This window comes from Ciconia boyciana, chromosome 1 (genome assembly GCF_034638445.1).
Source record: "Ciconia boyciana chromosome 1, ASM3463844v1, whole genome shotgun sequence".
NCBI classification, from domain to species: Eukaryota; Metazoa; Chordata; class Aves; order Ciconiiformes; family Ciconiidae; genus Ciconia; species Ciconia boyciana.
This window is the reverse complement of record NC_132934.1, coordinates 64,451,904-64,512,851: the sequence shown is the minus strand read 5'-3', so window position 1 is coordinate 64,512,851 and position 60,948 is coordinate 64,451,904. Positions and strand designations below refer to the sequence as shown.

The 60,948-nt window shown below is 46.9% G+C and overlaps 2 protein-coding genes across 3 annotated transcripts; both read left to right on the top strand.

The window, feature by feature from the left end:
- Positions 1-3,256: 3,256 nt before the first annotated feature.
- Positions 3,257-19,986, top strand: LOC140646147 (cystine/glutamate transporter-like). Its single transcript, XM_072849626.1, has 12 exons — positions 3,257-3,452; positions 6,205-6,331; positions 8,225-8,340; positions 9,022-9,147; positions 12,216-12,315; positions 12,405-12,449; positions 12,638-12,761; positions 13,080-13,183; positions 14,990-15,086; positions 15,887-16,036; positions 18,795-18,969; positions 19,874-19,986. The coding sequence occupies exons 1-12, from the start codon at positions 3,257-3,259 to the stop codon at positions 19,936-19,938; spliced, it is 1,425 nt and encodes a 474-aa protein (XP_072705727.1). The 3' UTR covers positions 19,939-19,986.
- Positions 19,987-23,539: 3,553 nt separating this feature from the next.
- On the top strand, positions 23,540-33,447 carry LOC140646139 (protein mono-ADP-ribosyltransferase PARP12-like). Of its 2 annotated transcripts, none has more exons than XM_072849601.1 (9): positions 23,540-23,669; positions 25,307-25,349; positions 26,707-26,846; positions 27,325-27,445; positions 28,498-28,588; positions 29,829-29,904; positions 30,654-30,784; positions 32,594-32,745; positions 33,163-33,447. In XM_072849601.1, the coding sequence occupies exons 3-9, from the start codon at positions 26,787-26,789 to the stop codon at positions 33,441-33,443; spliced, it is 912 nt and encodes a 303-aa protein (XP_072705702.1). In that variant the 5' UTR covers positions 23,540-23,669; positions 25,307-25,349; positions 26,707-26,786; the 3' UTR covers positions 33,444-33,447. The 2 variants fall into 2 exon arrangements, with proteins under 2 accessions (XP_072705702.1, XP_072705713.1); XM_072849612.1 differs by lacking the exon at positions 23,540-23,669 and adding an exon at positions 23,687-23,814.
- The last annotated feature ends 27,501 nt before the right edge of the window (positions 33,448-60,948 follow it).

Below are 60,948 nucleotides of genomic sequence, written 5' to 3'. Positions count from 1 at the left end.
TCTTTTGCAGTATGAAAAGGAAGGGGTTAACCTGTTCTTGGCTGTATGGTATTGATTGAGGCCCACACAAAGAAAATACAGCTGTAAATAGTTAGGAGTATTCCCTAGTAGCTGGGGTTTTTTTTGGGTGAGTCATTGAACTGGGACTCTGGAGGTATGATCTGTTTCCCAGGGATGCCACCCGCTTCCTGCGTGATAGGAGGAGGAAGGTCACTAGTTGCTCTAGGTCTCAGCTCCCCAGCTGAGAATGATGCTTTCTCCCTCTGATTTTTCCAACTTGCTTATTTATATCGCTAGCTTTTCAGCAGAGTAACATCTACTCTGCCTGTGGGCTGATCACGATGGGTCCTGCTCTCAGATGGGGCCTCTAGACACTACTACGAATTACAAATATGATTTTCCCTTTATGCTTGTCTCCATCTCCATCCATGCTGCATTGCCTGTGAGGTAAGATTAACAGCTTAAAAAAAAAAAAAAAAGAAATCAGTAAAGATGAAGAACAAGCCAGTAAAGATCCAGCAGGTGTGAAAAGTTGTGAAATGGGTTGGTTTTTCTCCAGTCCTGCTGGCTGATGATCTCATGCAAAGGTACCGCATTTTGGAACGAGAAGGATTTGAGCCTGTCCTTTAAGTCAAAAGGGGGAACAAAAAGCAGCTTTGTGTGTTTCCTTTGTGCTAAGCACATTGTGAATATTCTTAAAGCATTGCCACAAGGATTAACATCTCTGCATTTTAATGTGCCTGGTGCTGGAACGTAGCTGGAAAGCAGAGCAGGCAGGAATGGTCTCTCCAGGCGGTGGGCTCTGCTAGGTGTCTCTTTGAAGTGCTATTCAATAGCTTTCTGTTACTTTTCCTTTCTTTCTTTTTCCTCCCATTTTTTCCCCCCTCCTTCAACAGCTTCTGGAACAAATCCTGATAGATTTCATGTTTCTGAAATTTACTGGACTGGACTGTTTTATCTCCAAATATTTTTGTATGGCAGTAGTAGTAAAAAAAAGGCATGTGGACAGAAGTATGGAGTTTGGTATTTACTTTGGATCATTAACCTGGTCTGTAAATTTGATTTGATCTCTCCTTTTTTTGTTCCTCCCCCTGCTCTCTGTGTAATTTCAGAGCCCGCAAAGAGACGCTGTGTTTTGCTGCTTCGGGATTCCAGCAAGGAATGGGAGTCTGATGGATTGTAAATGCACCTGCTTTGTTTAAAACCCAGCCAAACAGATAAGTGCCCTTTTAATTATCTCACAACAGGGTTTTAGACATAGCTGTGCACAACATCTCTCTTCAGTTCGGTTTCAATTCGGTGAGCCCTCTGTGTTTCACCATTGCAAATGAATGCTCTGCAGTTCTCCTTTCGGCTGAGAAATACCAGATGATATCGGTATTTCACATGAGCTAATTAATTAGTGTCTGAGGGAACTGCAGCTGATGGCTCGGGGAGCTCCCGGGGGTCTTTCCCTGCCCCTCTGGAGCCGCCGTCTCCAGCAGCCCTGTGAGGTTTTGGGACTCTGAGGAGCAGCTCTGCGGGACCAGACGAGGTTGATGTGACCCATCTGAGCCTTAAGGAGTCCTCTGGGACTCATTAGAGGTTTAACAACTAAACTTGGCTGGTTTGATTGTAGAAGATGCTTGGGCAGGCTTGGCGTGATCTCAGAGAAACCAGCTAATGCTGCTGGCAGGAGAGAGGGCTTTCTGCATATGCTATTCATATGTGCGCGGAGAAAGTGATAACCCCTGATTCTTCCTGCCGGTTTCCAGGTGGGAAAATAGCAGGGGATGAGAAAGAGAAGCCCTTAGTTATATTGAGTTTATACAGGGCATACAAAGAGGTGTCATGGGTGAGTGGTAACAAGAATTGTCCCCTCAAATTTATGGGGACATTTATATCTATGGATGGATAATACAGACTATCAAGCAAATGATTTCTGGCTGCTTAGATCTGCTTCTATAGGTGACTGCTGCCTGCTCTTGGACACACCACTGCAATTATTAAATAATTTAAGAAATCCATAAAATACGGTCTCATGTACAGTGTAACTTTGCAATAGTATACAGCCATGGGGCTGGGGCAAATATTCACTATACCTGCAATTTACTGCATTAGAATAATGAAAAAACCACTAAAGCTGAGCGCGTGAGCACTGGAGGGGATGCGTGGCAGGAGGAGGGACAGGAGCCAAATTATCTGCTCCAAACCTGTCTTGTCTGCTCTACCAGGGTTAATTAGCAGTGTAAAATGTCTACCTTGCTACAAACAGGTTTGATACAGCAAATAAGACTGTAGTAACTAATGTGAATTCATCTTACCTACCTAAGCAGAAGGTGAGTTTCTTGGTGAAGGTGCCAGCCTAGGACTGGGAGAGAGACTGGAGAGACAAGACGGTGAAGTAGGAGGTTACTGCGGTGCAAGAGAACTGGATCTAGATCAACTCGTATGATCCCTGGAGTGTCTGAAGTTCCCTCTTTTCTAGGAAAAACTTTGCTCCTGCTGTTATTACCAAGAAAGTCTTTATATTAATAGAAGAAATGACACGTCTGATATTAATGACTATGCTCTGTCTTACAATTGTACTTATTCCTGACTCTTCAGTACTCTGATAGCAAAAAGGCTTGACAGTATATTAAGAAACACTGATAAAATGAAGCCCTAGTGAGAAAATCAAGGTTTGTTCATTCAGCAAGGATGGATAGGAATTTAAAAAAGCTTAAATCATCTGTGTACGCCAACTAACAGAGCTCTTTGCTCCTTGAAAAAAATTTTTTTGTTTGTTTTTTTTAACCGCAGAGATCCTCAAGGTCTTGATTATTAGGTTTGCAACTTAAAATCTGCTTTCTGCCAGTGTGCTGATATCAATGTTCCCCCAAAGTATGTCCCATTAAATTAACCCTAACCTGGCCAGTTTCAGTCTGGGCATCAAAATTGAATTTGGAAATTGTATCCTGAAGTGTGGCATGCAACTTATAATGCTCTGTGCTCCTTGGCAGAAGAGGCAGAAAATGCTTACAGTGCCTCTCAGGAGCTGTACTGATATGAGAGATGGTACTGAGTGTGTTATATGCTCCTGTGGTTTGGTTGGTGCATCCAGGAGCTGAGGAGAACAGACTCAACAGATCTTGACAGGTTTCTGCAAAAAATCTTGTCCAGAAAAGACAACCCCTGAATCCCTAACTCTTTCCTCGTCTTACAGGTGAGCCTTGAGGACAATTGGGATACCATAGCTCCTGAATGCATGACCTTCACCTGGGATTAGAAGAAAGCCATGGGGAAAGACAAGAAAGAACAGGAGGCCGTCTTTCTGAGGAGAAAGATAACTTTGCTGCGGGCTTTCTCGCTCCTCATCGGCAGCATGGTTGGCAGTGGCATCTTTATCTCTCCAAAAGGAGTACTGAAAAATTCCGGCAGCGTGGGTTTCTCCCTGGTTGTCTGGTTTGCCTGTGGGCTCCTCTCAATGTTTGGTGAGTTTTGAGCTTTGTCAGCCTTTGCTTAAGCACCTGGGAGGTGAGGGGAGCCAGCACATTTTTATGTATAAAAAGTTGGGAGAAGAATAAACCAAAAATTCCCTGTTCCTATTGCAACAGAAGCAAAGCCTCTGTTACAAGCTGGGGGGGGGTGGGGTGTCACCAGGGGTCTTTAGTTCAAATGATTCCCCTGGGGTGATTGAGAAAATCCCAGCACTTACAGTCTGTGAATATGAAGTCATGTGCAAGTCCAGGGCAGAGGAGTGGCAATGACTGCAGATGGAGATAGCACGATCTCTGCCAGGAAAGCTGGGAGAAAATGAGGGGACTCATTCTGTATGGTGGAAGGGAGACATCTAAAAGGCACTTGTGAGTCTGAGGGCTGTGCAGTGCTTTTCATAGACACTGTGAAAATGGCAAGAAGTGATGGCCTTAATATGCCATAAGGGATCCGCTTTCTGTCGGTGAGGATAGAGAAGCATTAGAGCGGATTGCCTGGGGAGCTGCAGAGTATCCACCAGCCAGGGGTGGGTGTCTGGGTGTCTGTCAGAAATGGTTTGGATATGTCTGATGCTGCCTTGGGGCAGGAGACGGAGCAGATCAGTTCAGCCCTGCTTTCTGTGTGTTGCCCTTGGCTCAGTTTCTGGCATTTAATACCAGTCTTTTCTCACAAAGGGTTGACTTTTTGATGACAGTTTCATTCTAGTTCTTCTGAAATAATGTAGCTCTTAAAGTTACGATGGATAAAACGTATGGCTTTTAGTTTCCTTCATTAACTGTATAAAATCACCATCTCAGAAATGCTCTAAAGGAGCTGTTAGGAGAACTGCAAGATCTCTCAGCCCTGGGGAGAAATCTGATGCTTATTTCAGTGGGTGACCTTAAAGTTGTTCTTCTGTCATAACTTAGAAAAAAAAACCAAGAAAGGAGAAATACTCCATGTGGAAAAAATCACTTTGGCACTGTGACATGTACATGCAAGTTTAGAAATCGAGACATTCAATTGCTAATATGGGAACAAGTGTGGTTCTTGCTCTTAGCATATGCATACCGGTATTTCACGTTGCAGCCTACGTGTCATTGTTTGGCAAATGATATACTTTTGCTTAAAGAAAATCTTAAAATAGAATGTGAGCATGGTGTTTCTTTTAACTGAGCAGAGCAATAAATGATAATGTGTGTGCTGATCACACAGCCCAAGCTCTGCACTTTCTCTCTCCATCGCATCCTTTGATAGACTCTGCTGGAAGGGCCTTGGGAGCCTCTTTATCAAGTTACTGTATTTTGTAGCCAAATTTGTTGGTTTGTTCTTCCCTTTTATCAGCTTGATGACCTCCCCTGATCATTTCTCTGACACTTTTTTTGCAGTACATTAAAAAGGCCTGCTTTCATTTATGCTATTTTCTCTTTCAAATACAGCATTTATATGAGTCCCATAGCATGAGTTCAGCACAGCACTTAAATGCACGCTTGAAGCATGTAAAGAGACCCACTGGAATAAACAAGATGAGGTGTCTGCTTATATTTGACACTTTGAACAGGGATTATACACAAATTTGCCAACAGAGAGGCGGGAAAAATTGAAGTCCTCACCATCGGCATGACCTGAAGACGGCACGATCACCACGGGACTTGGAGGCATGAGCATATCACCACTGGGTTCCTCTGCGCTCTCCTTCCATAGCCACGTGAGCTGGGCAAAGAAGTAGATAGCACAGCTAGAGATGGTCTTACCCCACAGGGTCACATTTCAACAGCACTCAGCCCCATTGCAAGGAGAGTTGTGCTCAAAGAAGTGAAGTGTTTTATGATTTCTTTTGGTGAACAAAGGATGTTTAACCTAGCAAGTGAATCCGGTGTGGGCAGGGCTTAAGATTCATACTTAGACACGTTCAAATGGCATGATGAATTGCTCTATAGAGAAAACACAGATGGGATTTTTTTGGCACAGGCGGAGGCATAAAGGTTTCTATCCATTTGCCTGAAAGTTTTAAGCTGTCTTCTCTGGCGCACCTCTCCCAGGGTTTCTCGTTGTGCCCCGGCACAAGGGCAGGGAGGTGCAGACGTGCTTGTCAAGGCAGGAGCGGGCAGTCCCCACATCTGTTGGTGCGCTCGTACATGAACACGTGAGAAGAGAACGACTGAGCCTCTCATGCGGACGCTTCCCTTGCTCTGCACCACCAGGGCCGTGTTTTCCTTTGGTGGCAGGTCTTCCCTCTCAGAGGAGATGCCCTTCCAGGTCCCCTGTCCAGTGTCTTTGAATGGATTTATGTGAAGATGCAAGATAAGGAATGTGGACTGTGATCAAAAACGTGATTGAAATGACCAGCTCAGCCACAGCCTGTCGGCTGAGCTGGTGTAACTGCTTTGTAAGCACCATTTCACCAGGCTAACTGTGAGGAGAAGCAAGAACCCACACCTCCAGGATGTTTTTCAAAGGAAATCTCTTGTAGCTTAGTGCAATGTTTCTATCACACACCTTTCCACATAACTTCCATGGAAAAGTTGTATCATTAACCAGAAAATGGAGAATTTCTTTCCTTCTGACAGAAAAGTCAATTACTTCAAAACTTGCTTCAAAACAGCGTAGCACACAAAATCAGGGAAAAGTGGTTCTGCCAAAGCCCTTTTTCTTCCTCTAATTCACTACTAATTTTAAACAGATTTGTTCAATCCCTGAAAAGTCACGCAGAAAAGAGAAAATCCATGGGATGATTTACTCAGTGCATTTCTACCTGAACTTTTCCAGGTGCCTTATGTTATGCAGAGCTTGGAACAAGAATCACCAAGTCTGGAGGACATTATATCTACATTTTGGAGACACTAGGGCCTCTGCCAAGTTTCTTATTCCTGTGGGCAGAGTTTTTTGCTATCAGGTAAGAGATTTTGTTTGTTTGCCATTTGCTGGAAGCTGTGATGATTTAAAAAAACCCAAAAGTTACGGTGCTAGGTAACAGTCTGGGCAGTTTGTAAAGGAAAGAGTAGAAACAATCTGAACAACTTTTAAAGATTTTCAGTGATAAAAGGAGGAAGGCATAATGAGTAAATAGTTACACATGTTCAATGTGATCTGTACTTGAAGAATATCTCTCTTCTCCCCTGGCAGCTGGTATCCTCCAAGAGCCATGGTATTTTTTAGAGACTGACAATAGATGCCAGATTTATTTCAGATCTTCTGTTTTTATTGTAAAATGTTTTTGGATTCTCCTGTGGAGACAACTTTCTGGCTTAGCCCTGAGTTAAATAATCATAGAATCACGGAATGGTTTGGGTTGGAAGGGACCTTAAAGATAATCTAGTTCCAACCCCCCTGCCATGGTGAGGGACGCCTTCCACTAAACCAGGTTGCTCAAAGGCCCCTCCAACCTGACCTGAGAACACTTGCAGGGATGGGGCATCCACAGCTTCTCTGGGCAACCTGTTCCAGTGCCTCACCACCTCACAGTGAAGAATTTCTTCCTTATATCTAGTCTAAATCTACCCTCTTTCAGTTTAAAGCCATTACCCCTTGTCCTATCACTACATGCCCTTGTAAAAAGGCCCTCTCCAGCTTTCTTGTAGGCCCCCTTTAGGTACGGCAAGGCTGCTGTAAGGTCTCCCTGGAGCCTTCTCTTCTCCAGGCTGAGCGACCCCAGCTCTCTCAGCCTGTCCTCATAGGAGAGGTGCTCCAGCCCTCTGATCATTTTCGTGGCCCTCCTCTGGACCCGCTCCAACAGGTCCATGTCCTTCTTATGTTGGGGGCCCCAGAGCTGAATGCAGTACTCCAGGTGGGTTCTCACGAGAGCAGAGTAGAAGGGGAGAATCACCTCCCTCGACCCACTGGTCACTCTTCTTTTGATGCAGCCCAGGATACGGTTGGCTTTCTGGGCTGCAAGCGTGCATCGCCAGGTCATGTTGAGTTTCTCATCAACCAACATCCCCAAGTCCTTCTCCTCAGGGCTGCTCTCAATCCACTCTCTGCCCAGCCTGTGTTTGTGCTTGGGATTGCCCTGACCCATGTGCAGGACCTTGCACTTGGCCTTGTTGAACTTCATGAAGTTTGCACGGGCCCCCCTCTCAAGCCTATCAAGGTCCCTCTGGATGGCATCCCTTCCCTCCAGTGTGTTGACTGCACCACACAGCTTGGTGTCATCAGCAAACTTGCTGAGGGTGCACTCAATCCCACTGTCCATGTCGCTGACAAAGATGTTAAACAGCGTCGGTCCCAATACTAGCCCCTGAGGAATGCCACTTGTCACTGGTCTCCACTTCGACATCGAGCTGTTGACCGCAACTCTTTGAGTGTGACTATCCAGCCAATTCCTTATCCACCGAGTGGTCCATCCGTCAAATCCATGTCTCTCCAATTTAGAGACAAGGATGTCATGCGGGACATTGTCAAATGCTTTGTACAAGTCCAAGTATTTTAGAAAATTGTAAATTACTTATTTTTTAACTTTAAAAAAGAAAGTCTTCACCTCTCAATAACCCATGTCCTTCATGTAAGCTGAGATGAAGCAGGACATATGAACCACACTGCATTGCTCAGTATGATTAATCTCAACTTTTGCTTTCAAGTTGGGAATTCATCTTTTTGCAGCATGTGATTTTTAACCCATTTACTGAGAAAAACCTATGAAAAAGACTCTACGGGAATTCACCATTTGCATGGGAGAGCAGGATTAAGCTGGGTGGGGAAACTTCCCCCCCTCCCGAGTTTTGTGCAGTTTTACATGATGCCAGTTTTTGGCCATCCACAGACCACGGTTTGTGCTCGGTTCCCCCCCCAGGCCTGCCAACAGTGCTGTGGTTTCTTTGGCGTTTGGACGCTACATGCTGGAGCCTTTTTTTGCCCCCTGTGCAGCCCCTGTCCCCGCTGTGAAGCTCGTGTCTCTCCTGGGGTACTGTAAGTACTAACTTTTACGGGACTGCTGATCTCGAGGCCTCTCTGCCCCGGACCAGGGGCACTTACGGGGTGTTATCTTCTGGGATGACTGTGGGATCGGGGCCCCGTCTTACCTCCTTGGCCACCCAAAACTTCCTGATCCAAGGTGCTGGTTTGGGGCCACTTTATTCTCCAAGAAGGGGAATGGGTCTCCCTGTTGACCAGCTGGAGCCCTAGGTCAGGGGGATTGTGCCAAGTATGGGAGTAGAAACTCTTCAGGTATAACTGTGCAAATGCCACCTGGGTTGAGGGTGTTAGGCTCAAGCTTTTGGACTCCTTGCCTGGTGCACCCAGCCAGAAGCTGTCCTGCCTGCTCCAGGCTGGTGTGTGCTGGCACAGGGACCGCTGTGAAGGGGGCTGCTGAGACGTCCATGCAAACTCACACCTTCCCCCCAGGCAGGCGTGGATCACCCGACAGGAGCCAGGCTCCTGGTCCCTCTTAGGAGCATAACTCAGCTCCCCCCTTCAAACACTATACACTGGGCCACACCTGTAATGTTTTCTGACATCTCCCACCCCGAGCGTCCTCTCTGTAATGATGCAGCCTTCTCCCTGGCATCCCTAGAGCAGGGATCGCTGCTGTGTTTTTCCTGTGTGTGTTGAGCGTGGGCTACAGCTGTAGCAGTGTGGTCTCCTCTCCAGACATGGTCCTCACCCTCAATTCCTGGAGCGTCACCTGGAGTGCCCGGCTGCAGACGGCTCTCTCCATCGTCAAACTCCTGGCTCTTGCACTCATCATCGTGCCAGGGATGATGCTGCTGGCCCAGGGTAGGTGTGCCGCTGCGTGGCTGAGGGAGTGTGCTGGACATGCCTGCCTGTCGCGCCTTTTATCAGTGCCTAGTGACAAGTGTGGTACTCCTTTAGCTGGCAGGAGCTTTCTCTGCCTGTGTGCTGGATGTGAATTAGCTGGGAGCTGAGACAAGGGCAGTTGGCACTAAGCTGCATCATTGCACTGGGCTGATGCAACTGGCTCAGCTGTGCTTTCTCCAAAACTAAGCGAGTCTCAGTGCCTGAGGCTGTGTTTGCCTGCCCAGGGTCATTGTCCTGGTTTCAGCTGGGATAGAGTTAATTTTCTTCCTAGTAGCTGGTGTAGTGCTGTGTTTTGGATTTAGTATGAGAATAATATTGATAACACACTGGTGTTTTAGTTGTTGCTAAGCAGTGTTTACACTGGTCAAGGACCTTTCAGCTTCCCATACTCTGCCAGGTGCACAAGAAGCTGGGAGGGGGCACAGCCAGGAGAGCTGACCCAGACTGGCCAAAGGGCTATTCCATACCATATGGCGTCATGCTCAGTACAGAAACTGGGGGGAGCTGGCCGGGGGGCAGCGATCGCTGCTCGGGGACTGGCTGGGCGTCAGTTGATAGGTGGTGAGCGGTTGTATCGCTGTTTTTTTTTTTTCCCCTGGGTTTTGTTCCTCTATCGCTCTCTCATTGTTTTCTTTCTCACTACAATTATATTATTATTATTATTATTATTATTATTATTATTATTATTCCAATTATTAAACTGTTCTTATCTCAACCCACGAGGCTCCTTACTTTTGCTCTTCCTATTCTCTCCCCCATCCCACCGGGGGCTGGGAGGGAGGGTGAGCGAGGGGCCGTGTGGTACTGACTTGCCGACTGGGGCTAAACCACACCAGTCATACAGGCACCTTCCTCTGCAGATGGTCTTTCATTGGTGTCAGACTTGCCTGTTTTCGGAGTGGCTCGAAATCCTTCCAAAGCAGCACAAATTTGACGGACATCAGGGATGTGTGACAGCATCCCATGGTGACTCAAGCCAGCCACAGCTGTGTAATGAGTTACTAGCCCTCAGCTGAGCCCCGGTAACTGCATCTCTAACCTTTCTGTGGCTTAAACTAATGTTTTTTTACCTCCTAACTGAGATGGGCAGTAACTTAGCAAACTTACAATGGACTCGTGCAGGATTGCACGCTCACATCCAGAGTGGGGGAAAAAAACCTACCAGTAGTATCTTCTGGGAATGATACAAGAGTATTGGCTTTAATCCAAGCCTCAGCTTATAGAAAAGCCCAAGGCATTCCCACTCAAGGGATGAAGCCTGCTCCCTCTTCACGCTATTACCTTCCTCTGCAGAGAAAACAACACAGGCAGTAGGCTCCACGTTCATGTTTCTTTCTGGTGTCTGGAGCTGGCTCCTTTGAACATGCAAAGATCCCCTCAGGCTGGCAGCACTTCTGAACTGAAGGACTGCCCTGCAGCTAGAAATCCTGAGCCATTATTGTTAGGAATGCCTTCAAATGACAATCTGGAGCCCTGGCACCCTTCCTGCAGTGAGGAGGATAAGTGCTGGTGACATCTGGAGGGAGAATTCACCAAGAGACCCTAATATGACAGGTTGTATTTAATGTGACTCATAGGGGACTGTAAATCACTCATTAAAGTATTGCAGACAATAAATCCTTTTTATGCACCGTCACTTATCAGCAATCATTTCAGAACATAGAAAGACTACCCCAATAGGCCCACTCCCATATTTTGCTTTTCTTCAAATCTGTTTTCTTTTTGACTTGTTTTTTGTGCTTAAAAATCAGTTTTGTGCTTTTAAATCAGTTCGCCTGATTCCCCTGCCTTGTTCTACTTTTTTTGGTTACACTCTTGTCCTTTCCTCTGCCATTACCTTCCCTTTGGCTCAGGTTTGTTTTAGAGACTTGCTGGGCTAGTGTTTCAAACCCAAATGCCCAGATCTCATCACAGAGCTCCTTGCAGAGGCACCTCCATTGAAGTGGCCTGACTTTCTCCATGTGCTCCGTGCCATTTCATCCCCTTCCTGGTGAAGCCCAACTAGGTGAGCTCTGCACCTTTTAGTTTTAAAGAGACTTTGATATAGAGAACTGAATATAATGTGGAACCAAACCTTGGGCCACCTGGATTTGAAAATGTTGGAAATACAACTCCTTTTGACTGCATTTTTTTATTGGTCTTCCTTTGAATGAGAGGCCATTAGGAGTTTCTCCCTTCCCTAGGTTTTTTTGGAGTTTGATAAAATATGGTTCATACCCAAAATCCTGACTTTGATATTTTTGTTTGTTTGTTTGTTTTTTGTTTGGTTGTTATTTCAAGCAGCAAACTTTTAGGAAAATTGGGGGAGTTGGTAAAATGGGATCTCTATCTGAGCCACCTCTACTTCTTAAATTTTATTTGCTTTGCTCTCTGTTCCTCCTTTGCTTCTCGGTTCCTCCTCCTGCGGGCGAGCCGCGGTGGCTGGCAGGGGCAGCGGGCAGGGAGCGTGGCCGGAGCGGGGAGCCAGGATGGTAGTCCCCGCGCCCTCCTCCGCCCCGCTTCCCATGCTGTGGCCAGCGTGGGGCTGGGGTCAGCGCTTCGGCGGTGGGATCAGGGGGGAGCACAGCAAGAGCCGAATTAGCCGCCTCGCTGGCTGCACCACATCAAAGAGGAGTGTGCATCCAGCTGCTCGGGGGGCTGGGGCAGGGAAAGAGGGGTGTCAACCCAGCCAATTAATTTTGGGCCTAAAGAAAGGACAGGACAACTTGGGTCCTCTTGTCTCCATGATCTCCCGTTCCCACAGCAGGTTCTGCCTGAAACAGAACCAGCCGCCACCGTTGCCCTTCCTGAAATGTCTCCCATAGCTGGACAGGGAACTGATTTCTTCTGTCACTGTTTGTGAAGTAAACACGTCAGCACAGCACTGCAAATTAAAGCAATGAAACAAATCTGAATAGCTGGCTCCAAGGAAGTCACAAGCACTCTTTCCAGGTCTGGGCAAGAGGTACAAGGGCTGTTATCCTGCGGGAAGGAAGCCCATCTCTGACATTTCCCTGCTCCGTGTCTGTTGTTTCTCTCTTCTGCAGGCCACACTGAAAACTTCCAGAATGCTTTTGACAGACAGGCATTGGTTTTGGATAAGCTGCCCCTGGCTTTTTACGCAGGCATGTTCGCATATTCAGGCTGGTAGGTGTGATGGGAGGGTGCTTCATGGGCAGCAGACTGGCGTCCGAGACATGGCTCAAACTCTCTCCCTGTCTCTTCCCCCTGTGCAGGTTTCAGGCCAGCTTTGTGCGTGAAGAGTTGGTCAGACCTGAACGGTAAGGTTGGGAAGAAGTCGTCTTGGGTTTACCAGCCTCTGGGGTACTGTGGCTTTCCCAAACACAGTATGGGAGGAAATAAGTTTGTGGGTTCACCTAATCAACGCCAGCTGCAATCTGCAGTAATACTGTGAATAACAAGGGATAACAGCTTGTTCTTTGTGTGTCTCTCTTCCCCTTTCTTGTAGAAATATCCCCCTGGCTGTCATCGTGTCCGTGATCACGGTAATTGTGGGGTACATGCTCACCAACGTCTCCTATTACACGGTCCTGGGAACGCAAGACGTTCTGGCTTCTCCTGCTGTGGCTGTGGTGAGTCGTCACCCCTACCGTTATCCTTCTTCAGTGTGTTCAGCTTATGTTGAAAGGGTCGTCATGGCAAGCATTTTGGAGATGGTTCTCCTATAAAATGCTTTATTGCTTTGTCATTTCTCTGGGTTATTGGGCAACAGCAACTTCTTCTAGTCTTGCCTAAAAGATAAGGAGAAATAACCTGCAGATGACAGTAGAAAAGGCAAGATTGATGAGTTATATTTTACTCCTTCGATGGAGGAAGTTTTCTTTCTTTTGACTCTGATGTTGTCTAGAGATCACCACATGTTCCTAAAGTCACGCTTGCTCTTCCTCCAGAGTTTTGTGCAGCGAGCCTTCAAAAGCCTGATCTCCGTGGTCCCTGTCCTTGTCGCACTGTCCTGCTTTGGAACCATGAATGGAGGAATCTTCACGTTTTCAAGGTCATGCCCCTAAGAATTTATTACTCTTCTTGCTTACTGAATCAGAGGGAAGCACCAGCAACCTGTGCAACTGCCCACCCATGTGATGGCATTTTAGCCACTCTTGTGGGAAAAGTAAGGCCTTTGACTCCCAGGATGTCAACTACAGGATGATCCCTGTTGGCTAAGAGTCTACCCTTTCTATTTCTGGCCAGGTCCAGGCTTTGGTATCTAGGGCTGGTCACAAACAAAGATTTTTATCTACTCCCCCCACCCTTCAGTTTAAATCCCCAGTTTAAAGTGAAATGTCAATGTTTCTGGTGAACCAGAGGCTTTGTTGACATTGGCAGCTGCTCAGTGAGACCGAGTCTTCTTTCACTGGGTTCACCCAGCTGCTCTGCTGCAGGGCACAGGGTCCCTCTCTTGTGAGGATCTCTGGCCAAAGGCAAACTCAAGGACTTTGCTCTGAGGTCAGTGAAATGTTACAAGGGATGGGCTATTCCTAAATCAACAGTTGAGGCTCAACAAGTCTTGTTGCAGCAATAAGAAAAGCTTTGTTCCATGGAAAAATTATCTTGCCAGCTTCACTGGCTACTACACTGCATGTCCTTATGGGAGCCTTGAAATTGGAGAGGAGGCCAGAGCTCGTGGAGAAGCACGTCGTGCTGGTCCCGAGGAGCTGAGCGAACTCTCTGGAGCCGGTTCTGTTTCACAGTTTTGATTGCAAAAGGAAAAATCAGTTGATATGACAGGGTTGTTTCAAGGCGCGAAAGCTAATGAGTTATTTGATCCACTACCCTGAAGTCCTGTATTAAATAAAGGTGCGGAGAATCCTCCCCGTTAGCTCCTCTAGATAGTGGTTTTCTTTGTGGATGAGAAGTCCCTGGACAGCACAGAGGTTCTGTGTGTCCCTATCGCCTTTCTCTCCCCCATCCTGGCACCATTAACGTAATCACTGCAGAAAGGCCATATAAACAGTGATGGGGCCTCCCTGGCTGCTGGCCAGCCACACCCCTGCAAAACCACAGAGACAGCAATAAAACCAGTTTTACACTCATGCCCCAGCTGCTTTGGGCCCTGCTCCAGCCCAGCTGATGCTCTGGCATGATTTGTTTGTGGACGTTAAATTTATAAAATTGGATGCAATACCTTCTCCCTAATTGCCGTTTCATGAGTCAAAGGAGGGATGGAGGCAAGGAGCTCTCTGCTGTCATTTTGTAGCTGGCCTTGTGTGTAGCTGGCCTTTTGTCAGTACACCAAACTATATTTTCCAACAGCTGGCCAGAGGATTGAAAATCCTCTATTATCTGAGGAAACTGCACTTTATTTTTTATATCTACATATTTATATATAGATATAAAAAAATATAGGCATCAAGACTGACAATCCCCTTTCATAAACTCACCAGCCTCTCTTATAAAGAATTGAAGTTCGTGACCCCTCCACTTCCTACTGGAAAGATTAACCCCTTCTCTGATGGCAAGAAACTTTCTTGCTTCTGTTTCCAGCCTGAATTCATGGTCGCTTTGGACTTGCCCAAAGGTCTCTGCTAATGGGCCACCAAAGGGGATGCTGCCAGTGGTCCTGTTGGTGGGCTCTGTGCTGTGTTGAACTAAGTGGTCCTGGGAGAGCTCTGGAAATTCAACTTTGGGTTTTTCTTCCAAATGCACCAAAAATGTGGCTAAAGGCAGAACTGTGGCCTTGAATAGCAGACCTGTGCTGGGGGTAGGGGGTGCCTTGTGGCCTCAGGTCAGTCCAGCGACTGATCTTCTCATTTCTAGTCTGGATGTGGGATGCTAATGCATAGGGCTCCCTGTCTTTTCCTAGGACTCTGTTTGTGGCTTCCAGGGAAGGACAGTGGCCTCCTCTCTTCTCCATGATCCACATTCGAAGGCATACACCCCTTCCTGCTGTCATGTTAATGGTAAGGAGATCTGGCTGTGTGACATGCCCTGCTCTTGCAGTCTTGGCTTTCTTGCAAAGTCTGGAGAAGATGAGGAATTTTAAAGGGTGTTGAGATACTAAGTCAGCCTCCAAAAAATTCCAGGTGGAATACTGGAAATGGCTGCAAATTATTAAGTCCCCTTGTGCCAGCAGTGGTACCCAAACCCACTACCTCAAAGTCCCTGCCTTATAGCCTTGGACACCTTTTTTAAAAGTACTGTCCCTACCATCTGCCACAGTTGCTGCTTGCTATTGTCCTGTGAAAACACCTCTGCCAGGCTGAGGCTATTTGGAAAACTGAAATTCCCAGGTGTGGTGGAAATGCAGAGAATGAGCATTTGCAGAGATGCTCTCAGTTTTGGTTTGTTTTTTTTCTGGCAATGGTCCAGCTCCATCCTAACTGTGTGGCAGTGCCTCCTGCAGCTTGGCCGACCTGCTAAAAACTTAGCAGGTATCTTTGTAGGTGGCCTTTGTACTGGCAGCGCAGGCTTTTGGATCATGCATGTTTTAATTGCCCTGCCTAGGACATAAAGCATCAAAGATGCTGTTGATCTTGAAAGGATTGCTCCTTTCTGTAGCACATCATAATAGTGGATTTAGGCCTTTTGCCTTCAGTCTGTGACGCTGTTTTGTAAAGCTCTCTGACCTCTGAAATGTTGGGGCTGTGAAGTAGCTGCATGTGATTGCAGGGGGGCTGGAGGAGGTGATCCATATTACCCTTTCTAGTTCAAGGATCGTACTAAGGCTTTAATGACTGTATTTCATCTTCACAATGCTCAGTTCCCTTTGGTTACTGCCATGGTGTGTATCGGAGATATCTACCATCTAATGAACTTCTTCAGCTTTTCCCGGTGGCTCTTCATAGGATTAGCCACCCTCGGGCTCATTGTCCATCGCCACCGTTACCCGGAGCTGCACAGCCCATTCAAGGTAAGGCATGGCCTGTATCTAACAGCCAGAAATGTGCAGGCTTGTCACTTCTCTCTCTCTTATTTGCTAATAATTAGAGCATAACATGGCCATGATTGCCTTTAGGCTCTAAGGGGTCTCGATCCCTATTGCTCAGTGAGGCATGTAGGGAGCCTGCAAGGAGGGATCCTTGCCTGGATGTTATTTCAGTGGTAAGTCAGTCTCAGCTCAAGCTGAGAAGCAGAAGGGTTTCCCCCAGGCTTAGGGGAAAAGAGCATGGCTGGAGGGACCCTGGGAGCAAACCTGACGTAAGGGGAATAACCTGCTGGCATAAAAATATTGTATAGTGTAAAGAAGCTTGTGTGCAAGTATTGCTGCTGCAGGCACTGAGGATGTGTGCATGTGTAGCATGAAGTGTTTTGTTCAGCAGTCAGCTAAGAGCAGCTAATGGCCAATGCAGTGTGTGGCCCCACAGAGAAGGACCTGCCGTCCTGCCCCAGGGAGAGGGAGCAGAGCAGCTTTGTGAGCCTCCAGCAGCGTGTGACCTTTGTGGGCTGCCCTGTTGTACCAAGAGCCCGGGCGGCCGGTGGGGTTTGAGGAGCTGCCTGATACATGCAGCCTCCAGACTTCTCCCATGCTGGTTTCCAACCAGTGCTGCTGGTGCACCCATTGTTTTCCTGGTTGCTGGTGGGACAAGTTTGCAGGAGAGTGCAGGATTTACTGCACAGGCACCGCCCTGCGTGTGCACCTGCAAAGCTCCAGTGCATTTGGACTGGTGACCGTAAGCAGTGAGAGTCATTAAAAGTGGGCAAAGGGAAGGGGGGAAGCAAGGGGATTCAGTTCCCCCTCCTCAATGGGAAGCTGGAGGATGCTTTGTCCTCTCGTGCCTTTCCTTAGCCTCCAGCTGGGCCCCTCCAGTGGCCCTTCTCACGCTGCTGGGTGCTGCGATCCTGTTCACGGGGAGCAGTCGGTCCCCTCGTGTCCAAGCTGGAACTGGTGCTGGAGCAGCTTTCTTGCACTCGGGTCCCCTTTCCCGCTGCCGGATAACCTGCAGAAGGCGTTTGGCCGGGGAGGTGCTCGAGGCTTGCACGGTTTGTTCCCATCTCTGGTCGCACCTGCATGGTGCTGCCAGCCAGCTCCTGGGGAGGACAGGAGACCTCTGGGGCCACAGGCGCAGCGCAGCCAGTCAGTGAGAAGCTCGGGGGACAGAAACGCTTCCCGCGGATCCCAGGGCCCTGAGCCGTGCGAGGCCTGATGCAAAGTTTGGGATAATTTTTCTTCTCGGTCTTTGCTGGAGACAGCGTGTTTAAGCAGAGACCTTGAAGCTTCCCAGTTTGTTGGCTGGCTGCACTCATTATTCACCCAGAACCAGATCTGAAATAAGTTTTGTCTTCTTCTTTTAAACCACAGTTCTCAGGGGAAGTTTATTGGTGGATAGCACTGGTGATGTTTTCAGCTGCTGAGATTTTGCCCCATTTTGGTTTAGACAGAGATTTAGGCTTTTAACGGTTCCTAAAGGCAGATTAGGTGAGGGAGGGAAATGCTGGGGGTTTGTTTAGTTTGGTTGATCCTCCCCCCCAGTTTTTATAACTACTTCAGACCCAAAGCCCAGTTATCTGCGAGAGGGAAGGGCTGCACGCAGGTGGCGTGGCCGTGTGCTGCGCTCTAGTGGCCAGAGGGGTGGTCTTCTGCTACCAGTTTACGCAGGACAAATCATAAAATACATGTGATTGTGCTGGTACTTCTTCTCCTCTACAGCATTTTGAGTTAAAAATGGTGAGAAAACACCGGTAAGAGGAGGAAGCAGTCCTCTCACACACCTCTCAAGCAGATGTGCAGAGTGAGTGCGCGCATGTAGGAGAGGCTGGCAGGGGATGCTCTGGCTGGAAAGACAGCAAGAGCATGTAAGTTTGGTGGCTGGATGCCTGCCATCACTAGAGCAACTCATCTCTTCCAGCTCAGCATGGTCAGCATCCAAAATAGGATCTCTGTTACCAGAAAAGAGATAGTCACCCTAGGTGAGACCGGCAGCTCCTTCATTCTATCAGCTATGGTGAGGAGTAACTTGGCTGAGGTTGGATCCAAAGACTAAGGGAATGTTTCACAGTTTTATTATTTATTGCAGTCTTCCAATTTACTCTCCAAATAACCCAGATGAATTGGCTCACCCAACAGGGTAAGACTGGAGCGCTGACTGCTTCTTTGGTCTTTCATCAGGGTGTCGCTGAAACTCATGTTCTTGGTGCAGGTGCTATGGAGATATAGGGAGTCTGGTTTATCCTGTTTTGGCCACTATAAGCCTCAGGCAAGCCAGAGGCAGGTCAAAATGAGCGATGACTGTTATAACCAAAGAACAGTTTATTGCAAAGCACTGCTTCTACTCTTGGCTTCAGATTTTCCACCAGTGGTTGCCGCAGGTGGCAAGTAGGTACGTTTGCGTGTGCATGCACAGGTGCAATACATTCAGAGAGCAGTGGGGTACGGGTGACTTCTCCCCCTGCTTGGCTTCCAGTTGAGAGTGAGGTGAGGCTTATATTAGGAAGGAGGTATGCGCCTCACAGGGCACCCTGGGCTCCAAGGGTGGTACAAGTCAATTTTTATTCTGTGCATCCTACTTGTTCACAACTGATTGTCCAGAAACAGTGTGCAGGACAGACACATGGTTTTTCTCATCTTCTTTAAGATGGAGAAGTAAATACAGTGTGTGTTGGCACGTATGGAAGCTGATTTGCTACAGCTATTGGTTTTGCCTGAGAGTCTTCTGTGCTCTTTTCCCCAGGTTCCCCTGTTCATTCCTGTCTCTTTTACCGTCATCTGCCTCTTCACAGTGGCAATGTCTTTCTACTCAGACCCTGTGAACATTAGCATCGGATGCACCATGGTTTTAAGTGGTTTTCCAGTCTACTACCTCATAATCCATAGGCAAATGTCACGTCGTTGCAGTAGCCCGTTTTGTAAGTACGCATTTGAATTTCAGTATTGTGGACCTAAACACGCTCAGGGCTGGGGATGTTGGTTTGTTCCCAGGGCTCATCTCTAACGCAAATTGCTCCATGACCAACAGACCTCATGAAACCCAAATCATGACCCCTGCCACCCGTTCAATGGCTTTCTAAGACAGCCTCTGCAGCTGAAGAGACGAGGGGTAGGCTGTACTGCGGGTGGCTGGCAGCCAGGGACGGGCTGTGTCTGCCCGGCTCGTGAATACACTGATGAGCCAGCCTGATCCTTTGCTTTAGAAAAGGCAGGGTTGAGGTCTACGAATCGGGGGAACTGAGAGGGTCGCTTTCACTACTCAGCCCTGGTTTCTACTAAACTTTATCATTCCTTCATGATCACCACCTCTCGGTCAAATTTGGCTGACACTGAGCAACAAGATCAAAAGTTAGGATGGAGAGACCGATTGGCAGACGCTGTAACCTTGTGCACAAGCATAGCTGCTGAAAGGCTGGGGAGAGGACTGGTGGGAGAAGATGGTGCCACCTGTGGGCTATCTATTTGGTGAAGAGGCCAGGATGGTTTTGGGCACTGATGTGGGCGTGTAAATGAAATACATCTCCACTCCATGCAATGCCTAGCACAGATTTCCTTTGGCACAATGATTTACTCAGAAACAAGAGCCCAGTTTTGAGTTTAATTTATAATTTCAGCTACAAATCTTGTTTTCTTTCGATTTGATGTTAGGCTGAGGTGTATCAGTAACCAGTGAATAGAAGAAAACATACAGCAAGAAAGGAAACAGTTACAGTGATCTGCTAACATAAAGTGCTCCAGCCATCAGTGCTGATGCTCTGATTTTCAGCCATATCTCAAGATTTCCTCGGGATTAAACTTTCTTCTTTTTTATCATCCTTTCAGATTATCTTACACACAAACTACAGTTACTGCTGGAAGTAGTCCAACAAGAAATCAAGACTTACTGAGAAAACCATCACAACTTACAGGAGAAGACAAAAAATCTACTTATTCCATTTCTGATACCTTTGATCTTACCAAAAGCAGGCCATGCTCTTATTCTTTTAATCACTGCAAATGAGGACAAGCCTGAGCCAAAACCTTGCTGCAAGTGTTCCTAAGCTTGCCAACTGGGATCGGGATAAGCGTGTCACATCTGTTTTTGCCCTTTTCGTTTTTAGCAGAACAATGTAGTTCTCTGAAATGAGCTTGCTTTGCCTGCAGAGTGTCTTCGAAACCAAGATCCTAATTTTGCAGCCTATCCCAGTCCTCAGTAAAATTGTGTGTGTGTGTGTGTGTGTATATACACACTGTTTTTTAACTTCCTAATGTGGCAAATAGAGAAAGGGAGCATGTTGCAGAACTTAGTCTAATACCTGGAAGCCAAATGCAGATTTCAAACTAACTGAAGTGTTGTAGTAGCCATGCTGTGGACAAGCATTATGAAGGGAAATGGGTGGGGAGAGCAAATTAGAAATAAGGTCGATCAATTAGAAAGGAGGAGGTGGGGGGATAAAATTTCATTCACCAGAAAGTGCATATTCAGGTTAATGAGAAGATATTTGAAAACCCTTTGAAATTCAAATATTAACAAAGTAAGGTCAGAATGTTTTGCTGTGATTATTGTATGAGCAGAATAAGTTTATTTTGCTTTGAAATAATGTTTCAATTTTTAATTTTTCTAAAATGATATTTCAAAATGTACAAATGCATTAAAAAAGTCAGCTAAATATCCACAAGAATACGACAAAGTAGATCCTGATCCCTCCCCCAGCTCCCCAGCCCCACTCCTCACCTGGTACTACCAGTGAAGGTGAAAATTCAGATTTTGGCCCAATTCCAGTGAAATACAATTTCTCCTTTAGTTAGACAAAATGACTGATGAGACTTGGGCAGATTCCTTAATAAGTGCATCTTTTGGTGCTGTAAGAAGACATGAAAGACTTCATGTCAGAGCTTTAACTTTAAATCTGCGGTCAAATGACTTGCTGAATCGATACATAAATGCTCATTTGAACTCTTGACATAAGAAAGGTTTCCGTTATTGGATTACTTTGGTTTACATTATTAATGTGGCAATGTTATGTCCAGATGAAACAGCAGTTAGCTATTTCCAATCACTTAATTGTTAATCTTTTCCTAAAAGATGGGAAGTAGTATGCTGAGACTCCTCTAATGGCCTCTAATGAAAGAGGAAGAGCAGAACGTGGAGCATTTTTAATCTTTTGTATCAAGCATTCATGTATGTAGAGTAAAACCAAAATAGCCTTTACAAAACCAATGTAATCTACCCAAACATGTAAAATTCACCATCAAGATTTGGAAATAAATAAGTGTGGGGTTTTTTCCAAAGCAATTGAGAATTATTATTCTTGTTATGACTGCTTTCTCTTGCGGTGCTAAATTAAGGTGGGAAAGCAGCAGCATGGTTGCAGGGCTTGTTTCCCTCCTCCCTTCCCGCAGTTTAATTTACAAGCTGCTGGACATTGTCCGACAGGACATCCAGTCTTACTGGGGAAAACCGTCACAACCTACAGGAGAAGGTACCAGCTTTAAGTGATAGTGTGGTTTTAAGTGAGGTCTGGAAATTTTTCCAGGCTCCCAGACACGGGTCGGTCCGCCCTTGCACCGGGCTTTGCTGAAGCTGAAGTCCCTGGCACACCTTCCTGCAGCACCCCGCAGCCAGGCCCCGATGTGGGTGGCTGGGGGACCAACCTGCAGAAGACCTTGCAGAACCGGGTGAGCCCCATCACCCCAACATAGTCTGAGTCCACCCGCTTAGGTACTGGTTTGGGGGATTTTCCATATCTTGAGGTAGAAGCCCGAGGTGCTGCCAGCCTGGTCCCGTGCTGCAGGACCCTGTGAGCACAGTGTGCCCACGCCGTAGCATCAGTATTCACGCATCAAACCTCGGGGTGGTTGGAAATAGCAATAGAGCTGCTGTGTGTCTGCAGATAGACACATAGAAAGGGTGAAACATCGTTTTTTTGGTCCGTTTCCTCTGAAGAGAAAAAGGGAACAAGAATTGAAATTCCGGGGGGGGGGGGGGGGGGGGGGAAATAAGTAATCCTACCTGCTGGACCATGGTTTATACATGATAAATCATTTGACATATGCAGGGAAACCACACTTGGGTGCCTCTGCTGACTGTGCAGGAATATGATCTTGCAGGGCTATATATAGGATGTCTGCTCCAGACCTGTCAGATACTGGAAATGCAGACAGATACAGTACCACAGTTACATTGACAGTTAGAAATCAGAGGTTCGACAGCTCCATGGATGACATTGCAATTAAAAGTGATAAAAATAAAAACATATGATGTTTAGAAGGTATCAGTTTACAGTGAGCTCAAGTTCCCAGTTTGTGGCGAGTTGCTTGTTTTTAGAGAGGATGGTATGCTGCTCCCAGCAAAGCTATGTAAACATTTTCTACCAAGCCAGAATGTTTTTCCTAGAGCTGATATCTCGTGCCTACTGAAGCTCTTGGCTTCAGTTCAGAAGAGGATTTCACTAGAGAATTCACATATGCAGAAATGAACTTGTGGGACCTGGTCCTATAAATCTCATCAGTCAAAGGGAAGCATAAAAGTTGTGCAACTGTAGAGATGAGAGCCAGATACTATATGGGAGGTCAAAAGCCAGTCAAGAAAGGCCAGACAGGGAAGAAACAAAGTTCAACTTCATAATTACATTTGTGGTGTTTTGGTTTTCTTTTTTAATACTATGTCTATAAAATGCACTCAGAGTGCAGCCTTTCCAGAAACTAAAACAGAGATTTATGTGTTTCAGCCACTACTGATCTGGTCTGACTAGATCATCAGGAAATGAAAATGTTCTGGGCAATTCAACTGAATGTAATTTGTGTTTAAAAAAAAAAAAAAATTGCATCTGAACAAGTTTATCTAGTTAGTACTACTTGACCTGTCGTTAAGCTTTGTGCTTCAGAGCTCTGCTGGGAAATGCTGTCAGCCCTTTAGACTGAAAGGCTGGAGGTCAGACTGGAAAGCTCCTAACCCAGAGCTTTTTCCACAGGGAAAAACAGAGTGGAGGCTCAGACTTCAAGGTAAAGGAACAGAAATACTCGGGATAGTGCAGAGCTCTGCGTGGGCTGGCTGAGCCTGCCCCGCAGGGCTCTGCGCTTGGTTTGCACTGGTTTGGGTTGCTCCATGCTGCACTGCGCACCACAAGCCCTCCGAACAGTGTGATAACCGACACAGAAAGCATGTTGAGAGATGCACCTGCTTTCTGCATTGAGATTTGGGGTTTCCTTTGCAAGGCAATGCCAGCTTTTGGCTTTCAAAGAATGATGTTCAGCAGAAGCTGCTCCCGGCAGGAATCTTGAAAGGAGAAGGTCCTGAATATCCCCGGCCGCTGGAAGGATGGGAGGAATTGGGGCCAGGTAAGTGCTGGTGCACAACGGCAGGAACCAAGCGATGGGGATAAACTATGTCGGTTCATAGGGACGTTGATTTTACTGATGCATCTGCCAAAAACATCAGCTGTGCCTGGCTGCTCTGCTCATGCCTGGCAGATGCATGTGCGTATGGCGCAATAACCAGAAGGAAATGTTACTCAGCTCCGTTTCCTAAGGGCCAGTGGCTAGCAGAAAGGCATCCATGACGTCCTGCGGAGAGACACTCTGAGAGAGACAGCGAGGTAGAGGCGTGCAGTTGGGAGTTCACGAGGCGCTCTCACAGGCCAGTTGTATTTTATTTCTTAAGGTCTTAGTGCACCCGGGGGACCTTTCCCATGCGGAGCAAGGGTTCAGAGGACTTGTCCGACTGGCGTGGCTAATGCCCTCCGCTCCCGGGGGCGGTGGCTGGGCAGCCCGACGGCAGGACTGTGAGTAGGGGAGCTGGGGAGCAGCATGTGCCGGGGTCTGACAGCTTTCCTGGGGTGCTGCTGAGCTGGGAGGGAGGGCAGGGAGGGAGACAGAGGAAGTCGGGGATTTCATGGTTTCTGGGCTTGGCTTTAAGGTCTGCTGGAAGGATAACTGCTTGCAGTTAGTCATACTGTAAGCTGTGTTTATATCTTCATTAATTCACCCTTTCTTCTGAATGAGGAGGAAGTGTGTAAAAGAAAAGGTGGCATGAGGTTGCTTTTTATGTATAAAATTTCCTCTGTATAAAGCTATTCCTGTGGAGATATAAAAAGCAAATTTACAGGGTATCGCTCAGTTGCACAAAAAGATAGCGAAATCTTCTGCAAAAGGTGAAGGACGCTACCTGTCTTGCCAGTGAAATACTTCTGTCTGCTTTATTAAGTGTTTCACCTCTGTTTCTTTCTAGTTGGTGTTAGTTGGTGAGTGGACAATCCCTGCAAGGAGCAGAAATGCTAGCAAGTGAAAGTGAAAGTAGGGCACAACTGGACATTTTGGAAAGCTGATGGGGTAGACTGGGAGCCCTGGGTCTCGGCAGGGGAGCTGGCAGGGGTTAGCATCCATCCGTGGAGTGGGAAGAGAGGGAACAGGGATGGGGGGAGCAATGGAGAAAAGCTGGCTGGAAATATCATCCCACCCCACTCCCCCGCTTTCCTCTCCGTTTCCCCTCCACCCCCTCAAATCCCACACTTGGTATCCACAAACTTCAAATTCCTCTGCCGCAGCAGCAGCAGCAGCAGCAGCAGCAGCAGCAGCAGCAGCAGCAGCAGCACACCGCTGTGCAGAGAGGAGAGAAGGAACAGCCACATCCAAAAAAAGCTCCCGGGAGTGCTGGATCTCATGAATCTCCTGCAATGGGATTTGAGAGAAAATGAATTGGGAGCATTTTTCTAGGAACAGGCCTGGCTGGTGTTACTGTGTACAAAGAGCAACCGTGGTCTGAAGACAGCAGTGGAACAAGCTAAGGCTGCAAGGGAAACTCGGGTCCTTCCTCGCTCTTTGTTCTGGCAGTCCAGGGGCTGCCAAGCCTTTGTTCGTGGACCTTTGTACTGTAACCACCTCTGTAAGGGAGCTCCTCCTATAATGATTTCCTCTGATTAGCCTGCTCTGAATACCCGTGGTCCCTGCCAAAGCACGAAGGGCATCAGAGCCAGATAAATGATCATTTCCAGTTTCTGTTCGAATATTGTGTTCAAATTCTTTGAGCAGCTCTGAGTAGCTCAGCCACAGACCCTTGCAAACTCCATGGCAGGCAGGTGAGCAGCTCTTGGCTGCGTGTACGTGCTCCACAATAGGGTAAGGTTGTAGGAGCAGCGAAGTGATGAGATGCATAGAAAAATGTCTGGGTCCAAAACTGGGACATTCAAAGGAGGCTGAAGCACAGCAGCAAGCAAAGTAAAATCCGCAGAATCTGAATTATTGGTGGCTACCTGTTTCAGCTTCTTCTCTTTACAGGTGCTGTGTCTCCAGGGTAGAGCGCAGAGCAGAGACTTTGCTGGTAAGTGATTCCCCTGCCCCCCCCCCCCAGGAATTTGACCTTGGCTGGCTGCCAGACGCCCACCCAGCTGCTCTCTCACTCCCCCTCCACAACAGGACAGGGGAGAAAGTAAGATGGAAAAGTTCATGGGTTGAGATAAAGACTGGGAGATCACTTACCAATTACTCTTATGGACAAAACAGACTTGGGGAAAGTTAATTTATTGCCAATTAAAATAGATTTAGATGGTGAGAAACAAAAATTAGAACAACACCTTCGCCCCCATTCCCCCTTCTTCCCAGGATCAACTTCACCCCTTCATTCCTGACTCTTACACCTCATCCCCGCCCCCAGGCGATGCAGGAGGGCTGGGGAATGAGCATTGACCTCAGTCCATAAGAGTTGCCATCTCCCAATCCATTGTCCTCAAAAATTTCCCATGCTCCAGCATGGCTCCTTCCCACGGGCTGCAGCCCTTCAGGATAAGCTTGCTCTGGCATGGGCTCTCTCCATGGACTGCAGCTTCCTTCAAGGCATGTCCACATGCTGCAGCATGGGGTCCTCCATGGGCTGCAGTGTGGATATCTGCTCCACCATGGTCCTCCACAGGCTGCAGGGGGACAATATGCTTCACCATGGTCTTCTCTAGGGGCTGCAGGGGAATCTCTGCTTCAGTGCCTGGAGTAACCGCTCCCCTCCTTCTTCACTGACCTGGGTGTCTGCAGGGCTGTTTCTCTCACATTTTTCCTCACTTCTCACTGCTGGGCAGCTTTCTCAGAGGTGCCACCAGCTTGGCTGATGGGCTCAGCTGTGTCCTACAGCAGATCTGTTGATCCGGTGCCCGCATGGGGCACCCCTGGTCTCTTCTCACAGAGGCCACCCCTGCTGCCAGCACCTGGGCACCTGCACCCGGTAGAGTACCTGTGAGCGACAGCTTTGCTTTCCTGAACACTAAAGGAGGGGTGATGCCCTCAGTGCCTTCTGAAGGCATTCTGACTTCTGCAGCTGATCACGCACTGCCTAGAAGCCAAATCTTACTCCTGTTAGCCAGGTGGCACCCCTGGCCTTCACGTAATGAGCTGAGTTTATTGTGTCAAGTTGTATTTTCTTCCAATGTGTATTTTAGAAATACTTATTCTAGAGAAAAACAGTGACCCAGGTCCAAGCCATAGAGGTCAGGGTCATTTCTGTGATGCTTACCCTGCCCCATAAATGTACAAACATCAGTTCCTCGGTTCTGGGTCAAACCTGCACCTCCCAGCTGGAGGGGTCTCCTTTTCTGAGAAGTGATTAGACTTCTGACCAGACCAGGGTTATCACGTAGTCTGACAGCTTTGTAAGACCCATACTTTAATTTGGATTTCTCTTCTGATGTTAGGGCCAAGGAAGCAGCCAGGCGTCTCTCAGCTCTTCTGCGCCTGTGGTGTCTTCTGACTCATCCATCCATCTGCTCCTGAAATGGAGTACGCCTGGTATTGGCTCGATGATTCTGGGAAGTGGATTGAGTATGGAGAAGAGGTGAGATCCATCTGCTGTTGATGCCAAAAGCTCTTGTTAAGCCATCTTCGGAGAGTTATGTAGGGCACGTTGTTCTGCACCTGGTGTGTTTCACATGTGCCGCTGGTGCCCTTGCAGTGCTGCTCTGATGCCCTGGTGGATTTGTCTTATTAATTGTCCCTCAAAGCAGTACTTCTGCTCTGTGAAAGTTTTCAAAGGACTGGCTTTGAAAGTGGGTGCATTTTCCAGAGATGACACATGTTTTTTGGCTGAAGCTGACCACACAGGCTGAAGGCTGCTTTGTTGCTGTTGTTACAAGCAGCTGTTCTCTGTGGGGTACCCCTCCATTGCTGAAGAACAAAATGCTTGAAGCCTTAGAGACTTAGTTCAAAATGGCATCCCATGACAGGGGCCTGGGGAAACACTGGTGTTTCCCCGCAGTGTCACCTAAACCAAAGACTGGTTTCTAACAGGTATAATTTCCTTGTTCTTTCTATAGCATCCGGATCACTGCTCTGCCACGGTAACATCTGCAGATCTGGAGAAGGAATTTCTAGCTGACCAAAAAGGCACTGTGTTATTCAGGGCTGGTTCTCAGAAGTATGAGTTAAACTTTGAAGGTGAAGTATCTCCTGGTTTTAACTTCATTGCACAGTGTAGCTGGCTCTAAGGTAGCCTCCTTCATGCAGAGCTGTCACCCTATGTCTGGGTTTCTTTGAACAGGTCTTTTTTCTCCTGTAAGTTTTCTCCAAGCAGAACTTGAGCAGCATGTACATTTCTCTGCAGTTTTGAGATGCCCCACTTGAGCTTCTAGACTTGTGCATCTATAGTCAAAAAAGCATCTCTGACAATATCGTGTATTCAGAAGAAAGGCTGAGAGTAAACACTTCATGGCATCTGGCTTACACATTGGTTTATACAACCAAAGAGGAGAAATGAGAAAGGAAAAAAAAAATAAGCACTGAAAAGTCAAATGGTGAAGAAGTGAGCCCATGGCAGACATCTTGCAAGCTAGTTATGGGGAGAGAAAGCACACAGTGCAGCAAAGGGACATTTAGGGGTGGTTGCACAGAGAGAGAATGGGAGAATGAGAAATGCTTTTCTGTTTCTAATTTATTTACCCATCTTAAAATTCCTGTTAGCTTTCCAAACTTTAAATCTGTTTCCTGGCATGAATAAACAGAGTGGTGTTTAAAGGAGGAAACAATGGATAATTAGCCATGTCACACAGCACGCGCCCTGTGGTATCGTTACAGGACCAAGAAGAGAGGGCAGACTTTCCTCTTAGCACCACGTAACAATTCTGCACTGCTGTGAAAGCTAGATTTATGGCCTCCATCATATTGAAAACTCTTCCCTGCTGTAGGCCTGACATCAGATGTGGTTTTCTCTGGCCAACAGCCTGGATGCGAATGCATGTGCAGGTGCAGTTGGTGGTTGGTTGCCTTTGAGCTTCACAACCTATGCTAGCAGGTGGTTGTCCTTGCTGATCTCCAAGCCGAAGCAGCACAAGTGGGAATGGTTTCAAAGTATGGAGTGCGGTGTGTGGTAGAGAGAGAACCACCACGCGGTATTCAGGGCTACCTCCTTTTTTATTTTTTCTAAACACATAAGAGTGTGTCCCTGGACAATAAATTATCTAATTATTGAATCATTGTGTTTTTCTTTCAAGACATGGTCCAAACAAATTTGATCTATGAAACTCAAAGAAAAGTTGCCCGACTGCCAAAATTTCTGTCCTCTCAAGGTGGACAAGACAGGAGGTAATATACATTCATTATTTAATAATGTCTCTAGATGACAGCATCTTTCTGCTAAGAAGTTCCTCCTACCTGGCTAGAATTCAATTTTAGATTTCTTAAATTCATTTTTAGATACCTTTTGCTGTCTGGTTTAATGGCAAATTTTTGCAGTGGCAGTATTTGTAAATTATGCAACACTTCTGTGAAGTGTGCTGGAGGGATGTTTGGTGGCAGTCTCTGGCAGCTGTAAGAGACCCCTAGAGTATATTTGTTCTCTCTGCGAGAGCAAGGCCACAGAGGGCTGCCACAGCTGTGCCAGGAATTTTTATTCCTTGATTTATGCCCCAACAATACTAAATAAACTGCACAGAGTAGGAGCAAAGGACTGCCAGTCCCAAGAACTGTGGAGCAGATAGATGCCATCCCCTGGAAAGCTGAGGATAAAATACAACACAGAAGCAAATCTCTCTAAATGAAGTGAACTGGATGCACTTATTTGGGATACCCTACCCTATGGCTTTTTTAAAGGAAGTTCAGCTTGACAGAATTTGAGCATGTCTGCTGCAAAAGTTAGTTAAGCTACTGCTTTATTTTAAAAAGAGCCGCCTTTGCGTCAGAAACTCACCAGCAGACAGTGCATTTGAAGCCAAGGGTTCAATTCAAGGGTTGGTTCAACCAAGGGTGGGTTGATTCAAAAAGAAAACAAACTGTAGCTCCTGAATGGATGCTAATGCTCCTATTGCCTGGGTTAAAACAGGCATGCTGGGAGGGCATTAGTGCTGGAAGCTGTTAAGCACTGACTGGTGCAATAGTGCCTGCAGGGCACAACTGTCCACCCACAGCCTCCAGACGGGCTTGTTCCTGGGGATGGGTAGGGGCAGGCCACCCGTCTGGACAGTGATTTATAGATGAGTAGCCACATGGAGGGAGAGGGCTCATGCTCCAGTTTCCTAGAGGTTTGAGCGGCACGTGTGGAGGACTAGCTGGGAGCAGTTGTATAAACCACCTGGCTAGGAGCATGGTACTTCTCATTTGAAGCTCTCCTACCAGTGTCCTGACCTGCCAAGAGATGCATTAGTGCCACTAGGATGTGTGTGGAAATCTAAACTGGAGAAAGGGATAATGGTTATGTGGAAAGTAAAACAAAAATAAAAATCCAGGGGTACCCGAAGGCTGCTGTAGAGCCAGCGGCTGGATCCTCTGGAAGAGGGATTTGGTTAGGAGTATCATGGACTGACTTGCTCCTTTTTCTTTTCTGCAGCCAAAACATGACTCTACTGTTTTCTGTCTGTCCTCCACAATGGGACCAATCTGCACTGCCTGAAGTCGGGTTCAAGGTAGGTCTTTCCAGCTCTCCAACGGGTAGGGCGAACTGTGTCCTATACTGATTTTTCTGAGAACATGACCCAAGGCACTTGAGATGTTCCCAGCTTTTAAACATGTCTTATAAAATAAGCAACTATGATGTGAAACAAGCCTGACAGTTTCACATTCAGAATAGACCTGTGTCTCCTGGGAGGCTCTCTGAGACCCCCTACATACACCATGCAGGGTAAGAAAGGCCCTTTTGGCCATTACTGGTCTGACCTGTCCTTTGCACCCTCCCAAGGCACCTGATCCTGTGATAAACTGGATGAATTGCATCTTAAGGGGGTGTTGTAGTATTTCCTCTGTCGATTTGAGGCAAAATATTATTTGCCGTGATAAAACTAGGGCTTAGCCCTGTAGGGAAGGAGCTAGAAGGAGCTAGGGTGTCAAATTAAGGTGAAACTGATATTCACTCTTCTCCAGCCTGAACACTGCTGCATTTCATCTTTAGGTTGCTCTAAAGTAAAAATAATCTAGATGCGGAGGTGTGTCCACTGAAGGAAGCTCGTGTGGGATTGCACTCATTTCCCTCCCGCTTCCAGCATGCGGAGTAGGGGTGAAGGTGGGGAGAGGATGGTTAACTGGAAAGACAGGAGAAGCTTGTGATTTTAATGGCAGGGCTTTTCCTCTGATGTGAGGAGGTTGACGAGTCCTTTGGAAGGAATGGGAGTTGTTACTATCAGTAATACCTTATTTTTGGTGTTTTTAAAATTTTCAGTTGGTACAGCTCAGTTACACTTCCCATGAATATGAAAAAATTAAAAGGCTGTTTGAGAAGACGATGAAAGATTACGGCATCCACCAACTACAGAGGATCCAGAACCCAACACTTTGGCAAGTTTTTCAGTGGTTTGTATCTATTTTATTTCATTATCCTGGTGGTAGCAGAAGACTGGTATTTCCTGACCTATTGTCCTCCACACTCTGTATTAGGAGTTGCCAAATCCAGCAGCCCAGCAGAGGTGAGACTGCCACGTATCTGTGTGCCCGGGTCTGGCTGGTAGCGACGTTCAGCACAGGTTCCCAGTAGGCATACATGCACAAACACACGCATACACACAAAACGTATGAATATGCACACAGCTGGCCACAAAAACCAACACAGCACTCATGCAATCATAAACAGCACCAATGGCCTCATCCTATTCCCTTCCTCCAGCCGATCGGGATGAAAGCCTGTTACTGGAACATACGTACAAGTATGGGTCCCTCCAGGAGCTGGTCTTTGACACTCAGCCTAACCATGTGCTGGCCCCTAGGTCCTTTCGTCTCCAGTTACGTTCTGCATAGACACACACACATGCAAATAGGTCTCTAGACTTCATGGTGTCTTCAGTGGTTGGCCCGGACCTCCTGGTCCCTCTGGTAAACAATCTCAGACCTTCTGGTCTCTCCGGCATCTGGCCCAGATTTATGACTGTCCTGAAACCTGGTTCCCAGGCCAGCTACCCTCCTCACTGGCTGTCCAGCTTGATATTGGCTAGTGATCACACACTGACACACACATCCTTGCTTGCTGCAATTGTTGGTGTTGTGGTCATGCAGCTCCTGTGACCCAAGGTTCCACTCCAGTTGCTCCACCCAGACCCCCATACACATGCATGCACACAGACTGGAGAGTCCACCACCCACGTAAGAGTTAGAAATGGAGTTTAATGAGAAGATAGGGCAGACTGCGCTGATCAGGCAAAGGGCATGGCCAGACAAGTGTACTGGCCAGATAGTTGCCTGTTTATACACGACCAGCCCTTTTTACCCTCTTATCCATCTATTTTCCCATGTTTGTTCCTCCTCAGACCATCTTGGTCCCTCCCTTCTCCCACCTACAGTTCCTCTGTTAAACATCCCATTATAAGTCTTGTGCAGTCCCCAATGCTCTTCCTCTCTGTCCCATAACAAGTCTCATACTCTCATAGGCAGTACCCTCCTTACGTCCGTGAGCTGCTCTCGACCCTTTCGATTGCTCACAGTGCTGGTGTCCCCCTGGTCTCTGGGGCTGAGGCTCCCGTGGGGCAGCCCTGGGAGGGGCCAGGGCTGGGGCTTCTCTCTCTGTGATCGGGTTATTGGGGTTGTGTCTGTGCTCTTCTGTGTGCGTAGAAATGAGCCTTTTATTGCATACCTAACAGGTTGTGTGTGTGGTTCTTGCTAGTGTTATTCAAAAAGAAAATTATTTTCCTTCACCATGGCTGAGCTGTGGTATCTCAAATTTATTCTTTTTGGTTTAGCCTCTTCCACATAGGAGTTTAAAAAAAAAAAAAAAAAAGGGACTTTTTATGTGATAAAGATAGGGGTAGAGATTATACAGTCTTCACTGTGGCTTCATACAGCTCAGTTTTATAACCATATTTATGCATTCAGGATTTATATAACCTGGGAACTGACCAATTCCCAGTCAAGAGATGTTTGTCTCCCTACTCTCTAATGTGGTATGAAGTTGTGGGTGACACAGTCCATAGCAATGCTGAGAACTTTTTGTTTTGCTGGAAGGAGCCAGCTGTGCAGCAGGGTACCAACAGAAGTGCAAAGCAGGCAGTAACCCCACTGAGAGTGGTTTGTGTCACTGTTCTTCCATGACCCAAAAGTAGGAGGAGTTGAGTTAGGAAATTGTCCTCATTTGAACCAGGGTAATATGTCATTCTTTTTTTTTTTTGTCCCTAGGCAAAAGGAGCAGATGAAGAAGCTCAATAAATCGAAATGGGTGGATGAGCGGCTCCTGTTCCACGGGACAAGTCTGTCCCGCATGCCTGCCATCTGTGAGCAGAACTTCGACTGGAGGATCTGTGGGACACATGGGACAATGTATGGAAAAGGTACAAGTGCAGAAGTGTGGGTTCAGGAGCCATAGCAGCACGGGTTGCAGACCCCGGCCAGGCTGGTGGGTGGGTGCAAGGCGACTGACTGTCCCTGACCCCCACACTCCTGCCATTAGGGCACTCTCACCTGTGTGCATCTGCATTGCTGCAGGCAGCATCAGCAGCAATCCCCTTTCAGGAGGGGCTAAAAACACCCCTCTTTGCCTCAGGTACCTGCTGGTCAGCAAAGCTCTCGGACAGGTGGGACAGGGAGGTTGATGGCAAAATGTGTCTGTTGATGCTTTAAAATAAGCCGATGTGGAAACACCTTGCGAGGATGCGAGTAGAGCTACCTGGGGCTGCCAAAGTGCCGATAGCAGATGTTTGTTCCTCGGTTGATGTATTGTCTTACCTGTGGCTTTTTCTGGTCCCTAGGAAGCTACTTTGCCAGAGACGCCAGCTATTCTCATGCGTACTGTTCCTCTCAGAGTGGTCGCTACAGAATGTTTGTAGCGCAAGTTCTTGTTGGAGACTTTGTTCAGGGAAACCCCGAATACCTTCGCCCTCCACCCAAAGCTGGCAATTCAAACAGACTTTACGACAGCTGTGTGGATGATCCGACAGACCCGTCCATATTTGTCATCTTTGAGAAGCACCAGGTTTACCCTGCCTATATCGTGGAGTACAGCAGCGAGGCCCCATGTATGATCCTGTAATGAACGGTGGAATCTCCTTTGAATTTACACCGAATAAATTACATTTTAGTACATCTTTTTTAATGTTTGTTCAATTTTAGTAGTAGCTTTAGAACATTTTGTAATGCAGTGAGCTAGTATCAATCCCCTGAAGGATTTTGGGGCATAGTTTTTTGGTAGGGGCTATTCTTTTGCCAGCAGAAAGTGATAAAATTTAACCTCCATCTTATCTCTAGCCTGGGATGGAGGCGTACCTGCCTTGCGTACCCTGATGCAGTGACACCTCTGCTGCTGAAAGCGGCACCGCTGAGTGTACAGTTAACTTGACCCACTGATACAGTCACTTAGGGATTATTCCTGCCTGTGATGGTGCTGATGTGCCAAAGGGAGACAGGGTGGGGAATGCAGAAGGACGAGAAGTGAAAGTATCTGCATCACGGTGCACAAGAGAAGAATCACGGCCTGTCCTTCCAGTAAATGGCATGAAGCTGCTGTACCTGGAGGCTTTGTAATTAATGCTGGCAATGAACTTTGCTTTGTTTCCTGGTCGCACCGCTGAGAGCTCTGCTTACTCTGTTCTTCTATGTCCAGTCTGCCTGTCCCCGTGACACCCTGTCCTTGCTCTGTCCCCACTGGGTTTAGGTCAAGAGAGGCAGGGATATTGCAGCTGCTGAAGTTAGATCCCCACTGCACCATGACATTATCAGTGAGAAAGTCCGAGGTGAGCTGAATAACGGCACAGGGCAGCGTCCCACTGGGGCTGCAGAGCCAGTGCTTGCAGCAGTGAGCGGCGAGGCAAAGGAGCTTTGTGAGGGGTGGCTGCTGGCACGGCCACCCCCCTTCCCACCCTGCAGACTGAAGTTGGTGCTGGCTATTTTGAATTGCCCTGCTGCTGCCTGGCACTCCTCCGGGTGATTGAGAGGTGCCCCAGCGGTGTGTGCTCCAACCGGGACAGACGGGGGAAAGCTTGGATGATGGACATAGTACTTGAAACTTGGTGGATGGTGGGATAACATTCAGGATGAAACAAAAGTTAATGGTTTATTTTAAAACAGTCTTTCTGTATAAGCTGTTGTAATTCAGCAAAGAAGTCACAAAGTGGCTCAGTTGTCCATGCAATGAGTGGGAGGAACCAAGAGTATGGATGTGCGTAGGATCTCATCAGCTTTCCTAAAGCCTGCTATCTTCAGGCACAATCAGTGTCCTTAGAAAATGTCAGAAATGCAGCTGACTGCAATGAGTCCCTGAGTTGCTGTATTTAGTGCACTTTCATGTCCCATCTCTCCCTACAGGAAGCTGGAGCCTAAAGGTTGTTCTTTTGCAAATTCATGATCTAATCTTGTCAGCCATAGGTGAGCAGAGAGCTTTCCTTGCAGTCAGGAAGCAACAGTGAAGGACACTTAAATGGACTTTTTCCTGAATATGTAATATTTTTTAACTAAAAAACCCAAAAAAACGAAATGGCAGCAAGTTATCTGCCACACACCTTTCTCAATAAGGAAAGTGGTGTACAACAGTTAATTGCTTTCCTCTGCTATCAGTATCACTGCAATGGAAAACTGCAGTGATTTTGGAGAGCTGTTTGCCTATGATTTGTCAGCAGTCACAGATCCGCATCCTGTGCTTTGCATAAACATGAATCTGGGCATTATTTGTACAAATAATAACAGAAATTCTGTTTTAAGCTGTTGATTTTATAAATAAATTAGATTATATAGAGATCTCTTTCAATTTATAGACTTGCTGCCTGGCTGTAGCACCCAGTGGGTGCCATGCATGGGCAGCCTTCACCCCACAATCACCCTCCCCTTGCTGCCTCCAAGCTGCAGACTCATGAGGATGGGAAGGGACTGAATAACGGCCATTTCCAGCTGTCACCCTGCCTCGGTCCTTGCAACGTTGCGTAAATTTGCTCCAGGGCTTCATCAGCTTACGGGGGGAGGGTTGCATGTGTGGGCTTTGGGCAGGACAGGGGCTGGGAGATGGAGGGTTTGGGAAGAGTTTTGCTATTAGAGAAAATGCTCTGTGGAACGATGCCCTTGTACAAACCACCTTCTCCCGTTCTTCCCTGCCATGACAGAAGAAACCATCCATTGTGTGGGAGAAAGGTGCTTCCAGCAAGGTGGGCTTCGGTGTGTGATTGCCAGCTTCCTCAGGGGCAGGAGAAGGTAAGTGAGAGCCCACTGAGGGGGAGGCCAGTCACTGAAAAAAGGATTTTTGTTGGTCTGAAAAAGAGGAAGCCAGGCAGAGAGGAGATGACAGGTGCAAGCATGCTGAGTTTGGAAAAAGAGATTTTCCAATCAGTAAAAACTATTTCTGGCTGCAGGGAGAGTTCACACAACCTTCAGCAATTAGGGGCCGGGTATTCTATTGAGAAGATCAGGCAGGGGGCTGGTGTGTGCAGCTGCAATGGTGTGCTGTGGTGTGGGGCTGCTGGGGTGTAGCTGCTGTTGGCTTTGTAGGTGTTGGAGTACCGGATCTGAAGCAGAAGCACTCCTTGAGGAGCCCACACTCTTTCAGGGTCACTCTCTGAGACTGTCAGTTTGTGTCACTGCCGAAAGGAGCAGTCCCACCTCCAGGTATGTGTTGCTGCTGTTTTCCCTATGACAGTACCAATGACTGTACTGGGGTGGGGTTGAAAACCGACTTAGCCATAAAACCGAAACTCAAAATACGGTGTTCGCAAGAACGGTTCCCAGTTCTGCTTGTGCCAACACTGATAAAGAAGAGGGTGGGCTGCAGTAGAGATTTTGACTGGCATAAGATGATACTGACCCTCTAGCCCAAGGAGGGCTTGGAATGGTAAAAGATTTGGGAATATTTCAGTCAGTGAGGCGCTGAGAGCAGAAACCACTAGTAAAAGTGAAAAGCAACTTAATCTGTGAATACTTCTTCATGGGAGTTTTGTTTGGTATTATAAATACGCTAAAACTTCTTCCAGGCCTGAACCTCTGGCTACCTCTGGAGTACCCGGGTGCCTTCAAAGTACTGAGCAGAAAACATTCCTCAGCACCCTTTTAGAGGAGAAGTACTTGCAAACTGGCAGCAACACATGCAATTGTTGGTAGGCACTAAGTGTGGGTCTGATCTGTGGGCTTTTCATTTATTTTTTCCCTGAAAAAAGGTGTTTGAAGAGCTCCCTACCCTGTTGAGAAAAGGTTAAATGACTTCTGGCTCAGACGCGTGGGATCGACAGTTTCAGAGTCACGGAGATCGTGGTGGAAACGGTCTGACCTGAGGAATGCTATGAGTCGCCAAACTGATTTCTGTGGCATTGCTGCCTTCCCTGCTAGCCGGGCTAGTGCCAGCCGGGCTAGTGCCAGCCGGGCAGGTGTCAGGGTGGGCTTGTCCTGGAGCCTCCACGGTTCACCAAGCCCCTTCTGCCCAAGGGTAGGGAGTAAGGCTGCCCTCAACATGAGATGAAATGGTCAGTTGGTATCTTGGCTAATTACTTCTCTACCTTTTGAATGTGTTTCCTGTTTCTTGTTAGGAGGGTGCTGTGGGAGCACTTCATCTGTGCCACCACGGGGAGGTTTTTTGGGAGCGTGGCAGCTGCAGGAGACCAGAGGGAGAGGGCTCTGCTGAGAGGCCAGCTGCCTCTGCAAGAGTCCCCAGATGCAAAGCTGTTAGCTCAAGTGATCTTTTCAATGTAATGCATTTCCAATTGGTTTCCTTGTGGTGCTCTTAGGACTTCACAGCGTCCCTGGTTTTAACACTGTTGGTTACATATTCATGCACCTGTTCTAGGCTTTCTGTTCAAAAACACCTCAGCAAGTTTTCAGGCTTTCTTTAAATTTACTGGTGCCAAATTTGACTTTTCAGCATTTTTAAGAATCCTTTTTAACAATTTGGCAGAATCTATTACAGGATGATTAAACTGTAGAAACTGAATGCCTGACTGAACATGCTGAATGGCATGTTATTTTCCAAAACATTTAAACTCCTAAAAATCAACCTGAGCCCCATAATGTGGCACTACCACTGTATGGGTGCCAGGTGAAGAAAATACAGATATTTTTCTTGGCATGACATGCTCAACAATTGCATTATTTAATAAGACTGTTTCTGGATCAAGGGAATAACGATCCCGAATCAATGTGTAGCTGTGGTAATGATGGGGGCTGAGGGTTTGGGGGAGGGCAGGGGTCCTCAGCAAGGGGCTGCAGGAGACAGATCTGTAGGAATCAGACTTCCACTGCTCAGGGATCAACTTTTTCTAATTGTTCCTGTTCTTTTGCAGTCCTGTTCCTTTTGGTGAAGCCTCTTGTCTGGCATGTTGGCTCGTAGACACTATTTCCCAAAGCAACTCAAACTGTCTTTCCAAGATTACTTTTACATCTAGCTTACAAATAGGAGCAATAGGAAAGGCTGACCTGGTTCTTATCCATCTGTTCTTAATAAGCTTAGATTTTCCTTCCAGATGCTTTACTGCAATGTCAGAGGACTCATTAATCGGCGCACCAGTGCTCAACCTGTACATACTGGGGAAGTGTCTACACATGATATTTCCGCCACTGGAGGAAGCTGTGTCTTTACCCATTCCCAAAGAGAAGCTTTATTTCACTGTGTGTTCTCTGAATCATTTTTCTTGGGCTGTATCTTCAGCTTTGGTCTCCTTAATTATTTTTTTTTTCAAAATCATTTTCCCTTTACTAAGTCCAAAGGAGATGTTAGAAGTCACATTGGTCTCTGTTTTCTTTAACACCTTGTACTCCCTTTCACTCTTGCTTCTTGCAGACTCTTTCTGACTGCATTTTGCAGATAGTCCCTTGCATCTTCCCGTTTGCTTTCCTTTTGAAAGTTCCTGTAGGTTTATGATTTTTTTACCTATACTCTGCGGCATCCATCTGAAGCTGTGATCTGTTCTTCTGTCCTGAAGGCCAGCTGACCTTCATTTTGCCTCCCAGCTCAAGCAGGTTCTTCTAAGAGTCTACTCCACACCCTTTTTCCTCTTGGATCCTCATACAATCTGACCTCATATTAATGATTAAACCACCTCTCCCTTCACAGAACTTATTTGACTGAAAGTCCTCGCATCCATCATAACGTCTTAAAAAAAGCCTCCCTTTTTTGGATTTTTTTTTGACTGAGCAACTCAAATTCCTTACTAACAGAATGACTTCTCTACATTTCTTTAGTGTAGTTGAGAGGTGATTAGTTTCACTGCATGAAACTGTAGGCTACTAACCAAACCTAAACTTCATGACAGCACTATCAAAAATACATTTTTCCCATCAGGACCTCCTCCAGCTGCTGCTGTTTCTGGATAGTCTGAGTAACTCCATGATGTGTCCTGCTCATTGGCTTTTCTTTTCCTTCTCAGATCAAACTTTGGATTTGTTTTCTTTTCTCCCCCCCTCAACTTCTAGTTCTACTTGCTCCTGTTAACCTGTGGTGTCTAGGCAGTTTCCTGAATCTGAAACATAACTAACAGGACTCGTAAGTAAAGCAAAAGCTTCATTACGTAGCAGCTGGGAAGGCCATTTGCAGGACTCTTCTCTGTTTAAATGCTATCAACTGAGGTAAAAATGAAGAGACTCCTCTGATGACTCTGGTGGTTCATGAGGATTGTGAAAGCTGTTGCTCATCACGGGAAGCAGCTCATTGCAGTGGGCAGCATGAGGGACATGGACTTGGTAGCCAGGTGATCTGTTCCCGTATCTGCTGAGGTTTTGCTGAGGAACCCAGGGAAACTCAGAAGTATTGACTTCTACAGGTGAAACATCAATAACAACCAAATAATACTATTGCTACCTAACCAGGGTCAGGCGTCTGCTCAGTGCATATACCATGGGCTGGCACACTCAGAGGGCAGAGAATGGCATGTCTGGGTTCAAGCACAGGCAAAAAAGAAAAACAAAAACCTTTTAGGACTTGTTCTCTTCCCTGAGGATTTGGAAACCAGACAGTTTTCTGGGCTGTGAAATGATGACAACAGTCCAGGAATTCCTGCTGAGTTTGGGTTTCCCTCTCAAGACTACTGTTAAGCAACATGCCAGAAGCTGATCATCTTTTCTTTTCTTTTTTTTTTTTTCCTCTTTCATCTTTTTTGAGACAGTTCTACACTTTTGGTCATTCCTGATGCTCACTCATTTTGCGGCACAGAAACCCGCTGGTACTGGCTGGGCGATCCCCTGCGGTGGATCGAGTACAGGAAGCAGGTAAACTCCACTGCACCCCTGAAACCCAGCTCCAAGTCCCAGCCACTAGCGGAGAAGTCCTGCTTTGAATGTTTGGGTTTTTGCGAGGACTGCCTGTCAGGTGTCACACAGGCTTCCTCCATAGTCCTGTAGTGCTGGCCAACCCTTGGAGTGTCACTGATACTCTCAGGGGAGCTTCTGAATGCCACCTCTAAGCACAGTTGCCTGTCCTAGGAGCAGATAAAATCTTTGTCAAGGCTGGTTTTTTTGCCTGTACACATGCACACACATATATTACATACACATTATATAAATTTTGGGGGAGGACAGGGAATGCCATGACTCACGGGAAAGCTGAAAAAGTTGCATTCAGAAAGATGCTTCTCTAAAGTACAGTGCAGCAGTACTTTGACTATGAACTACGTCGGTTTTGATGTTATGCTAAACCTTTACACAGATCCTATAAAGAGTATTAAAAGCCCATGGCCTATTACAGACACTGTCACTACCTTTGTTTCTGTAGCCTTCAACCTAGTCTGCAGCCTTGGTGGCATCTGCCCAGGTGGAGAAGGTGTTCCAGGCAGATCAGGAAGGCACTGTGAAATTTTGAGTTCTTTCACAGAAATATGAGATGAACTTTAAAGGTAAAATGCTTACTTGTTTATAATTTATTTAATACATGTGATGTGCTGCTAACTCTGTAGTGCAGCTTCTCTCCTGAATATGCCTCATGTAGCCCCATGACCAACAGAAGTGTCTGTCCTAGCCAGAGGGAACGTACATCTTTAAAAGCACTTGCTAGGAAATTAATTGTGTAAATTGGAGAAGTAGAAGAGATGCTGTTTGTGTCTGACAGAGCATGAAATGTGGGAAATATTATATATTTTGTCTTATATATAATATATAATATATAATATATATATAATATAAATATATATTTTGTCATTCTTTTGTCTAACTTTGTGATTTAATTGCAGGAGCTATTGGAGACCCGTACAGTTAAAAGATTAGAAAAATAAAGTCATGGTATTCAACACCAAAAAAAAAAAAAAAGGAAAAGTATTAGGAGGATAGTTTGAGACTAACACGTAGGTCGTGGTGCACGTGGCACCACGAGCAATGGAGGAGTTGTGAAAGAGGAAGCACTAAGGAGGAGACCTGGATTTGCTGAGGCTGTGTAGGAGGAGAGCTGCGTGAGAGACAGCCTGTGGTCCTCCATCGCCCTAGGGTGGCTGCTCGACTGTGGGGCTGTTGGCTGAGAAGGACATTGTTTGGGCGACTGATATTTGCGAGCCAAAAGGATGGGGTGATATTCAAAGAAGAAAATGAGAAGACCTAAATCAAGTATAGGTACTATTTTAAGTGCCAACATCCGTTTTTGAGGAGTGGGATTGCGATAGCTCAAAACTGGCTGTGTGATGGGATCAAAAGAGGAGCCTTCCAGGTGGACAAGAGGACACGTGTCTGCGCTGCTCATGCTGCCAGTTCAAGCGGGAGCAGCACTAGACAACATGACCTCACGCTGTGGGAATAACACAGAGAAGGCGGCCACAGGGAAGGCATTGCATGGCTATGTTAGCAATTTTTCATATGCCCTTTTATATAAGAGTGGCTGAACAGGGACATGCCAAAGCGTGCTAGCCTGGCTCCTGCCTTCAGCAGCAGCAGGCGCTGGATCCCTGGAAAAGAGGAGGAGGAGCAGCAGGTAGTCCCTCACTGCCAACGACGTGCAACTCGGGGACTTCCTGAGCTTGAGATAACATATTTGTATTCAATGTCCCTTGTTGGATTTCTCTTCTGTGGATTTGTTCAGTCTTTCTTGAACTGCTGCAGACTTCTAGCGCCTGAATTGTGTCGCGGCAGTGGGATCTGCAGTAGAGCTATGCATTTATTGAATAGCTGCTCTACTTCTGCCTGCCTTCATGGTTTTTTTTTTCAAGACATGGTCCAGAGAAAGCTGAGCATGTAGATTACAAGAAAAATCTGCTGTTGGTCAAACAACGAGTCTGGTGGAGGAAGGAGCCAGCTGGAGGAGAGGTGTGGGGTGCTCGGTTCGCATGTGCCATGTCACTAGCTGGCAGTACCCATCCAGCTTTCCAGGTCCACTGGGGAGAGGGCTGTGGTGGCTGGAGAAGTGAGGCCCCCAGGTCCATCCTTGCTGCCCCAGTGTTGAACAGCGCTGGTCTGTGAGGCGGGGGCAGCAGGTCTGGCCTGGCTTCCAGCCCCACAGGAGAGCTTGATGGCCACCGTGGGCCCTGGACACAGCACTGGGATTGCCCCTGGTGTGCTGTGCACTGGCAGTGGGCAGGGAGTCACAGGGTTCTGGGTCGTGTGTTGCACCGTATCTTGGCCACTCCACCTGTCATGAGGTGACGTGACTCAGATGTCCAGCCACACACGTCGTGCTGTTTGCCGTCTCTCCCCGCCTTCGTGATCAGTACTGTGAAGAACAACTCCATTTTCTGGGCCTCTTGAAGTGAGGGGCGGCAAAACTGGAGGTGTCCTCTCACACACGACCTGCCCGGACTGGCGGTGGGAAGGCGCTGCAATAGCTGCACTGGCAGGAGGAGGTGGACACAGAGAATGGAAGGGGTAAACATGAAGGTTACTGATTTCCATAGCTACCAGGCACTGATTTGCTTTTTCCTTCCACCTCCACATCTTTCCTCTCGGTGTGTCACATGCTGGTGCTCACCCATGGTCAGTAGGAAAAACCGCTGGTACTGGCTGGGTGACTCTAACCAGTGGCAGCGACACAGAGAGGCAGTAAGCACCTCTCCCCTCCCTGCCCATGTGCCAGCCGCCCCTCAGGGGCTGCTATTTCTTTTGCCGTTCACAAGCAGTGCCTTTCACGCACGTTTCTGGTCTTACCGCAGTGCCTCCCCATGGTGCACGTGCATTTTGATGTATTCAGCAGCCTCTCATAAGTTTACTTATAACACTCAGGACCCTGTGAGGTCGAGGTCTGAACGCTGTTTATTTTCTTGGCCAAACCAGAGCCTTTCAAAATTGCTTCAATCTAAACAATTTTTATGCTGTGTGTGCATCTGTGAGGAGAGTGCTCTTTTCTTTTGGAAATCCTAATAACTGACTGCAGAAGAGAGTGCCAGAATGCTATCCCACACACTGACAAGGAACAATAGCAAAACATGACCATTTTGAGACCATGGTGATGTTCTCCAATCCTATGTGGAAGGGCTGAGGAGAAGGTGGTGAGCACCACAGCCTGCAGAGATGGATGGGGCTCTGGGGATATGCTGCCCCTCCAGACCTCGTCCGTGCATGCTGTGATGAGGAGGGAGCAGTGGCTGGGAGCAAGTGGGGACAGAGTCCAGCAAACAGCTTCTGGTAGGAGGTGGGGTAGGGCCTCTGCACCGGGAAACTCCAAGTCATAGGCAATTACCCCTGGTTAGCAAATAAAATGCTGCTCTGCAGGCCCTTTAAGCCAAAACTTTCTTCTGATGGATATTTCTCCTCCTTTTTCTAGGCTCCCAACCACTGTGCTGCCACTGTAACCTCTGCACGGGTGGAGAAGGCATTTCAGGCTGACCAGAAAGGCACTCACCAGTTTCAAGCAGGTTCTTGGCAGTATGAGATCAACTTCAAAGTTGAAATATCTGTTTGCTTGATGTCTAATGCAGGTGGGATTGCAACTGCAATGCAGCGTGTCCTGGGAGAAGGCTTGCAGGCAGGGGCACAAGAGAGTTGAGAAGCGCTTTGTGGATTGGAAGCAGTCAGTGCTACAGCAGCATGAAGGGGAGGAGGGGAAGAAGGGGATCCTCCTTGAGCAGACTCAAGGACATGTGCAGATGTTGGTGCAAGGAAGGATACAGCCCCAGCCTAAGCAGAGGGAGCGGGAAGGGGTGGGAGCTGAGGGTGGATTTGTGAGCGCCTGTGCATGACTGCACCATGTGATGGGGCGCAGGACCCACGCCGTTCCAGGCCTCTTGATCTTTGAGTCAGTATAACTCCAAGAAAAAAAAGGTGCTTCTTGAAATGGGGCAAAACCAGGTGACAGTCTGTTCTTCAGCTGTCAGATGGATGTCCAGGCATGTGTGCAGAGTCATTGCAATTGACAGTGACAATGAAAATGGCACAGAATAAGGGGGGGGGGAATTAGGAGTACCCCAAAAAGAAGGTTGCCCAAACTTTCATGCTTTGCTGCCTGTGCCAGGTGGAGGAGGTGTTCAAGGCAGGCTGCACGACCGCTCCCTTTCTCCCAGCCAACATACCCCGACGCCGAAATCGGTCCTTCTCATTCTGCGTGCCTCCATGTTTCCTTTCAAGCCGTGCTCCAGAGGAACCTGCGGACGCAGGCGACGACGCAGATCTGCCGGTGGCCGGCGGCGGGGGGCTGCGGGGCGCGGCGGGGCGGGGGGGCGGCGGGGTGCCGCAGCCTTCTGCTGCCGGGTCCCTAGGTGGCGGTGCCCGCCCAGCTCTGGGGGGCTGCCGGGAGCCCCCGCTGGCCGGGCAGCCCGGGAAGAACCAGCCTGGCTCCGGACCCCCTCTGCGGGGAGGGCTGGCCGGGTGCTGGGGGGCTGTAGGCTGCTCTGGGGTGTAGGAACATGCGGGAGCGGGGTATGGTGAGAGGACGGTGGGAGAGCTGGCGGTGGTCGTGATGAGGTGTGGGGCTGAGGGGGAGCTGGGAGGTATCGCCCAGGGCCAGCGTTAACTGTCAGCAGCCCGTAGGCTCTGCTGGGTCCTGTTCTTCATCAGTATCTGCACCACAACCAGGTCAGTTCCCCCTCCCCCAAAAAGTCACGGTTTAATCGCAGCTGCTGCGCACTAAGCGCAGATTAGTGCAGATTTTGACCCACAGCAGGAAGAGCTGGAGGAGGATGTAAGAACAGGGAGTGCTGCAGAGCACGCTAAAGGGCCACAGACTTATTGCAAATGTTTTCAGGACTGCCAGAAACTGATCTGCCTTTTTTATTGCCTGTGGTCTTCTTTCTGCACTCTCTGTCCGGCACTGATGCCTGCTCCACGGGCAGGACGGAAGGCTGCTGATATTGGCTGGATGGGCGCAACCATTGGGTTGAGTATGGGAAGCAGGTGAGCATCTCCCTCCCGTGCCCAGCACCCTATGCCCGTTGCTCCCTTCCTGCTGTCTCCTTTCCCCGAAGTGTAGGAAAGGCTGGAGCATGCCAGGACAAGAGGTGCATCTAGCTCCAGAGCCCGTCCCCATCGCTGGATGCCAGAGGTGCCCAAAGGAAATTATAAGCTCAAGGCAGGCATGTAGTGATACTTTCCCAAAATGCTCTCCCTGCTTCCAGCAATTTTTGGCTTGGGGATCTCCTGCATCAGAGTTGGTAGCTATATATGTAATAACCCTGGATGAGTTCTTCTTTCAGTAATTATTCCATCACTTTTTAAATCTGTATAAACTTTTACCATCCACAACATCTTGTGGCAAGTATTCCCACAGCTGAACTGAATGTTGCTTGAAGGAGGCTCTCCTTTTCCTTGCTTTGAACTTAGCACCTGCTAGCTTTATTTAATAAAAGTGATGCAGGTATTCTCCCTCTGCTTTCTTGATCACCTCGCACATTTGTGTCATTTTTGCTGAATTTCCTCAATGCTCCCAGTAAATCCATCTTTGAAAACAGGCTGTCTTTACAGGTAGCTGGGGAATTTGTTGAAAACTCATTTTAATTTGAAAGTTCTATGTATGTGAGAAGGGTTTACTTTCTGCATACTTCTGCTGAAAAACAAATCCCTGAAAACCACCTGCTTTTCCCATCAGAGCCCCTGGGAGCCATCCCCATCTATAAGCTCACTTGGAAGTAACTCCGGAGCCTGGAATCGCAGCTCCTCCTTCCAGGGAGCCTCTATTCCCCCCTCCCCGGGCAGTCAGAGCAGGGTGAAGCGCTGTGGGGAGCGAGGTGGGTGACACTGCGCAAGGGCGGTGAAGGGAGGTGACATGCACAGGTAATCAGACTGCACTGCAACCACCAGCGGTCCTTGGTGGGGGACACAGAGAGAAGAGATGGACAGGAGAGAGCCCCTGCGATCTGCAGTGGTGCAGGGACTGGCAAAGACAGCAGAGAGACCCTGCAGTACCTCGGAGATGAGTCCGTGACCTGACTGGTTTAAATCACTGGCTTTTCCCCCTGACTTGTATAGGTGCTAAATCCAACTCTGCGAAGTGTGCGACACTACTGTGGCCCAAAGCCCATTGCAAACAAATATCCCTCTCCTTTGTAGCGTCCAGAACAAGGTGCCGCCCCTGTAACTTCTGCAGATGTGGAGCCATGGTTTCAAACTTATCGGTGCACTTTTGAATTTCAAGTTGGTTCCCAGAAATATGAGATAGATGTCAGAGGTAAAAGATCTGTGTGCTTACCTCTTGACATACTTACAGGGGAACTAAGTGTCATGCAGCGTCTTCTCCAAAATGTCATTGAAAATCCTTTTCTGCTCGGATGCGAGAGCAATGAGGGAACATTTCACGGAGTACAAGCAGCCTCTCTTAGCACAGTAAGAAGGGGAAGGAAGTGAAACATAAAATAGAGAAAATGGAAGCAGTTTTTGCAGACTAATCGAAAGTAGGAGTGGCTCTGGTCTGAACAGAGAGGCATTTTAGAGTAGTGTCTCTGTCTCCTTGATGTTACACCATGAGCTAAGGCTGTAAATATGGGAACCTTTTTTATGTGTTTACAATTGGAAAATCAAGGGCTGAAATAAGGATGCAAGTATGTTGAAGGGAATGATAGTGACTAATCCACCATGGATATGTTGTCCCTCTTATGTATACACAGTATAGGTGGTTGTTCCATGCATTGTAATTTGACTTTCTATATGAATGCAGTTTACCATGGTGAACAGTGAGCATGACATGCTGGTGACTCTGCTTTTCTTGGGTGTGAATGTGCCGTACAGCTAGGGCTTTTCCAAGCAGACCCCCCACCCCCCCCCCCCCCCCCCCCCCCCCCCCCCCACTGCTGTGGCCGTTGCCTTGGGGGAGAGGAACAGGGACAAAGAAAGGTCGGGGCACCACAGCTTAAGCTCATTGTGAACTGTATTAGAGTTTCTATAGTATATATACATTCTGTGCAGAGCTTAAAAAGCAATCGTGCAGTGATGGTTGCTCACGATATATCATATTTGAAGGAGGCTGTAAGCTGTGGAAGGCAGCCTTGGTTAAAAAATGTTAAAAAGTGTGTATGTCTTATGCCTAGAGGAGGTGGTGTGCATCGCCATATGGTATCTCCCAAACCAGTCTGAGGGAGCAAGAGGTAGGTAGGATGTCCCCTTCTCCTGTCTGGGGCTGGAAAAAGAGCATGGCTTCTCTGGTGGCCTTCTTCAACAGCTGGAGAAAGAGAGGAGTTTGTTCAAGATCTCTGCAGGGCAAGTGAGCTGTAAGCAGGCCAGTGAATTAGTGCTCAGACGGTGGCTGAGCACCATCTTGGTAGCTCCTTCTGGGTTTTATCTTCCCATAGCTCCGCTCCCATTACTGTGTTCTTGTAAGTGAGTGTGAGGAGTTTTTTATCCTTATCTTCCCCAGTGATAAAGCTGAGTCTGAGTCATCCGACAGAATCCGGGCACATCACTGTGTGGGGGCTGGTGAATCCGGCATTCACTGGAGAGGCTGCCAGACTCTCGAGACATCTGCATGCAGCAGACTCTGGGCTTCACCAGCCTCCAAGGCATCATCCTTCACTGAGCTACTGTCTGGTGTGGGCAGCGTTGTGGGGAGCAGCAGGAATTACCCCTAGCAAACAGCAGAACAGCGAGAGCGCCTGGGACAGGGAGCTCAATACAAGGCTCTATGTCACACCGGTGGAAAACAGAAAAGGTGTTGCATGAGTAAGGCAGAGTCTAGATCCCCAGAGATGGACTACGTAGTTCAGAGAGGCCTGCTTTTGTGATAGAGATCATGCTACTATAAATGGAATGAAAAATTTGCTAGGTATCGCCATGCTTTGACTGCTTGGAATGAGGCACAGTCAAAAAAGATGTCCACAAACCTCCCCAAAACTTTCACAGGCGGCACTTCAAGCTCCTGTGAGTGTTTGCCCTGTGCTGTCACCACGAGGTCAGAGAGGAGAAGGTCCCTTCTTTCAACACCACAAGAGGAGCTAGTGCTGGTTGGAAGCCAGGTCAGCAACCCCCTACGTCTCGGTGGCTTTGGAGACAGAATCTATGTGAAGGAAAGAAAACGTGAAATCAGGTGATGGTGATAATCAGCTCCTCAGTCAGCCACTACAGCACAAAACGTCTGCACAGATCCCTTCTTATGGACAGCAAAATGCCTAAAGCAGAAATGGCAGGGAGCAGAGGAGGGGCTGAGTGCAGGAGCAGCACAAGCAAGGCTAATCCCACTGTGTTGCACAATGACATCTGCTCTCCTGGGCAGCATTCCCAGATGGCAAAAACCTCCTTTCTCATTCGTGGTGCATTTGTCTTCTCCTTCAAGAAATGGTCCAGAGAAATCTGAATCCTCAGGCTGTGATAAAAATCTGCAGAAGTCCTAGAGCTGCAACGAGCGGCAGTAGGAAACAGGACAAGGAAAGGTATGGGATGTTATGCTCATTATTTCCCCGCCTGTGGAAAATAATGTCTGTTTATTGAGCCCTCTCCTGCTTCAGGATGACTCATTTATCTGCTGATGTAGACTTCATGCAGGTAGGTTTGGCAGTGGGTTTGACAGCGTTGGCAGGCTGTCACTGTGGCAGGCACGTTGCAAGGGGAGTGCACCGAGGAGAAATCCCAGTGGAGACTGGGAGATCCCAGTGGAAACTGCCAGGGCAGTTTCCCACTTTCTGCTGATGAGAAGTTATATGGCTGGGGGTGTTCAAATAAATCTGATGGAGATAGAAAACCTCTACCGTAATGGAGTTTCTAGGGTGGTGTTTTATATTCTTCTATCAAGGCTGATACTGGTGACAATGTGAAACAGCAGGTCCAACTCAGGTGTGCATAGCCATATAGCCTGGGGAAAACATACTTTTGGTTTGCCACACAGCCTGCTAGTGGGCTGGGAAGCTCAGGGAATAAGGCTGACATCCTGATTTGTGGATGCTGCAGTCTGGAGCAAGAGGAAGAGTGCGACTGGAAGAGTGGAGCCCTCAATTGGGGGAAATTTGTGCAGTGTTGTTGGAACAGGAGTGGACAGAGTCTTGTAGCAGTCAGGGGAAATAAGAGAAAAGGGAAGAAAGGGAATGTTCTCGTTGGAGCAAAAGGCAGATGTTGATAATCTGACGTGGTTTTGGTGAGCTTTTCCTTTTCTGATTCCTCTCCCAATGGGTTGAATTGCATGGTCCTGCCATGCAACTCGGGAAAAGGATAGTTTTAATAATTTCTTAGCGTCTTAACAGGCGTTGTGTGAACTGTTTGTGCCATTGCATTTTTTTTTTTTTTGGTAGCTTACTGCCAGAAGAGGCCAATATGGCCTGGTGGTGGTAAGGAGAGGTAATGCAGGGATCATGCTTGAAGAGCTGTTTGTACTTTCTTTAGACAGGACTAGGTTGCGATATTATTAGGCACGTTTATAAATGTGTAGCCAAGCAAGGAAGGAAAAGGTAACACTTTGCTGAAAGCATTGTGTGATGCATCTTGCTGCAGAGCATCACTATAACATGGATGTTTTCTACTTGTAGCTTGCATTAATAAGAGAGAGGAGTTTATATAGAATATAAAGACAGAAGGTTTTCTGAGGCAGTCCCTGAAACATGACCAGGAGACTGCCTTGTGGAAATCCCTTGAGTTTGTTAATCGTGGTCAAACTTGTTTTAAACAGGCAATCGGATGCTGTTCACATACATCATGTTTCCTTCAGACTGGGACCATTCAGCACTGCCTGAAAGAGGATATGAGGTATATATCTGTTCACATCTGCTCACTACTTTTGGAAAAGTTATACTCTGTAATGGCTTGCATCAAGCAAATCTAAAATACATGCCTGAGTCCAGGAACTGGTTTTGTTAGCTTTCAGCTTGCAAACGTGTCACTCCAAAATGTACAGCTACAAGAAGGACAAGGACGGTTGTGCAGAAGAGCTTTGCAGGGGACACAGGACTGTCCATTCACACCATGGCATTGTACATCTAAATGGCCAGTGCACAGAAATGTTGGTTTATCCATTGTGCTTCTGGTTTGACCTAGATGACAGCTGATGATCTGGAGGTTGAGCCTCAGTGCTCCCTATTCACAGGACTGTTTCTCCTTTAAAACTCAGTCACGCTCTAGAATTTCAAATCAAAGCATGTGTGTGAGGGGGACTATCAGCTCATTTAGTATTGCTATAATGAGATTTAGGTCTTGTGTGTTTTTGAAACATCAGGCGTGATTATAAATAAAGCTGCTTTGATGACTCACTACAGTAACATCAGAGCTGGTCTATAAAGATGAGTTAGTGCACAAGAAAGATAAGTGTGCACTTGGTATAGAACAACTATTTCACCTTCTCTTTACCAGCCGGACACCTATTCTGAAACCTCAGTGTCTTTGCATAGCTTCTCTTAAGCTTGCTTAGGACTACAGATGCTCTCTGGGCAGAAGAAATGTGCTCCACAGAGAGCAATAGCTCCTTTGTATTACGGACAAGCTCTCAGAGTAGGAGTTTAGAGCACACTGGGACAGGAGTGAGAGTGAGGAAAGGACCATGATTAAGTGAGAGAGGGCTCTGAAAAATCCCAGGCCACGATCGCACCCGCAGTGGGTGGTGGCTAGGTCCTTTGGGAGGGACTGGGGAGGTGTAACTGAAAGTGCTGTAACACGTTGGTCTGTGTTGTGTTAACTTTTTTCCAGCTAGGAGAAGTCAGCCACGATGACAGCAAATACAGGGAAATCGAGGACCTATTTCAGGAGACAATGAAGGATTACAGCATCCGCAGGCTCCGGAGGACCCGGAGCCCGACGCTTTGGCAGCATTTCCAGTTGTTTGTATCCGCTTTACTTCATTCCCCCGGTGGCAGCGGAGCTGTTCAGATAATGGGTGGGCCCCCATCCCGTCCTCCCAGCGTGTGGGTGGTTCCCCCTTGGCAAAAGTCAAACTGCCTCCCTCTCCGCGCAGCCCCGTATCCCAGCCCTCGTGGGCTCAGGCACATTCCTCGGGAGCAGACTGCTCTGATTCTCTGATTTATGGTGGAAAAATAACCAAATCCAAAAATGGGAGGGGGGATAACAAAAAGGTTGGGGGCCTGTGGAATTAGACCTGGGGTTTATATGAAATTTATGTTTTGATTAGGAAAACCCAGCAACTTAAAAGATCTTTATTATAAAGATGGCTTTTATAAACCTGAGGTTTATATTTGGGGTGCATACAAATCTTGTTTTGTAAGCCTGGCTTTACATAAGCCATTTTTAAAACTATCAGATTCTATGACCTTTTTTAGGAAAAAAACAACAAACCCAGGCATTAAAAGTTCGAGTGGTACATACCCTCCCTGTTGGTAGAACAACATGATTTGGGGAAATTTTTTCTTTAGTTTGGCTTTGCACAACTGCAATGTTCTTATTCAAAATGGAGAAGGCCAGCATTTTATTTTTTCATGAAATCTGAGAGTTTGATTAACCACAGCCAGAGGAGTGGGTGGACTGTTTCCCCAGGATATGGGAGACCTACATTTAATCCTATACTTGAACTGAACCTAAGGCTCCCTGTTTCGGGTGCCTGCCCCTATCATTTCACAGATGGAGCACGGGATAGGGTCACTTGGGCTCGAGTGTAGTAACCAGAGATGCCAGTCTGGGTCTGAAGTTTTCCAAGAGAAAAACAGCACCAAAGCGGAATATTCCTGCAAAAAAAGTGGTTCCAGTTGGCATGAGCATTTTCCACAAATTCAGCAAAAACATTTAGTCAAAACTTTGGTGGAGCGGGCTCTTTGTTTTGTAGATGTAATGTGTAGTTTTACAAATTTCCTTGTGTCAAACTTGACCGTGACTGAACAGAGCATGAGAAATTAGTAGACAGGTTTGATTTAAAGGCCAGTGAGGGGATGGATATAACTGGTTAAATGAACTTTACCCCTCTGATAGAGAGAGGAACTGAGAATGTTTCAATACATCTAAACAAGTGACTGCTTCAGTTCTTCTCTGAGAACAGATATACTGAATTTGTAGAAAAAGTGGTCTGCTTACTGGCCAGTGTTTTATCAGAAGAATTGAGTTCTGAGACCAAAACTTAAAATGTTAATTCTATTGAGAATTAGAGTTTAGGGCTGCAGAGGTAGCGCGAGAGAGCACCGTTTGGCCTGTGATCTATTGTCGTTATCCCTGTATGAGGTGTGAGTAGCAGCTATTTGCTATATATCAGAAACCCAGTTTTCTTGTTTTGATTCTCTTCTCCCTCATCAAGACAATCTTGTATTCCTAAAATAGCTCCTGTTATACTAGCAAAGTATCTTTTAAAAAAATCTGAAGCACAGTGGGATTTTTTGCATTTGTGATGACACAGGGATTCCTCTTAGCTCCAGCTCAAAGTTCCCTTGTTTCTTCTGCTGGTTTGCAGGGAAGAAGGTCTAAGATACTTTCCTTAGGATAGAGGCCATGGAAGGAAAAAGCATGACTGGGGAAGACCACCTGACACACATTAGTTATCTTGGCCTTCCTGGTACTGATATGAACAGAAAAGAAGACAACTCTTTTTGAAGGCCAGCTAAGGATCAAGCCACCCCTTCAGCCATGCCATCAATTCCAGCTGTCTAGGTCAGCATTTCAGTGTCAGGCCGTAGTCTGCTGAGATCAGATCTAACAACACAAAAGGAAGAGGTTGTTTTTCTTTTTCCCCAGCAACATACCCTCTTTCTCTTCTAAGGATTTTTGCAAAGGCAATGCTGAACAGAGAGTAGCTGTGGGCACTGGCATACCTGCCTTCTCATGGCATGCAGGAAACCACCACCAGCCAGTTCGATTTCAGGTGGAAGGCTTTGTCCTGACAAGTGAGAGAGGGGAAGGCTTGTGTCAAGGAAAAAGGGCCTTCGCTCAGCTCCTTTGCCTCTTCTGATTTCAAACACCGCTGCCTCTGGTTTGGTCAGGCACACAGATTTACTGGGGAGACCAAGGCAATGCTGCAATGTGTGCAGTGTGCGTGTGTTTCATCATGTGCTGGGATATGGGTTGTATGGCTACACCATTTTTTTTGTTCCATCTTCCATATAATTTTGGATCTGGCTGGGACTTGGGTGGAGAAGGCAGCCAATCCATAAAGATAAGAAGTGTATATGCATATGCTATGGGTATATGTGCATGGGTGTATAAGCATATGCTAAACCTCTGATAGGTTTTTCTGTAGGCAGAAAGAGCACATGGAAAAGAGAAGCCCAAGGCAGGAGGTGGGTGAGCAGCTCCTGTCCCATGGGATGAGTCCATCTCATGTGCCTGCTCTCTGTGAGCAGAACTTCGACTGGAGGATCTGTGGGACTCATGGGACAATGTATGGAAAAGGTACAAGTGCATGAGCTGGACCTGCATCAAAATGCTTGGGGTATATTGAGAGTGCAGGGAAGAACACAGCACAAGCTCTGCTTCCTACTGTGTGGGCCTGATCCTACCTCCTTAGACCTTTTGTAACCAGTAAAGCAACAAAAAGCAGCAGTGAAAGCTGCCAGATCAGCTCCGTCTGTTGATGCTTAAAGTAAACTCATGTGGAAACACCTGGCAAGGATGTATTTGGAGCTACCTGGGGCAGGCAAGAGAAGAAGGTGCTTGTTGAGGAGTTGGCTGCCAAAGTGCTGATCGATAGCAGATGTCTATTACTTTGGTTTATGCATTCTTACCCATGGCTTTTTCTGGTACCTAGGAAGCTACTTTGCCAGAGATGCCAGTTTTTCTCATCAATACTGTCCATCCAGCATAGACCTCTACAGCATGTTTGTAGCTCAAGTTGTTGTTTGAGACTTTGTTCGGGGAAACCAAGTCTACCTTCGCACTCCAACCAGACCTGGGATTTCAAATAGACTTTTGGACAGCTGTGTAGATAATCGAAAAAAATCTTTCCATCTTTGTCATCTTTGAGAAGCACCAGATTTACCAGACCTATATCTTGGAGTATACACGTTCACCCCGATAAAGATGATGTCAGAGGTAACAATATCTTGTCTGAAAATAACATTTTAAGGTTTGACTTTTTTGAACTCTATGTTGCATGCAAGAAACTCATATCTGATGTTCAGCTATACTGCAGCTCTGTTTCAGTTACAGGAGTGAAACTACAAGTATGGTAACTTATGGAATGGCTGGGTCCTCTATGAGAGTTGTTTTCCTCCTAAACAGACTGGTGGTAGTTAAATCGTAATAAATAATATAACCATGACAATGTGATGATGATCTGGATGCAAGTGCAATGTAGACTTAAATGTGCATTATGATTAATTTATAAAACTAATTGCTTCCATGTAAAATATGGCACATAAGTAGATGTTGTTTAGGACATACTTGGGGAAATTAATACAGAAAATTGGGAAAACGGAGTATAAAAAGCATGTTTGAGGGGTGACTCTTTGGAGTTGTTTTTCCACGGAGTGAAGATCATCAGCATCTTGTCAGTGTAAGAAAAGTAGACAATGGGCTCTGAGCTGTTTTTGTCCTGTGGTTTGGCTGCTTTAAGTTTTGTGGCAAGAAAAGGCTTTTAGATCATATCCTAAAGGACTGTTACATCATGTTCCCTAATTTCTCTGCTGGTCCCATTTGGTTATCTTGCAATAAGAGTCAGAAGGGCTCCAGTTCAGATGGAAAAAAATATATTCCTGGATAACAAAGAAGCAAATGACTCATTGGTCTTCTTCAGTCTGCCTTGACCATTGATCGTGTGCTGAAGCCGGAGTAGACAACGCAGTGGATGGCTAGTGAAGGGACCCGTCTTCACGTAACCCCTTTGAGAGAATGGGTAGATGCCACAGGCTATACTGCAGTCCAGTCATACCACAAATCAAAACAACAGTAATTTCCTGCTCCTCTAGAAAGAGCTAAGTTGTTATTTTGAGCTGTCTGCACACTCCCAGACTGCAGGCTGGGCTGGGATCTCACTGTAAGGGGATTACACAACCTCCCTTCCAAACCTTGAAGGACGAGTGTGAAACATTCCTTGGATTCACACCAGGATATTGTCGTGGATTCTACCGGGTGTTGCCACATAGGTGTGCAGCAGCCTGCTGTGCCCCTGGCCCTCCCATGCTGAGGGCAGCTCCGGCACATTCGGATGTTAAACTGGAGCTGTGGGGGGGGGAGTGGTGGTGCCATTGCAGGCAGCTGTTGCTCAGATTTTGCTCTTGTTGAGGGAAGAGCAAGCTCTCCTGTGCTTGCTTGTGGGTCGATCTTGCCCATGGACCAGCTGGAAGCAGCTCCCTTGCACTCTGCCCTGGTGCCAGCCCTTACACTCAGCCATCCTCCGTGAGCAGCCCCAGCCCCTGCAGGACTAGGATTGCTTCAGCAGGCCCATAAAGGGGCTGAGGGTGCAGGGCACCGTGGCTGCTTGGAAGGATCTCCTCTTCCCTGGGGATGCTGTCTCCTACCTTTGCCCAGGGCTAAGTTTGGGGTCATAACATTGGAAACACCCAAGTGCTGGTGGCCCCGTCCCGGCCAGCCACTGGGAAACACGGTGAGGAGGAGTCCTGCAGCCTCTGCCAGCAGGAAACCTGGGGATGTAGGAAACTGATGCTATAAAACATCCTGGGAGCCCCATAACTAACACAGGGGATGCGGTTTGCTTTGTTCCCTGATCGCATTACTGTCAGCACTTCTCACCCTACTCTTCTGTGTCAAGTCTGCCTGTCCCACTGCTGACACCCTGTCCTCGCCCTGTCCCCACTGGGTGACTCCCTGCCCCAGAGCAGAGCTTCCCTGGGTTTAGGTCAAGAGAGGCAGGGATATTGCAGCTGCTGAAGTTAGATCCCCACTGCACCATGACATTATCAGTGAGAAAGTCCGAGGTGAGCTGAATAACGGCACAGGGCAGCGTCCCACTGGGGCTGCAGAGCCAGTGCTTGCAGCAGTGAGCGGCGAGGCAAAGGAGCTTTGTGAGGGGTGGCTGCTGGCACGGCCACCCCCCTTCCCACCCTGCAGACTGAAGTTGGTGCTGGCTATTTTGAATTGCCCTGCTGCTGCCTGGCACTTCTCTGGGTGATTGAGAGGTGCCCCAGCGGTGTGTGCTCCAACCAGGACGGATGGGGGATTGTTCTGCCATCTCAACTTTCAGCTCGCCTCTGTAGGAAATCCCATAAGTAAATTAGCCCCCGGAATGAACTGCTGCATTTGGTTTATTTCCACCTTCTTATCCTTCTGGGGGGAGCTGGGGGATTTGACCAGAAACTGAAGGTTTTTCTTAAGCAAACTAGTGAGCTCATCAGGAGCTTTGTGGACCTAGTGGATGTGGATCTCATTAACCATGGCAAAGCACAGGGCTTTTGATGAAAGCAGGAGGTAAAAGATACATTGGAAGGGGTGATACTTACTAGACAACACTTCCAGTTGATGATAAAACTGTTCTTTTAACTCTCTCTCTCCAATGATCAGCATACGACACCCAAGCCTGTTCTTGCTCCCCCAAACCACCAGTCCTGCTAGGTGTTGTTTGGGTTTGCTGGGATGTAGGTGTTTTGCACTGCAGATTTATCAAATCGCATATTCCTACCTCCAAAGTGTTCCTGTCTGTTTGGATAGTGAAACCTGGCTGAATTAATTCCACTGATAAGACTGAGATATACATTTCACCTCTCCATAACAATCTGAGGACCCCATTTTACTGAATGGCTAGTTTCCGATTTCGAGGCTGGAGGTGCACATGTGTGGGTGTCTGAGATGGACTCTTGCCATAACTGGGTACAAATATTTCCTTTGCAATGCAGAATACCCCTCAAGGTTTCACGTGAACTGCTTCCCGTGACTGACTGCACACATACGCGGGGAGTCTGCCACTGTGCTTTTTATGGAAGCCACATTTCAGATTCCCAGTTTAACAAAAACACCCTGCATCAGCAGGCTTGTAACAGAGCAAACACTGTTCATTAAATCACATACAGGCAAACAGCTCATTTCCTTCCTGCTCTGATGTTAACCTTGTAACTCAAAATCCAGCCATCTCATTTCATGTTTTTTTGAAGGTGAGGAGGGAGATAACTATACTTTAATTTCACAAAATGCTATTGCTTAGAGCATTTTTTGGTTTTGAATGCTCTAAGACTTCTTTGCTAACAAAGTGCTGGAGAACTGAATGTAATATCTTGCTGTTCACTGTGCATCTTCCTCAGCTCTCTGGCAAGATTTCACATGAGGGGTACCACACCATTAGAGCACACTGTCCCTTCACGTGGTCAAGCCCCAAATGGAAAGCACCCCAGAGCACTGTTATAAATTTACTCATATTTTGATTCAATTATTGCATGATAAAGGGAAACAGTGGCTTCTGTCCATTGAGGTGCAGGAGGAAATGAAGGAGATGGACTTTGACCAGTACTGGGGAATACCTACTGGCCATAGATGGCACAGCTGGCTGCAGTGTATTTACTGGAAGAGGATTTGGTGTCTGCCAAGTAGATAAGCTATTGTCTAGCCACCTGGAAAGCCTCATGTGGCTTAAACTGATTACTTGTTTGCCCACCCCACAAATAAACTCACTGTGTCCCTATGCGTAGGGAGATGAGTGTGATAAATGTAGCTATTTTCACTGCATGGTATTTATAACTCTCATGGGAAATAATGGCTTTTGGTTCCTGCAGGTCTAGATAAGGTTCATAGAAAATGCTCCAGTTTAGTATTGGTAATGGTAGGGTGTTCTGGCAGTAGGAAGTGATGGCTAATGAGTACTGAATCAGAAGATGGTTGCAGAAGGGCTGCTGGCAGTCATGTCGTTCTCTTGTACGTCAGTGTCTGCTCTCTCTGCTTGGACAAAGCTTTCCCATTTCTGCATTAACTCTTGGGATGAGGCTGTCCTACGGGTTTCTTTCTTGCACAAAACTCCACCCAGTGAGGCTTCTAACACAATCATATAGCAAATAGTAGCTGTAATATATTTTCCCTTACAAATCAGCTTATTCCAGTGGGATAGGAGGGTTTTCTCTGTAAGTGAAAAGTGTTTGAAGGAAATGCTGTTGAGAGGCATGTTAAGAGCTAGCTACTACATCAATGCGGAGGACAGGATGATAGCTTTTCCCTGGAAAAGGACCGGGTCTCAGTGGGGCTAACTCATAGATGTCATATGGAAAGGAGGGACAGGAGTATTTAAAGAAGGAAGAAACTGAGAGTTTGTTTGGGGTTTGAGTTAGAAACCTGAGGAGGAACTGAGCCTGAGGGCAAGGCTAAGACTGCAGCTCTGGTCAGGTACTCATCCAGAAAGCCAAACCGTAGTAAGGCAGGCAATATCCCTTGGGGTCACAGAGGGCAGGAATTACATCCGAGTTTTTCCCCTAATCAGTGACTCACAGAATGAACTTCTTGACTGTGCTCTTTCCCCTCGCCTTACAGGGTTGCGTTACCTTCTGCAGAGCGGTGCATCTCCTGTAGGTGGGACACCAGTCTGCCCATCTGCAGGCATTTGATGGCTTGAAAATGAAGGAAAGATTCCTTCGCAGCTGAGTATTAAGCACTTGTTCTGGTTTTAAAACTGTTTTGGGGACAGTAGAAAGCTTGATTACAGTTGCATCCCTTTGTTCATTGCCATTTGTGTGCTGTCTTTTGCCTCAAAACAGAAATCGTCAGTGCCCACCCAGAGCTGTGGGCACCCACTGCCTTCCAGTCAGGTCAAACACCCAGCATCTCAGATTACCCCTGTCTCCTCAAATACTGCTGGCGATGGCTTAAGCTACAAACCCCAATGGTTTCAGCCTACTTCTGGCCCTGGGAAGAATCTTCCCAGGTCCACAGATCCTCACAGGCCCCTGTAAATGGAAGGAGCTCCTTTTGCAAGATGGTACACAAAGTGTTAACCTCTAATGTAGACAACTGCCAGATCATTTAGGACGTTCAAAACCAATGCCCACTCACAACATCACAGCTAGAAAATCTATTGACCGGGAAAGACCGCTGTTGATACCTAAACACCAGCTCCTGAGTACGCAGCCCCAGTGACAGAAATGTGGTATGTTCAAATCCTCAGGTGAGAAAAAAGTGTCTCAGGAACAGTCAGCTGGCAGCCAAAAGAAAGGCTGCCTACATGCCATGGCCAAATCCTAGTGAAGAGGAAGCCTTGTCTGTTCCTGAACCTGAGGGTTCATTGTCTGTTGCCACCTGCAAGAGCCAGAGCTGGGATTGTGCCACAGAGGTCGTATTGTTGTGTCACTTCTCTGTCACAGAGCATAGCTTGGGAGTTCAAAAAATAGCTTAAAACAATTAAAATTCCCTTTGAAATCCTTCTGAAAAAAATAAAAGTACTTGAGGCACCAGAAAGCAAGGCCAAAAGAGAAAGAAAACCAGTGGTCTTCCCGTGGATTTCAGATTTCACTTTTCGTTCTTCAAATCATCTTCATTTCTTTTTGTATAACACACCTCAACCCCAAGATCAAGCAAACAACAACTCTCCAGTCATCTGCTATAGCCAAGTGGCAGCCAGAGCAAGGTAAAGGTAATTTAATATTATCCCTTTCTAATTTCATTACGATTCGTTATCAAATACTCTGTTGCTTAAAACAGAATTACAGCTCCAGTCCATCCTTTTCTCTCAGAGGGAGTTAACTGTTCAGAGTGAAATTAAGCTCCACCAGTTCCGTTTTGTGCTTTACATTAAAAGATAATTCAAATCCATGAACATTATTCAGGAAGGTTCAACATTAAAACCCCTCTGCCCTCTCAAAACTGCCAGTGGGTTAGAAAGCTGACTCAAATGTTGGGTTTGTCACAGAAAGCTGACTCAAGTGAAATTGCTAAAGGTCAAAGCCTTTGTCAGGACACCATCTGCATGAACACTACCAATTAGATGTGCTATCTTGTGTGCATTGCTCAACTTCTTATTTGCCAGTATTAAAACGTAGGTGTTGAGGTGGCCATCACTGATACCACCAGCATGGAACCTTCTTTGAAGAAAAAGGCTGGATCTGCAAAATTGAAATTTACAGCAGCAAATTTTAGATTTTCATCACACACATTCTCCCACACCCCGCACGCCCCCCCAGTTTTCAGGAAACCAGAAATCAAGTTTTTTAAAGCCTAAACTGAATAGAAAAAAGTTTTCTGCATTTATTTGCATTGTGCCTTGAAACTTAGTATTTACATCTGATCTCCTTCAAAGGTTCTTGGAGACAACAGCTACCTGAATGTGAGCTGGACTTCAAGGACCGAGGTACATCGAGCACATTCATTAATATGTCATTGTGGCTGTTTTATACAAATTTGCTTTGCCATCAGGTCACTGTTTCTCAAGTGGACATATTGTAATATGAGGACAAAACACCGCCTATTTCCCAGGAGGTGCAGGGACTATAAAGACAAGCACCTAAGATAAGTTGAGCAAGACAATCTAAATGTCAAAATTTAGACTCTGGAAAATGAATCTCCTTCTAATACACCAGACTCCTTCAAAGCGTCAAATACACCAAAGCAATATAGTTCTTTGAAGTGCACCCCTCAGTCTCTACTGTTGTGCAGATGGGTTCATTGTTCAGAAATCCTTGAACATCCCCTGGAGCAGAGGCTGGGATTCAATTGACCATTGCACAGGAAGGAGTGCAGGGTCTATATAAATCTCAAATCCCTTTAATATACCTGGGATCTAGTCATGCTTATTTTTCTTTGGTACATATGTTTAATTTTCTTTCTTCTCCCATTGGTTCAAGTAAGCCTCACTGTCCTTATTGTGAATTTCCTCTGTACCTTGTTTCTTTCTTGTATAGGTTACAAATGTGTCTTCTTGATACAACTTCTACTACATCATGGTTGTTATCAGAAGGAAAGGGAAGGATATTTAGACACATACTAAAAAAACCCAAAACTTTTTTCAAATGGCATTTGAAAGTATGGGAAAATACTGCAATTTATTAAGTTAATTATGAATTAATTCTAAACAAATTTTATTTGAATAAATTCTGAAATTACTTTAGTTTCATAGTAGCATACATAAGCATGTGAAATTTTTTAACCCTGACTTGATAAAATACCTTTTATCTGAAGAAATCGATTATTTGATCTTTTTTTTCCCCATTCTTGTAACCAAGCGTTTAACAATGTGCAGACCTTAATAAATTACATACGCAAACATCTGTCCTTAAATAACAGCAATTCCATCTGTCAATAAAATTGTTTCTGTTCCCCCACACTGGGCCTTGAGTTCATACGCACAGGCTGGTCAAGCAGATGACAGCACACAGAAAGACTCCCATTTATTGAGACTGGGGATTACCATCTGGTTTTCTGCTCCTGCTACAAACTGAGCCCTAATAATAGTAGAGGGTGTGTGTGTGCTCAAAACACAGAAACAACACAATGTCCTTTCTCCAGCTGAGCAGGTCTTTTAATTTATT

What these genes read in the sequence shown, in the direction of transcription:
- LOC140646147 (XM_072849626.1), top strand. Translation starts at nt 3,257, where the DNA reads ATGGGGAAAGACAAGAAAGAACAGGAGGCCGTCTTTCTGAGGAGAAAG. An exon ending in ATGTTCGCATATTCAGGCTG is followed by an intron (nt 12,316 to 12,404) that starts GTAGGTGTGATG and finishes CCCCCTGTGCAG; the next exon opens with GTTTCAGGCCAGCTTTGTGC. An exon ending in GAGTTGGTCAGACCTGAACG is followed by an intron (nt 12,450 to 12,637) that starts GTAAGGTTGGGA and finishes CCTTTCTTGTAG; the next exon opens with AAATATCCCCCTGGCTGTCA.
- LOC140646139 (XM_072849601.1), top strand. Translation starts at nt 26,787, where the DNA reads ATGGAGTACGCCTGGTATTGGCTCGATGATTCTGGGAAGTGGATTGAG. An exon ending in CTTTGGCAAGTTTTTCAGTG is followed by an intron (nt 30,785 to 32,593) that starts GTTTGTATCTAT and finishes TTTTGTCCCTAG; the next exon opens with GCAAAAGGAGCAGATGAAGA. An exon ending in TGGGACAATGTATGGAAAAG is followed by an intron (nt 32,746 to 33,162) that starts GTACAAGTGCAG and finishes TCTGGTCCCTAG; the next exon opens with GAAGCTACTTTGCCAGAGAC.